At 37.8% G+C, this 72089-nt stretch overlaps 4 protein-coding genes across 11 annotated transcripts; 3 read left to right on the top strand and 1 right to left on the bottom strand.

Annotated features, from left to right (window-relative positions):
* Positions 1-15975: 15975 nt before the first annotated feature.
* LOC147474669 (phosphatidylinositol 4-kinase gamma 4-like) lies at positions 15976-16206 on the top strand. The gene has a single exon (XM_086585153.1). It carries the CDS (start codon positions 15976-15978, stop codon positions 16204-16206), a length of 231 nt encoding a protein of 76 aa, XP_086441279.1.
* A 2404-nt stretch (positions 16207-18610) lies between these two features.
* Positions 18611-19399, bottom strand: LOC147474670 (protein FAR1-RELATED SEQUENCE 9-like). The gene has a single exon (XM_086585154.1). The coding sequence runs from the start codon at positions 19397-19399 to the stop codon at positions 18611-18613; it is 789 nt and encodes a 262-aa protein (XP_086441280.1).
* Positions 19400-21025: 1626 nt separating this feature from the next.
* On the top strand, positions 21026-33755 carry VPS11 (vacuolar protein sorting 11). 6 transcript variants are annotated; one of them, XR_015207451.1, is made up of 6 exons: positions 21026-21439; positions 21524-21697; positions 21770-22096; positions 22192-23964; positions 32528-33190; positions 33632-33755. XR_015207451.1 is itself a non-coding variant. In XM_086582072.1 (5 exons), exons 1-5 carry the CDS (start codon positions 21221-21223, stop codon positions 32912-32914), a joined length of 2880 nt encoding a protein of 959 aa, XP_086438198.1. In that variant the 5' UTR covers positions 21031-21220; the 3' UTR covers positions 32915-33322. The 6 variants fall into 6 exon arrangements, 4 of the variants coding, with proteins under 4 accessions (XP_086438198.1, XP_086438197.1, XP_086438199.1 ...); XR_015207450.1 differs by having other exon boundaries at positions 21057-21439; positions 21767-22096; XM_086582072.1 differs by lacking the exon at positions 33632-33755 and having other exon boundaries at positions 21031-21439; positions 32528-33322.
* A 296-nt stretch (positions 33756-34051) lies between these two features.
* LOC147474672 (Nucleoporin, Nup133/Nup155-like protein) lies at positions 34052-51070 on the top strand. 3 transcript variants are annotated; one of them, XR_015207460.1, is made up of 8 exons: positions 34052-34347; positions 34426-36365; positions 36841-37556; positions 41885-42037; positions 44549-44870; positions 45844-46120; positions 46218-46285; positions 50295-51070. XR_015207460.1 is itself a non-coding variant. In XM_086582081.1 (8 exons), exons 1-8 carry the CDS (start codon positions 34142-34144, stop codon positions 50841-50843), a joined length of 3870 nt encoding a protein of 1289 aa, XP_086438207.1. In that variant the 5' UTR covers positions 34053-34141; the 3' UTR covers positions 50844-51070. The 3 variants fall into 3 exon arrangements, 2 of the variants coding, with proteins under 2 accessions (XP_086438207.1, XP_086438206.1); XM_086582081.1 differs by lacking the exon at positions 45844-46120 and having other exon boundaries at positions 34053-34347; positions 34426-34583; positions 34668-36365; XM_086582080.1 differs by lacking the exon at positions 45844-46120 and having other exon boundaries at positions 34053-34347.
* Positions 51071-72089: the final 21019 nt, after the last annotated feature.

Here is a 72089-nt window from a genome sequence, read left to right on the forward strand (position 1 = left end):
CAATTTTGAAAACTGAAGGCTTGAGCGAATTAAGCCCTATGTTCTTGGAACTCACGGCGAAGTCGCTATCTATCTTCTATTTCGACTTAATCGCGATGCGAATTAAGCCCATTTTCGTCGGCTCGGTTTCTCTCCTCATGTGAGGGATAACTCCAACACATATGACACTTGAAAAGAGCATAAACCCGAAGTCTTGCCCAAATGTATTTTATTCACTTCTAGGATTCTAGTACACCCAAATTTTAGTTTTAATTACCCACCCCCAATATGCTTAGAACCGAGTTAGGCCCAAGTCAGATTTAAATAGGAAGTTCGGAACCCATATCAATTAATTTGATAAGTTAATGGTCTTCGAGAAGAAGGTAGATCATTGATTGGATCAACAGGGAATAGATATGATGTTGTATGATTCTATCACCTTTTTCCCATAAAAGGGGTTCCTTCACTGTATAATTACTTGTTAGACTACTTTGTTTTTTCCCAATACTGTAATTTTTTGGTGCTAGATGTACTTCGGGACATGTTATTTTTCCTTCCCCTGCGCGTAGTCAATCGTGCTACATTGCTACATTATTTCCAGCTCAATTCTAAAGTCTTTTAATTGGGGACCTTAGGAGGGCCAAGTTTTCCGGTCCTTTTTCTTAAGTAAAATGATTTATCTACGTTGGTTTATGGCAAAGAAAGAGGAAGTCTATGCACTCACCTGTGGATGCCTTCACATTTTGTGAGCTTAAACAATGGTCCTCAAGGGCAAATTGAAACTGCAGTATGATCCTATATTGGAACTCCGAAAAGTATTGCTTGGGTGAGATTAAGCCCGGGTAGGGGCCCATCCAATACTACTTAGCTTTGCACTAAGCAATTTACTGTATGTACAGTTTTCAACCATACTCTAGCAAGAGACTCGTAGTGCCACATGTTTGCAGAAAGGGCAGCCCCTCTAGGTCACACGATTAGTAAACTAACATTTTGTCTCAAGGCAAAAAGATGTGTGCTAATGCTATGGATTCACATGCATGCATATGGGATATTGTCGATCTAACTAATAAACTACTATAATTTTTTACTTCTTTAGGTGCTGAAGCTTCTATTTGAGAAAGTTCTTTCCAGAACCGATGTTGGTGATGGTGTGTCCAAAAAGTCTAGGGTTTGCCTATGTTTGCCAGCGGAATATGCAAAAACAGATTTCCCGACTTTTCCCCAGGGTGCAAACTCAATGACCATCAAATATTTTTAGACGAAAACCGAAAGTTGTGGACGTTTGGCTATACAACCTCCCGAAGTTCCTATTATTGTTTTTATATATAGTTGAAAAGTTTGATAGGTGCCACACACTCCCCCTTTAATTTCTTACACCTGTAGGATTTGGAATGGATTGTTACTAAATTTCAGAAACTTATCGTCAATTTATCCTTTTTTTCTCCTTGTTGGCCATCCCTTTGACTTTTGTTATAGTTGTTAAACATGAATTCAGGTATTCATTTTCTTAAAAATTCTTCTACTTAATTGTTCTCAAATGGGTTAAAGACGAGTAACGTGCTAGTATTGACTTGTGACCATAAAGTTTGCATATGATTTTTGCTTCTTTACATTAATTTTATGCATTTATGTGTTTCCTCAAGTATAATGAGATTGTGTGATACAATGGATCCATAAGCTCAAAATGGAGGAACGCTCAAATAATTGAGGGGATGATGGTTCGAATCCATCTGGATCGATCCAATTCCTTTTACATTCACTAATTTAATCATTTTAATATACTTTTGAATTTTTTTTATTTTTATATTAACAAAAACAATAGCACTTTCCTAATGTTATAGAAGTTTAATAGTGTGAAAGAAACGCTATTGTCTGAGACAGAAACGCTATGGAATCTATTGCATTCTTAACAAACGCTATAAAAAAACGTTATCATTTTGATAGCGTTTTTTGACACAAACGCTATAATTTTGATAGCATTTTGGACACAAACACTATTTTAAAAAGCATAGCATGGCCATTTTGTGCAGATATCAGAATCGGGAACCAGATTTGTTCCAACTAGCACTTTCATCATAAACACTCCCTCAGCAGTTCTATGTAACTTGCATAAAGAACTTCTCAGAATTCTGTAAGAGAACAAATCAGGTTTCAAACCCTTTTCGATCATCTCATCCTTTAATGAGAGTGCCTCAATCAAACCATCAGACTTGCAGAAACATTGTATCAACTAATTATACATTTCTAAAGAAAGCTCACACCCATCTATAACCATTTTTCTCAAAAGGCTCTTTGCTGCATGTGACCTGTTTTCTTGACACAAAGCCACTTCAAGATAATTGTATAACTCCAGAGGTGTTAGAACTCCTAATCTTTGAAATTCCACAACCAAATTCAAAGAAGAAAGCAACTTACCCACTTTACCATATCCTTTGATAAGCAAATGACAAGTGGTACTGTCCGGTGACAACCCTCGCTGAATCATTTCACGGTACAACGACTTGGCTTCTTGCATTTTCCTTTCCTTGCCATATCTACAAATAAGAGAGTTATATGCCAAAGTATCAGGACTGAATCCTCTATCAATCATCCTATGGAATAGCTGATGAGCCTCTTTGACCTTCCCTTGATCGCAAAGTCCTTTCATTAAAACAATATAAGTAACCAAATCTAGTGGCACAAACCTCCTATACATAATCTTATACAGACAAAACGCGTTCAGTGTGTACCATAAAAAATCCAAGAAATGATGGACAGAGGAAAATAACTTCAATAGATAACTTATGAAAATTGAAAAATACCATGCAATTTCCTTACCCATAACTGGCTAAAACTCCATAAAAAATGTTTTGCATGCCTGAAGAAGAAAGAGAGACGCATTTGCCACCTGTTGCAGAAGCGAATAAATACTGCTCTAAAGGAATCTCTTGCAGATATAGGAAGACTGGTATATGAATCCTCTGCAGTAGTCATAACTTCTTTGTCGTCAGCAAGACTCTGAGGGATTTGACTTGAAATAACGCGTAAAAGAATCCTACATAAAAACAATATAAGGATGGAGTAAAAGATGAGTTTCTCGCCAGGAATAGAAACAAGCAGAAATCGTAGAAGTAAGAAAAAAAATTACTTACATCTATAATAGCACACCAACAGCTTCAGTTAACGTAGGTGAAATGTCGAGCAAATCCAAACCTCTCTCAACATGCATTCTCCTTGTCACCATCACAAACAAAAAAGAAAATATATCAATAAGCAAAAGAAAAATCAAATACTTAGGATTACCCACCATCCTTCTCCCTCCTCCTTTATCGGGGCTTGGGACCAGCAATGCAAATTTATCATTAGTTTGCACGGGCGGAGTTACAAAGGGGGTTAGTACAACAAAACTCAATTATTGCTTTCCTAAGAACCATATTACATAGTGATTAGTGATAAAAAAAAAATATACATCGATCACAACCACGAAACCCAAAAGGAAATAGTAAAAAGCCGGTAGTTTACTTAGTATATGGCACTGGTAAAAGCCAATAAAAACATTTAAATACATTAGCAGTGCTTCAAGAAGGTGACCCAATGATTGCAACATTAACAGTTCTTTGGGCCAGATAACACTCCCTTGAGCGACCTCACCAAGCTTTGATCTCCAATCATCATAAGGTAATGGTAGTACAACACCGCCGTCATAAACCATGTTCACATGAACTTCGAAGTTCCCCTCTTCCAATCTCCTATTACCAAACTCGGTATTAGAATCAATATCTTGCACGATACATCTCGCCACGACTCTAAGTGGCAAACCACCATGTAGATCACATTCTTTACCAATATATTCATTGACAACCTACACTAACTAGGTCATATATGAGTTTTTAGTTCAAAAGGTAGAGCACTTGAGATGGAGAATAAATCTCTAATATATCTCAAGAGATGGTGGTTCAAATCCACCAAAACACTTCAATAATTTGTACTCTACTCTTACCTTTATTATTCTAGATTATTCTATTTCCAACTTCTCAAAATAATAATAATAATAATAATAAATAAAAAAAAAAAAAACAATGTTTGCTTATTCTAAATTGTGTTCATCTGTTTTTTTTTATTTTTTTTATAACATGATTTACTTTGAGGATGTGTGTGTTTTTGTGTTTGTCAAACTTTTTGAAGGAACTTTTACACTTAATTCTCGATAGTCATTACGTATTTGTTACATTGATTCTAATGGTCTATTTACTTCTTCTAAATTATTGGTCAGAGATGTCTACAGCAAGTGTGGTTGTTCGGGTTCTTGATAAATCTGTTACTCCCCCCGAGTTCGGGTTGTATGCAAGCTGCATTGGGATCGAACAAATCGATATTGATTTATCTTACGGTGGGTGGCTCTACGATTCCAATGCATGTATTGGAGTCTGATATGATTCGATTGCTTCTGTGAAGCTTAGGATCCAAACAAGTAAAGGGTTTGTTGTTAGGAAGCAGAAGTTGGTTTATGGAGGTCGAGAGCTTGCACGAAATGATTCTTGTGTTAGCGACTACGGTGTCGGAGATGAGAATGTCCTAATAGGAATGTTGGGTATGTTAAGGAACAGATTGCAAAAAAAGGGGAAAGGTTTTGTTAATGCTAAGGATCAAGAGCTAATTTGTAATGGTGAAAAGCTGGATGATCAGTGGTTCATTGATGACATCTGTGGAATTAACGATGCTGTGATTCACTTACTGGTTCAGAAGTCTGCGAAAGTTAGAGCTAAGCCTATTGACAAAAATTTCGAGTTCTCTTTTGATGCACAATATTCTAGTGGGAGTAGTGACAATGAAGACGAATCAAACGACGAATAAGTCGGTTTACAGAGCAACATGAAAATTCCTCGACAAAAATTTACTTTAAGAGTTCAACTTTCATAATTTAGACATCAAAATGTGTTCGCAAAACTAGATGTCTCATTCAAAATTGATCACCAATGACTCAAATACAGTTGTGTTGTATTCACAAAAAAACACAAAAAATTCTTAACTGCCCTTTGCAAGGCCTGAATGTTGTGCCTGTAATACCGAGGAACGCCTAAGAATGAGCCTCCATCAGGAATATCAGCATACTGAACATCCAAAATAACCCCAAAAGAGAACAGTGGTTGCTTCTGTTGCACTTTTACTAGTCCATTTGCAGAGGCCATTCCGTATAGCTAGTGAGAAAATCCTATAATAAGAAAATTAAATGGTCAAGAAACTAGCCATTCCGTATAGCTAGTCCAAAGTCCAAAAGCATTGGAATAGTCCAAATATTTATAGATACATTTAGCAAAAAACAAAACTAAGTTGTACATAGAACGACATATTTGGGAAGAAACCAAACCTCAGACCAAACAATCTCAATTCTTGAATCCTTACAAGATTACATAAATCCCACATCTTCTTCGCCTCCAAGACAAACTATAGTTGCAAGACACGACATGGTGAAAGCAATTCCTAGTCCCTGTGCTTTACTCATTACCATCGGTTTATCTCATCTTCTATTATAAAACCAATCACTAGTTTGACTCAATTTCATCAAGCCTATCATCTCAATTGACGGGAAAAACACAACCTAAGATTATAAAGTTCCCAAAACTACTATCAGCAGCCTTGTAAACCTTGCTAAGAAACCTCATAAACTCTTCCACACAATGCATATTGCCGCTGCAATGTATGTTGTAAGGCTAAAATAACAAACTTTCTACTTTCCAACTACTTCCGCTAAATCGCTCATAAAAGGGTTTCATTATGAATAGCTAAACAAGTCCATGTTTTTTTCACGTAATCAAATCATTGCAACATCAAAATTCAAGCTGTTACTTACGCATAAAAAATAAAAATAAATAAACGACCAAACAGAATTTGCTTGAATTCTGTTTTCAGCAATTCTACTTCTCAAAAGCTTCTCAAGTTTCAGTTGTTTTTAAATACTGGTATTTGGACCTTGATACTTAGTTCCTCAAAGTTTGGGTTTGTCCTCATTCTCCTCTCCATATCTAACAGAAGTATTGAATTACTTTAGTTAACCTGAAAATCTGAAAGGCTGACTACTCTCAGAAAATCTGTAATGTGAACCTATCTATAGTTAAGATTTTACTATATTAACACATCATTTGTGATGTGTACCAAACGATCAAATGAATTTTCTTCGAGCCTGATTAGTACATAGACATGAGGCTAATAACATTTATTTTAAGTGTAAGCAATCACCTGAAAGAAGTTATTAAGGTCAGTACTCAGTAGTCGAACTTCCATGAAGTTGACGAGGCTCTAATTGGTGCATCCCATTGGAAAAATAATAAGGTATATGATTACGCATACCATGGAGAGACTGTTGATCGATCTGTAGGCATAAAATAACCCTACTAGAAAAAAAAAATTAAATCAACAAATAAGCCATATTTCAAGTATAATTATCATCGATATCTCTTCAAATATCACGATATAATTATTAAATAGCGATATTTACATAACATTTTATTTTGAGTAACAACTGAGTCTCTCGTGAGAACAACCACACTTTCTAATTTTCTTTTGATACCATGTGCTATAATTTTCTTTTGATACCATGTGCTATAACTTTCTAACTATAGATCCCACGTCATACACACTCGTAACGTCTTCCAATTAATAGACGGACTACATTATCCTTGGTACCTACATAAACACAAGGCCAAATATTTTGATGTTGGGCAATATATCGGTGGATATATATCTTTTTGCTAACCGGTCAAAAATTTGTTTTGTATCTCAATATATCAGAAAATATCACCAATTATATCAAAAATATTATTGATATATTCATAAAAATTGGTCAAAGTCAACTATATATATTTGAGATATCGGAAAATTCGATATATATCAGATACAAAATGTGTCAATATATCTATCCGATATATCACAATATATCCATATCGGTACCGAGATATATCTACGATAGTTTGGTCCTTGCATAAACATTACATCTCATATAGTCATGTCTCGGACCATCCACAACAATTGATTCTCAATATTAACGAGAAAACCATTATAAGATCCAGTATCTTCATTTAGATTCCATGCAACAATTACATATGGATTCAACCATCTATGGGCCCGAATCATCGATGTATCCATCTATGGGCCCTGGTGAATATTCGGACTTTGAGCCCAATGTACACGTTATTAAGATCGAACAAACTCAAAATCAGGCCTAACTACTAAAACAAAACACAGAAAAAAAAAAACAAAAACAAAAACAAATATATATATATATATATATATATATATATATATATATATATATATAATAAGATGGTTTGGAATAAGATGGGAAGATACATCTCTACACTATATGATAGCCGGATCTTTAGGAGGAAAATTTCTCAACCTAACTGTATTTGTAATCTCTCTATTTTATGATTTTAGAACCACCTCCCTTAATTATTCTAATCGGCTCCCTCTTTTTTAAACAATTTACCAAAACTCTCTCACTTTATTGAAATTAGAATTAGCTTCATATTATTTAAAATAATTTAAAACCTCATTCATTCCACTCAAATTATATTCAACCCTCCTAATGTTTTTATATTATTTTTTAGACTATAACTAGAATTCAAAAAATCATACTATCAGAGAGATGTTAGAGCGACAGGTTTAAAGATTTGAAAAAACACCGATGCGTAGCATGGTTCGCATACTCGTAGATACATCAAATGAAAGTAGTCACCCCGGCTATCCCATGGATATCCTCATAAGGACGCCTGGTGGACACCGCAGGATGCTAACACATCTCGAGAAAAAAGACTAAGCCCAAAAAATAAAGAGATATTAACCGATAGAAAAGTCAACAGTAAAAAAAAAAAAAAAAAAAAAAACTAAAACTCTGTCTCAACTTTGGAACAGTAAAACCCTTCGCCACTTCTCTGATCATCCTCTTCTCACCCACTTCTTCTAGAAATCGGAAGGGTCATTAATTCTTATAATATTTTTGCAATTTATTTTCCTCCTCTTATATATATATATATATATAAGATGGGTTTTTAGTTCAAAAGGTAGAGCACTTGAGATGGAGAATAAATCTCTAAAATCTCTAATATATCTCAAGAGATGGTGGTTCAAATCTACCAAAACCCTTCAATGATTTGTACTCTACTCGTACCTTTATTATCCTAGATTATTCTATTTCTAACTTCTCAAAAAAAAAAAAAAACAATGTTTGGTTCTTCTAAATTGTGTTCATTTTTTTTTTTTTTTTTGATAACTGTTTAGACCCCCACCTACGTGGCAAACGTCCATTGGTAGGAGTCTCCACTTTATTCGTTTAATCGACAGGGATAAAGCCCAATTCACAATATCATGGATCAATGTACAGGCCCATTAACTCATGTGGCTAAGGTCAGCCTTAGCCATATGGCTTGCCACTAATGTACGTTGATTTATGTCCAGATTCGTTTCTTATCAAAGAGATAATTATCAGTTGAAAGTTATAGTCTATCACAATTACTCAAGCTACAAAGTTACTTGAGATACAAGGACTCTCTACTCTACCTATATAAATACCAAACTATTTTTCATTCAGAACTACGTTCTTGAGACTTGATCCCATTGATAATTTGGGTATGTAGGCAACCGCAAGGTACAGTCTCATCATTCCCTCGATCACCATTATTTTTCCAATTACTTTTCTACGTTCTTCGTCTCTTTTATCAACACTTGATGTTTTGATCATATCTGGTCGAAACATAATTGGCGTCGTCTGCGGTTCTTATTCAAAACCGACGATCACGTTCTACAAAAATTATGACGAATACTCGACGAGCCTAAGTTCTCGATGCATTTACTGACGATCATCGCGAATGTGAGGTTCAAAGTCAACCTGGCGGTATAGGACTACTCCCTCCCATTCCTTTTTAACACCCGATTGCATGCGACCCGGCTACCGTTGCGGCACAAAGTTATTGCCTCTGACGATTCTTCATCATGTGTTGCGGATAATGTCTGTCATATGTCTCGAGAAACACTTCTTCAAAAGTGCACGAGTGTACGACAAACATAACAACTACTACAAACGTCATCTAAAACAAACAATTCCTCTCAAAGATGATGTTGTATCTGTCACACCACAACGTAACACACGCCAACAACATAGTTGCATGTGGGATCGTTTACGTGGTGGTGATTAGATTCTCGCTGTTCACAATAGTTACCCACGAGTTCAAGACGATACATACAGACTTCGCAATGGTTACTTTTCACGAATCTCAGCAAAACATATCCAATTCATATTTGTCCATTGCCGTTTCATAGTGCCGATAGTCGTCTCATATTCGTTGTTAGCAAGACTCTTATATCAGCTGAATTGAGGCATTCTTGCATTGAGAAAATTGCGTTGGCCTTGTTTCATGCTACCAGACGTCTTAAGCTTATTTCTAGGAAGGCATAGTCGAAGTTTATACTCAATATCCGTTGCACAAGTTTTTATGCAATATCTATGAATTGAGTCGTAGAATGGAAAAGTTACCTTAGCGCTTACAACATTATCTCTGACACTCGTACAATTAAACAGAGACAAACTTTGATTTTGCTAATGACTGATTTTCTTATTGACGATATTCCTACGTCGAACGCATTACTCGATGAGGAAAACGTCAATCCCTAATTGACATTACCTCTCGGGGGCGATGACTTGAAATATTTATCGGATATATCTGCTGATTGTTAGATTTACACCGATAGTTCGCATAATGAGTCCGCCTCCGGTCTTGTTTTTGTCATCTTGAAGCCGAATGAAGACATAATTGCGAGGTCTCTACGTTTAAGTTTTTAACGCTTCACATTATATGGCCGAAGTCTTAAACCTGTCATTTCGCGGTATCGACAACTCTTCGGTTAGTTAGGCTGACTAAGTTACGATTAATTATTCTAAATTAGTCGCTAGCCACTTTGAATGATAATATGCGGCTCGCAATGATAGAATGGGAGTTATTTGGACTTCGTTCAACGAATTGCATGAAATTTTACATCTATCAGTATTGTACAGTATCTGTGTTATGATGTAAGGCATTCTGATTCTATCGCATATTTATCCGTGAAAAATCAAGTCATCACTGTAACGACAACACTGGATTAACCACTTATGCTGTCAGATGATTCCAACGAGCTTGGCACTGATAATGTCTCGGTATCTACTGACGACGATCATGCCGCTGACGATGCTCAGGAATTCCCAGGGGTGAAGTCTCGCTCACATAGCAATGACCCAATGGTATTGGTGGTCCTACATGCCAAAGGATGTTAAGCGTTTGTCCAAGAAGTGTGTGCCTTGTCAAACATATGATATATGATATGGGTCAACTTCTCGCGATGAAGCGTCATCCAATCCATAAACCTTGGTCATTTGCGAAATGGGGCCTTGACATTTTTGGTTTATTTCCGACAGCCCCTCGACAGTATTCATTTCTTGCTCGTCGCAACAAATTATTTTACTAAGTGAGCGCACAAAATTAACAAGTTGAACGAAAAACTGGACAAAAATTTGTCAGTCTAAGTTTGAACGCTTTTACGCTCGCTTAGTTCGTTACTATCGTTACGACAAAATCTGACGAAGTTACCGCGTTTAGCTTCATCAGTCTAAGTTGAACGTTGTTACGCTCGCTTAGTCGTTACTATCGCTACAACAAAATCTGGCGAAATTACCACATTTAATTTCGTCAGTCTAAGTTGAACGCTTTTACGCTCACTTAGTTCGTTACTATCGCTACGACAAAATCTGACGAAATTACCACGTTTAATTTCGTCAGTCTAAGTTGAACGCTTTTACGCTCGCTTAGTCGTTATTATCGTTACGACAAAATCTGACGAAGTTACCGCGTTTAGCTTCGTCAGTCTAAGTTTGAACGCTTTTACGCTCGCTTAGTTCGTTACTATCGCTACAACAAAATCTGGTGAAATTACCACGTTTAATTTCGTTAGTCTAAGTTGAACGATTTTACGCTCACTTAGTTCGTTACTATCGCTACGACAAAATCTGACGAAATTACCACGTTTAATTTCGTCAGTCTAAGTTGAACGCTTTTACGCTCGCTTAGTCGTTATTATCGTTACGACAAAATCTGACGATTACCGTGTTTAGCTTCATCAGTCTAAGTTTGAACATTGTTACGCTCGCTTAGTTATTACTATCGCTCCAACAAAATCTGACGAAGTTACTGCGTTTAGCTTCGTCAGTCTAAGTTGAACACTGTTACGCTCGCTTAGTTCGTTACTATCACTACAACAAAATCTGGCGAAATTACCACGTTTAATTTCGTCAGTCTAAGTTGAACGATTTTACGCTTGCTTAGTCGGTTACTCGCGCTATGTCAACATCTGATGAAGTTACCCCGTTTCGTTTCGTCAGTTCTGCGTCGGAGCATTTTTTCGGTCAATCTAATTTTGCAAGCTTAAAGTTAGCATTGGGGGCGTCTCGTTCTATTTCATTTCAACTGCATAAATCAACAACATTGTCAGTTTTCCACAGGTATGTTATCTGTCACAACAACATTTAGATTGGTGACTAAAGTAGACACCATATGGGTTGATTGGATGTGGAAGCAACATATCAAGTCAAGTCACTTTTGGACTATGAAGATGCCACAAGATTGCTCGTGGACATGGCGTAGTATTCTAAAGACACGAGCAGTGGCCAAAAAATTCATAATATACATCGTCGCCAACGGGAATGACATCCTATTGTGGCATGATATATGGTGTGATCGATCACCATTGATTGAAGATGAAGAAGCAAAAGCCGAGTGGGATTTCCCTGATGACACAAAATTGAGTGCCATCATTGAAAATGGGAGGTGGAATGGAGAAGTTCATCGGTTACAATCTCTGCCGCTGAGAGAAACTATTAGAAAAGTGGAGATAAACCAGCATCTGTCAGCTGATAGAATAATATGGACGCCACATCAGAGTGGTCTTTTCACATCACATAGTGCCTACGATGCTCTAACTCCGAGGAGAGAAAAGAAAGGCTGGCATAAACTGGTGTGGGGACAATGGGTATTGCCAAGACATTCATTCACTACCTGGCAACTGTTCTCAAATAGCATTCCTACTCAAGACAGGTTGGTACAAAGAAAAATCATTTCTTCTTCAGTCTGTTGTCTCTGTAGTAATAGCAGAGAGTTCTCTGAACACCTGTTCTTTGAGTGCTCTTATTCGAGGGAGATTATTACCAGAGTCAAGCATTTGCTGGGTATAGTTACGGACAATAGAACAGCTAACAGAGAATGGTCTTCAATCCAAAGACTTTGTAAGAATGTGGAGGTGGGGGAAATCTACAAAGTATTCTTTTGTGCAGTTGTTGATAGAATATGGAAGGAAAGAAACTCTCGAAGATTCAGGCAAAGTTTTAAATCAGCTAGGATGCTTTTTGACAAGATGGTATGTGAGTTACGTAACTACTTGCAAGTTCTGAAACCGGATATTAAAGAGTCCATTATAGCTAGGAACCTTGTCCACCGGTTGAATATAGACATTCAATTGAAGGCTTCAAGGTACACGGACTGTTGCTGGACTCCCCCAAGTGGAAATCGTGTAAAGGCAAATGCTGATGGGGCGTTGAGTTCTAATGGGCCAGGGTATGGTGGTATGATAAGGAATCAAGATGGCAGCGTTCTAGCTTGTTTCAGTGGAGGTGGAGGAATGCACTCAGTGCTCTTTCAAGAACTAAAAGCTATCGATGTTTGTCTACAGAGATGCCTGTCAGAGGGATACAAGGAAGTAGAGTTGGAAACGGATTCTTTGAGGGCAGTGAAAGCTATCAATAAGCTGGAGAAGCCACCTTGGTATTGCTGGGATATCTTGGAAGCCATTGATCATAAAAAGGACAAGTTTCGATTTGTCTCTTGTTCTCATGTGTACAGAGAAGTAAACAGAGCGGCAGATTATCTAGCATCTCTAACACATGGTAGTTGTAATCTTTCCATTCAATTTGTCCCTCCATTAGATTATGTATTGCAGAGAATTGTAAATGAAGATGCGAGTGGACAAAGGTATGTAAGAAAAAGTTAATCAATACAGGTGGAGGTCTGCCTAACCTCAGCTTAATTTCTTAAAAAAAAAAAAAAAAAAAAACATTCAATAGCAAACGCATACTTTATTTTTATTTATTTTTCATCAAAAGAAGTTTTAGCTCTATGGTATTACATTCACACAATTACCTAATCAATTGTCTCTGTCAATTATCTTATGGTCGCCGATTAAATCTTCGTTTTTTCTTCTTGAAATCCGCGATTCCGCCCGCTTAGCACTTTCGGTTAACTATCTTCCGCGATTCATTTTTTTTTTTCTAAGGCATTGCGCTCTTTCTCAACAAAACTTTTTGTCGACTTCATTATTTTTTTCTAAGGCATTGGACCGATATTTCGAGAGACACTTTTCGCCGATTTTTCGAGCAAAAATTTTCTCCGACTTCTTTATTTATTCTACGGCATTGTGGTAGCGATCACCTTGAGCAAAACCTTTCTTCAGCTTCTTTATTTTTTCTAAGGCATTGAGATCTTTCCACTCGAAATTTTTCGTCAATATCTTATGCTCGTAATTCCTCCGTTTCAACCTGCAACAAACATTCAAATCTTTTCGTCAGTTTTTCAGACTTAACCAAAATTTTACGATAACTAATAAAAAAATACTAACATATCTGTTTCCGACACTGCTTTGTCATATTCTCCGCATTTTTCTCCGTTTTCTTCGTCTTCTTCGACATGCCAAATTTAAGTTTTATTGAAACTCAATAATTTAAGCTTAATATCCTAGCCGATCCAATTTGAAGCTGCTCGATCCTGAGCTAGATTATATCGTGGCCTCGTGTATTCGTTATATCTATCACCTTCTTTCCACCTCACCAAGTCTACGATCGTCAACGCATCTTCTTCTTCTCGATTATATTTCGCCCGTATAGTACGGTAGTTCTACCTGCAAAAAAAGAAAAGAAAAATCGGGTCAGATTGCTCGAAAATCGGGTTCACTGAGTCCACAAGGACGAACCAGGCCAAATCAATGGGACAGGTACGGTGCCCTTTCTTAAAAGGCGTTGCACCGTATCATGTTTGATTAATATTGGTTTGAATTCTAGCACCTCCACCTTTCACTGTTTCGCAACCACAAAGTCGTGGTTTTGCGGATAAAGAGTTTCCTCTTCCAAAAACTTACTGTTCCGATGAGATGACGGTGGAAGAGTAAGCTAGGCGCTGTTAAGCCCTTCTGCCATAGGAAGTAGGCACCAGTACCAGTTCCGGTAGTGGTTACGGTAAGACAGCTTTTGACAAGAAAAAAACGGCTCCTGGTTTTATTCTTTTTTGTATAAGGTGGCTTAGGGAGATAAAGAGACACATACCAAACCCATGGCTGATCAGTTTGGCAACATTAACAAAAGGAGACACAAGGTTAAGGGAAAGGTAAAACACCATAACAACGGTCATAACTCACCCAAAGTTTAATCGGTTTTCTTGGTTTTCGGCAACTGTTTTCCTTCTGTGAGTAATCAGCCTCTGTGGCCACCAATGGTACTTACTCTAACAAGACAATCCTGAGAGGCGTGCGACGAAGGGCTGCTGTAAAAGATCGATCACCGTTAAATCTTCTTTTCACCGCTGCCGCGAACTTGAAACATTCTCAAGACTTCGTCACCCGGACCTTGCTTCTTTGCTGGGTTGCTGATCTGAAACAGCAAGCTTCATTATTTTCTCAGGTCTAGTCTGGTCTACGAGTTATATAGTATTTCGTAGATAAAGTTTTACTGGGTGGGTTCTTATCTCAAACGGTTTCTTATCTTGTTTAGGGTGGCGTACAGTTTTAGTCGCCTCAAGTTTTTACTTTTGACTCCAATTTGTTTTTCATTTTTTTTTTTTTTTTCCTATTTCTTACGAGACTGCCCATACGTTTGATTTTAACGGTCTAAACCTGGTATTGCTATTCCAGTGGCACGTGTCGTCAAAATCAATTTTCGTATTGTTACGTAATGCGTTCGGTATAGTTTTCAGTAATCAATTTCGTTCGAAAATTTTTATTGTGCATTTTTCAGCCATTTTTTAACTACAATACGTCCCGTATACGTTAGTTTGACATTATTTCGTTTCCGATAATTCACGATATTTTTTTTCGACAGTCAATTTTTCAATTATTTCTTTTCGTACGACACTTCGTTATACATTCCGCTCATTTTTCTTTCTTCTTTGCCATATGAACTTCGTTCGCATGCCAAAGAAGGGGCGGTGTTTAGACCCCCACCTACGTGGCAAACGTCCATTGGTAGGAGTCTCCACTTTATTCGTTTAATCGACAAGGATAAAGCCCAATTCACAATATCATGGATCAATGTACAGGCCCATTAACTCATGTGGCTAAGGCTGAACCTTAGCCACATGGCTTGCCACTAATGTACGTTGATTTATGTCCAGATTCGTTTCTTATCAAAGAGATAATTATCAGTTGAAAGTTATAGTCTATCACAATTACTCAAACTACAAGATTACTTGAGATACAAGGACTCTTTACTCTACCTATATAAATACCAAACTATTTTTCATTTAGAACTACGTTCTTGAGACTTGATCCCATTGATAATTTGGAGTGCGTGAGGCAACCGCGAAGGTCTGATCTCATCATTCCCCCGATCACCATCATTTTTTCAATTACTTTTCTACGTTCTTCGTCTCTTTTATCAACACTTGATGTTTTGATCATATCTGGTCGACACAATAACATGATTTACTTTGAGGATGTTTGTGTTTTTGTGTCTGCCAAACTTTTTGAAGGAACTTTTACACTTAATTCTCGATAGTCATTACGTATTTGTTACATTGTTTCTAATGGTCTATTTGCTTCTTCTAAATTATTAGTCAGAGATGTCTACAACGAGTGTGGCTGTTCGGGTTCTTGATAAATCTGTTACTCCCCCCGAGTTTGGGTTGTATGCGAGCTGCATTGGGATCGAACAAATCGATATTGATTTATCTTACGATGGGTGGCTCTACGATTCCAATGTATGTATTGGAGTCTGATATGATTCGTAAAGGGTTTGTTGTTAGGAAGCAGAAGTTGGTTTATGGAGGTCGAGATCTTGTACGAAATGATTCTCGTGTTCGGGACTATGGTGTCGGAGATGAGAATGTCCCAATAGGATTGTTGGTTATGTTGAGGAACAGATTGCAAAAAAGGGGGAAAGGTTTTGTTAATGCTAAGGATCAATAGCTGATTTGTAATGGTGAAAAGATGGATGATCAGTGGTTCATTGATGACATATGTGGAATTAACGATGCTGTGATTCACTTACTGGTTCAGAAGTCTGCAAAAGTTAGAGCTAAGCCTGTTGACAAAAATTTCGAGTTCTCTTTTGATGCACAATATTCTAGTGGGAATGAAGACGAATCAAATGATGAATAAGTCGGTAGCTACATGAAAATTCCTCGACAAAAATTTACTTCAAGAATTCAACTTTCATAATTTAGACATCAAAATGTGTTCACAAAACTAGATGTCTCATTCAAAATTGATCACCAATGACTCAAAATGTGTTCACAAAACACAAAAAATTCTTGACTGCCCTTTGCAAGACCTGAATGTTGTGCCTGTAATACCGAGGAACGCCTAAAAATGAGTGTCCATCAGGAATATCAGCATACTGAACATCCGAGATAACCCCAAAAGAGAACAACATACATTTGCACTTTTACTAGTCCATTTGCAGAGGCCATTCCATATAGCTAGTGAGAAAATCCTATAATAAGAAAATTAAATGGTCAAGAAACTAGCCATTCCGTATAGCTAGTCCAAAGTCCAAAAGCATTGGAATAGTCCAAATATTTATAGATACGTTTAGCAGAAAACAAAACTAAGTTGTACATAGAACGACATATTTGGGAAGAAACCAAACCTCAGACCAAACAATCTCAATTCTTGAATCCTTACAAGATTACATAAATCCCACATCTTCTTCTGCCTCCGCACAAACTATAGTTGCAAGACACGACATGGTGAAAGCAATTCCTAGTCCCTGTGCTTTACTCATTACCATTGGTTTATCTCATCTTCTATTATAAAACCAATCACTAGTTTGACGCAATTTCATCAAGCCTATCATCTCAATTGACGGGAAAAACACAACCTAAGATTATAAAGTTCCCAAAACTACTATCAGCAGCCTTGTAAAACTTGCTAAGAAACCTCAAAAACTCTTCCACACAATGCATATTGCCGCTGCAATGCATGTTGTAAGGCTAAAATAACAAACTTTCTACTTTCCAACTACTTCCGCTAAATCGCTCATAAAAGGATCTCATTATGAATAGCTAAACAAGTCCATGTTTTTTTCACGTAATCAAATCATTGCAACATCAAAATTCAAGCTGTTACTTATGCATAAAAAATAAAAATAAATAAACGACCAAATAGAATTCGCTTGAATTCTGTTTTCTGCAGTTCTACTTCTCAAAAGCTTCTCAAGTTTCAGTTGTTTTTAGGTATTGGTATTTGGACCTTGATACTTAGTTCCTCAAAGTTTGGGTTTGTCCTCATTCTCCTCTCCATATCTAACAGAAGTATTGAATTACTTTAGTTAACCTGAAAATCTGAAATGCTAACTACTTTCAGAAAATTTGTAATGTGGACCTATCTATAGTTAAGATTTTATTATATTAACACATCGTTTGTGATGTGTACCAAACAATCAAATGAATTTTCTTCGAGCCTGATTAGTACGTAGACATGAGGCTAACAACATTTAGTTTAAGCGTAAGTAATCACCTGAAAGAGGTTATTAAGGTCAGTACTCAGTAGTCGAACTTCCATGAAGTTGACGAGGCTCTAATTGGTGCATCCCATTGGAAAAATAATAAGGTATATGATTAAGCATACCATGGAGAGACTGTTGATCTGTAGGCATAAAATAACCCTACAAGAAAAAAAAAATAAATCAACAAATAAGCCATGTCAAAGTACTCGGCCTTATAATAACAACATTATATAATAAGAATACAAACCTGTTCAAGAATAGAGGTTGAAACTCATAAGTTGGATTCACATTATATGGATGAAGAGAATGACCCGTAACACTTTTAGCTTGATACATTTGTGTCTCATAATCTATCTTATTGCTGGCATGTTTATCTGTAGCTTGCTTTCTACTAGACCAGAAAACAAAAACATTATGGGTAAGAAACATACAAGTATATAACAATTTAGACAATTTAGATATAAAGCAATGCAATAAATTATGAAAAAAAATACCTGGCCCTTTTATCGGGCTTCTGTTGTAGAGTAGTTGGCTTGTTCGGATTGTCATTATTCTTCCTCACTGGTCCCTTATCAGCCCCTGACTCTATTCTTTTACGGGATGGTCTCCCTCTACCCCTACGAACTGGAGGATCAAGCAATGACTTCTGAATACCGAAAGGAGTACATGTTGCACTTGTTTCACCCTTACGTTCACTTCCACTTCTTTCGCCATGCACCTGATCAGAATTTAATGCCATGTTTTTCAAAGCATCTTCCACTTCTCTTAAAGTTCTTTCCATACCTTTGATTGCCACATTGTATACTTCACCACAAGGAGAAGCCTTCGAAGCAATATTTACCCCTCTCGACATATTGTACAATATCAACTTGTAGAGTTATCTTCAAAGTCATGTTGAATGCTTTCATCTTTACTAGAAACCATAGAACCAAACTTTGCTTCTTTCGTCCATCTCTTTAGTACGTATTGTTCATGAAGGCTTTGAACATCTTCAACCACAAATATCTTCAAAATGTGCCTACGCAAAAAAACTGCAAAATCAAACAATCGACAGCTACACTTGACACTTTGGGTAGAAGGTTCAAATGTGACGGTGCGCGCTACATGCTCATGTCCTTCCATCCACACATTGTACACAGATGTAATTTCATTCTCCTCGACTTTTATATGGCGGTAGGACATGCCTTCAAATAACTGTTCTTGAATTTTTTTAAAAGCTGATCTTGTGTAAAGTACAGCTCCTTGTTTCTCAATTTTCATAAAAACTCTCAAAACAGGCTTTTGATAATTGGTTTCATAATCTTCTCTATTTTCAGCCTCTCGTCTATCGACCACAGCTCTTTGATATTGTTTTACAAACTCATAGAGGGACATACCTTTCTTAAAATACATATCAAAGTAAGAATTTATACTTTCACTTCGTTGGGTGGTTAACATTCCTCCACAAAAAGTGCCTCTAATATAAACCGACGCCCATTTTTCTCGTTTCTCATACAACTTGTTTAGCCACTTGTTCTCTTTCAAACTGTAACTTACAAGCATCTCATTCCATTTAGCTTCAAATTCTTCAACTGTCTCATATCCGTACATACATTTTTGAAAGTCACGAGCAAAATTTTCATGTGCATTTATTTCATGACCCAAGTGTGACATGACATTTTTCCATATATGCCACAAACAAAACCTATGTTGGCTTGTCGATAAAACTTGCTCGATAGCCCCTCCAATTGCTGGTTCTTGGTCGGTTAAAATTACCTTCGGTTGCTTGTCATTCATTACCATCATCCATGACTTCATTACATACCTAAACAAAAGACTCTTATGTTTCGGAAAAAAGTAGTGCACCACCGAATAATATTGTTTGAGCATAGTGGTTGATCCCTACTATCGGCACAAATGGCATATCATACTTATTTACCCCATATGTAGGATAAAAAAAAACAACATCACCGGAGAAATGGTAGTCCATCCTTGACCTAGCATCTGTCCATAAAAAGTTTGTCATACAACCTTCTAAATCAAGTTGTATTGAGTAGTAAAACGACGGATTCACTGACTGTTGATGTTGCAGAAGATCTAATAAAGTTTGTGCATCTCCATTCCTGAGCTCCTTTTGTCGTTTTGAAGACAAATAATTACTTGCATCCTTTCTTATAAAGCCAATGTTTCTAATTCCTCCAGCTTCACTAGCCATGGAGTCAACCATCAGATTTGTCCAGATTCCCGCTCCACGCATGTCATTGACAATTTTCTATTGGGTAGGATCCATCTTTCGTTGAGATTTCAGCATGTATCTCTTGCTTGGAGTTACTGTAGAGTGGTTATGCACTTCAACAAATTGAGAAACGATCCATGTATCTCCTTTTTTTCTCCGGATAGCGATCATTGCCTTACAACCCGTCCTTGAATCAGTCCTTGAATCAGCTTTATTTCTTGATCTTTCTTCAAAGGTTTTAATCTAGGATCTCTAACCCCTTCAAGTGAACAACAAAATATCCGACCAATCAACTTGTTTGATGATTTTGATTTACATGTAGAACTCTTTCGAACACTAAATCCAACTTGACCAGCGTAACGGTTGTAAAATTCATAAGCATCGTCATGAGAATCAAATTCTATCCCAACACATAGACAATGTAAATTTATATTCTCAAAATTGTTTGTATCATCGTTGTTCACCACAATATTTTCTTCAAAGTTATCATTGATGGCACTCTCAATATATATATTTCCTCAACTCCATCAGTTGTAACTTCACCCATAATGTCTTCTATGCCACTTGAAAAGCTACACATTCACAAAGTTATAATATTAAAACCCACCATTATCAAGTTTACTCAAATATACACAGACTCAACGACAATGCTATGAAAAAAATAATAATAATAAGCCCAAAATCGTATTATACAAAAAGGAAGCCAAACATTTTATACTCAAATGATAATAAGACCCTTACATTTGTTTTTTTTGGTATTCTGTCGAGATTTCGAGAAAAAATAGGTGAGAAGAAGATGATCGGAGAAGTGGTGAAGGTTACTCTACGAGAGTTTTAGTTCGTTGGTTTTTTACTGTTGACTTTTCTATCAGTTAATATCTTTTTATTTATCCCTATAGGGACGCCAGCCGAGACCGTTGGATCCGATATCTAACGGCCCGAAAATAAAAAACAAACCCATATTCTCTCTCTTCCTTTTTGTTTTTGATTTTCGGACCGTTGGATTTGTTGGACTCGAAACACTCATCCCTATAGGGATATCTTCGTGGTATCCCAGATCTTTATTTTTTGGGCTTGGTCTTTTTTTCTCGAGATGTGTTAGTATTCTACGGCGTCCACCAGGCGTCCTTATGAGGATATCCCTGGGATAGCCGGGCTCTTCTCACGTATCCCGCTGACGGAAATCACGGAATACAACAAAACAGACAAAACTTTCTCCCTCCCTCTCTCTCTCTCTCTCTTGGGAAAAAAAAAAAAAAATGTATCAGTGGAGGAAATTCGAATTCTTTGATGGAAAATGTACAACAATCCCAGAAGAAGTATTTGGGAGTGGGGAGATCACGTGCTGTTCGAGTGGGAGAGGGAAAGTAATCATTGGAAGTAATGACGGGACAGTGAGTTTACTCGATCGTGGTTTGAAATTCAATTACAAATTCCAAGCTCACTCTTCCAACGTTCTCTTCCTCCAACAACTCAAGGTATAATAATAATAATATAATCGTCATTTCACAATTCCAACTTTATATTATTATTTCCGCTGTAACATAAAACTTTTAATCTAGCAACGCAATTTCCTAGTCACTGTTGGAGAAGATGAGCAGTCATCACCACAGCTATCACCTCTTTTCTTGAAGGTGTTTGACTTAGATAAGATGCAGTCAGAGGGTTCAAGCACAACAGGCCCTGAATGTATCCAAATATTGCGGATATTCACCAACCAGTATCCTGAAGCCAAGGTAACAACATTTTATTTCATCACAAACCATGGATATAGATATAGTGCTCAACTTTTTTTTTTTATTCAGCAGATTACGTCATTTTTGGTCCTTGAGGAAGCTCCACCTATATTGCTTATCGCGATTGGGTTTGACAATGGTTTTGTTTACTGCATCAAAGGGGATATTGCACGCGAGCGTATCGAACGGTTTAAGCTTCAGGTGGAAGACGTGTCAGACAATGACCATAATAAATCTGTTACAGGTTTAGGTTTCCGAGTTGATGGTCAAGCACTTCAACTCTTTGCTGTGACTCCTGCTTCAGTGAGCTTATTCAGCTTGCAATATCAACCACATAAGAGGCAAACCCTGGATCAGATTGGTAGTGGAGTTAATAGTGTCACGATGAGTGATCGCTTGGTATGTTACTTATTGTCCGTTTTTGTTCCTTATTTCTGTGTAAAACTTTTTTCTTCTCTTTTTAATGGGAAGTTTCATCCTTTCTAACCAACCAGGAGCTAATAGTCGGGCGTCCGGAAGCTGTGTATTTCTATGAAGTTGATGGACGTGGTCCTTGTTGGGCATTTGAAGGAGAGAAAAAATTCCTTGGCTGGTTCCGTGGATACCTGTTATGTGTTATAGCAGATCAAAGAATTGGCAAGAATACTTTCAATGTATATGACCTGAAGAACCGACTGATTGCCCACAGTCTAGTAGTCAAAGAGGTATCATACATGCTCTGTGAATGGGGAACTGTAATCCTTATCATGAGTGACAAAACAGCTTTATGTATAGGAGAAAAAGACATGGAAAGCAAACTGGATATGCTTTTCAAGAAGAATCTTTATACTGTTGCCATAAATCTTGTTCAAAGTCAGCATGCCGATGCTGCAGCAACTGCTGAAGTATTAAGGAAGTATGGGGACCATTTGTATGGTAAACAAGACTATGACGAGGCTATGGCTCAATATATACGCACAATTGGCCACCTTGAACCATCATATGTCATTCAGAAGTTTCTAGATGCTCAGCGGATCTATAACCTTACAAATTATTTGGAAAAACTGCACGAGAAGGGTTTGGCTTCTAAAGATCATACCACTCTTCTGCTGAATTGCTATACAAAATTGAAAGATGTTGAGAAACTTGATTTGTTCATAAAAAGTGAAGATGGTGGTGGTGAGCACAAATTTGATGTGGAGACTGCAATAAGAGTTTGTCGTGCTGCAGGGTATCACGAGCATGCGATGTTTGTTGCTAGGAAAGCAGGGAAACATGAATGGTACTTAAAAATATTGCTTGAAGACCTTGATAGATATGAAGAAGCATTGCAATATATTTCAGGCCTTGAACCAAGTCAAGCTGGGGTTACAATGAAAGAGTATGGTAAGATCCTTGTGGACCACAGGCCGGTTGAGACAATCGAAATACTCTTGAGGCTTTGTACGGAGGAAGAAGCAACCACAGGAGTGACCTTCAATGTCACGTACTTATCCATGTTGCCTTCTCCTGTTGATTTTCTTAATATTTTCATTCATCATCCGCGTTCACTAATGGAATTTCTTGAGAAATACATAAGCAAGGTAAAGGATTCACCTGCTCAGTTGGAAATACACAATACTCTCTTGGAATTATATCTGTCTTATGACTTGTACTTTCCATCGTTCTCACAAGAAAACGGTGGTGATGTTCATAGAGCAATAAACCTAAACGGAGTGCCAGTTTTGTCCAGAGCTGGTTCCAAAGAGAGATTAATTGCGGAGGGTGAGAATGATGCATACAAGAACAAGGATTGTCTTGAGAGACGTGAAAGGGGACTGATATTGCTTAAGAATGCTTGGCCATCTGAGCTGGAAAATCCACTCTATGATGTTGATCTTGCTATCATACTTTGTGAGATGAATGCATTCAAGGAAGGGTTGCTATTTTTGTACGAGAAGATGAAGCTCTATAAAGAAGTTATTTCTTGCTACATGCTGGCTCATGACCACGAGGGGTTGATTGCATGTTGCAAGAGATTGGGAGATTCAAGTAAGGGAGGTGACCCATCCCTTTGGGGTGATCTGCTCAAATACTTTGGTGAGCTTGGAGAAGATTGCTCCAATGAAGTAAAGGAGGTTTTAACTTATATTGAAAGGGATGACATTTTACCTCCTATCATTGTTATTCAGACGCTCTCTAAGAATCCATGCCTTACTCTCTCAGTCGTCAAGGACTATATAGCTCGAAAACTTGACCAAGAATCAAAGTTAATTGAAGAAGACCGTCGATCTACTGACAAGTATCAGGTCAGCCTTCAAATTACTGCAGCATTCTTTTTTGTTTTAATTTGACTTTTATTTTTCTGATGTGTTGGTGTGTATAAGTATCCTTGATGGTCAATGGTAAAACAAATCAACATAATCTCTAGCATTGTACAACATCTTGCAATACATCGTGAAGTTCCAGTGTTTGTATTGGTTTTTACTTTTTAGCCAAATTAAGACGATGCTTCTGTAATTTCCCAACTGTAGGAACACAGTATCTTAATTTTTTGGTCATCTGTAATGTCAGAATTTCAGAAAATTCCGGTTTTCAAGGGTCTGGGATTTCGTTGAGAACAGCTCTTTGTAGTATTATTTAACCCCACCCTCTTAGCTTCTGTTTGTTGGTGGTCTATGGAAGAGGATTCAAACTGTTGATGACTGAATAAGAGAAACATGGACATTACATACATGTCTTTTATGAAACAACATTGAAGAGGTTGTGGATAATCTACTCGTCTCTTGCCTGGTCTCGGCCAACATTTAGGTAATCTTTCTTTCTTCCCTTCGTAAGAGTTGGGTTTTTCCTCATATCATTTGGAGGCATTGGCTCACTCGTCATTCATCTTCTCTCTGACTGTCAAGGCTAAGAGGTTGAGGGAGACTAAATTAGATTTTTTGACATCAAGGAAGTCCTTGATTGGGTTTTGGTGACTCCATCCTTAAACAGGCTAAAATTCCAGGACTTTGAAGTCAATTAAGATTTCTTTGTGATGTAACTTTGTGGTAGTGTACTGCTTTCCTTAGTGCTCTGGTGAGGAAGCAAGAGGTAGAATGATAAATGATGGGTGGATTAAGGGGTGCCAACCAACTTGGGATGTCTTTGCATCATGCAGATTCTCCTCTATTTGTGGTATAACAATCTTTGGGTTGTTGCAGAAGGCTTGAAAATACTTTTATGAACTTCGTATTGAAGTTAGTCACACGTGATTAATTTTTGGGTAATATGTGTGAAGTGGTCACCTTCATGATGGATTTGCTTTCCTTACTGAGGTTCATGTGCTTGTATTGAATGAGGGGTGATTGAAGGGAGAATGGGTTAGAGTCCTAGAGAGAGGAGCTCTGACTTTCTATTTCTAACGTAAAATAAGATCTATTGTTTTATTTCCTTTTCAATATTGACCAGCAATGTGGTCATCATCGCCCACTTCACAGTGGGAAATGGCTTCCTCTCAGGTTATTTACTCTTTGGGGGTTCCTTTGAGGCACTTGATCGACTACTAGTGCCAAGCGTAACCTTAAGCCTGCTCAAACAAACCCTGTTCCAGTCAACAACAATGTTGAAAACTGTATTGTTGCTTCTGGAGCTGTGTCTACCTCTGTTGGTACATAAGAAACCACTAAGGAGGAAGTGAAACTAGATTCATTCAGTGGAGCAGCGAAGGAAAAGCAAAAGATATCTTGTGACGTAACTAAGAGAAATGTACAACCCTTTGTGGAGTTTTCAGCCTTGCAACCCCAAAGGTGAGTACCTATCTATATGAATTCCCAAGAATGCACAAGAAAGGGGCTGGAGTATTGCAAATAATCTCTTGTTGCTATTTTTCCTTTGCAAAAGCTTTCTATTGATGAACTTTAAGCTGAAGCTGTGAAACAGTTCACAGTGGAATGGGTTACTAACCTAAATGGTAAAGGTGCATAAAATTTGCCAATGCCTCGAAGATTGAGAGTATGGGTTGGGGGTTCATGGAAACTGAGAATCAGACTACTTGACTAACAAAGTGGGAAAAGAACCCGGTTCCCAAGCGACCAGAAAGCAAACCCATGCTCTCATATGTAGTGATGGATCTTAGGCCATCCCCAAATTTTTGAGAGTAATTCCATTATATAGTAGTAATAGTTAAACTACTATATGGCATCTCAGAGGTGCAGTGGGTCTTTTGAAGAACAAGGTGCAATCATCCAGAAGCACCAGTCACAAGACCAAGGAGAAGGGGCAAGAAGAAACCACAAGGAGTAGCTAGGAAACTTAAATGGATTGAGATAAAATAAGATTAGGAGAATGAAACTGTAGATCTCCTACGATAACAGCTGCTGCTGAACATAATTTAGAGCCAACCTCGTACTACCCAGTGCTTCCTTTAATAGCTCAAATAGGTGAACCTATTGCTATTGCACGAAGCAGCAGGTTCCAAGAATCTGCAAGTTAGTTGATATTGGTCGAGTCACTTTGGTTCCTAGAATAGCCAAACCAGTTCAGAGCAAGGTTATAACCCCTGAATCCTCTTAAAAGAAACTGATTATATTTTCAAGCTCCAGCAAGAGTGAGGCTCCAACAGAGGACCGCAATATAGAAAGTCCTGAAACACTTCAACAAGAGATTCAACAAGTTGGCAAAGACAAAGACAATCCCGAGAAAGAACAAGTTCCCTCAACCCCTGGAGGTTCAAAGAATTGGGATGACATGGAGGGGGTGGAGGACGGAGAGCAGGTACAGTGGTATAAACATAGCAGAGTTGTTTTACCACAATTTCAACATCAGCAGTTTTTCCCTCCCAAGACTAGACTTGGGGCTGGGAAATTTAAATTCTAGTTGACTTCTGACCAGCCATCCCATTAGCGAGGTTGTTATGAAGATATTCTGATTAGGCTGATTCAAGACTTTGCCCCAGTTATTGTTAGGATACCAGAGCCAATGGTGGACTCATCTCCCATCTCGATTGGATTTCTTAATCTCTTGGTTTGTCAGTGTTTATAATATCTGACCCTTTCAATGAGAGAAAAGCTACCTTTTGGGTACTTTGGAAAAACAGCAGTACCGAACCTTCATTTCTCATTTTTCTCAGCAACAAGCTACAATAGAAGCTGAAGGAGCTTTTATTGTTTTCGTTCATAGTTTCATACCAGTAATCTGTGTGTGTACATAAGGATACTTTGGGATGAGATTGCTGCTCTAAAGCAAGATATTACCTTCCTTGGGCAATTATAGGTGAATTTAATCCCTTATTGAGTCCTACCTGAAAAGAAATGTGGCAGAAGGCCTTTTCTTAGAGCTATGCTGGATTTGAAAAGTACCTTAGGTGCAAATAGTTGATTGAACCAATGGATACATGGGTAACATGGCTAACATTTACCTGGTCTAAGACACAAAAATTAAGCAATGAATCAGATTGATTTACAAGGCAGACCCAGGGTTGCTAAAAAAATAGTACTTGGTGACACAATAAAATCAAATAGATGGTGGTTCCAGCTGAAATCTCTAGCCCTAATCATCTGATGTTTGTGCTGGCTTTTTTATTTTTATTTTTGCAATATGAGTTAAAGAAATCTGAGAAACCTCTTTGAAGTTTTAAGTTCTAGAGAGATATCAAAATCCCTCAGGCCAGAGACTCAGCGAAGGAAAATGCAAATTGCTGTGGAGGAGCATTGTTTACACCATACACCATAAAATTAGAGATACTAAACATATTGGGCATTAAAGGGCACCTTGCGAGAGAGTATTTGGGAGTCCCTTTAATTAAAGAGAGAGTCATCAAAGCTTTACTGGTTCCTTTGGTTGAAAATTTTATGAAAAGAGCGACAAGTTAGGCAGGCAATGCCTTCCCATTTCAGGGTAGAGTGTCACATGCAAAGCATGTTCTTAGCACTTTGTCAATACATAACTTGGCGATTTGTAAGTGGTTAGTAACAGTATTAAAGAATAAAAGTGAAGAGATGATAAGAAATATTGTGTTGCCAGGAAATCCAACTAAAAGAAAGTTGGTTATTGTTAGAGTTGTAAGAAGACATCTCCTGAGGGGATTTAAGGACTGGGCCCCAGGGGATCTAAGTTGGCCATTTTCAACCTTGATATAATTATCTAAGAGCAAGTTTCTACAGTAGCTATTCTAGACTTATCCTTGGGTCGAATTTCCTTTTCCATTTTCCCTTCGTATAGCTTCATTGACTTGTACATCACATTCCACAATTTTCGAAAAACTATACAGACTCGCTTTTTCAATATCAACTGGTTTATCGACTACCTAGTTCCAGGAATGAAGTGTTAGAGTTCTAAGATGACATCTCCTGAATTTCTTAAGAAGTTTCTATTATGTAGATACAAAGCCGAAACTAATTAAGGCCATAATCTCTCTTCCCTCTGCAAACTTTCTTATCCATTAACAATAATAAACTTTTACTGTTATAGTGTCTCTTGGGACGATACCTAAGCAACAGGGAGGTCTAGGCCTAAAGAAACTCAAAGACATTGACATGTCCATGCTAATGAAGTTATCATGGGGGTGCTTAATGATGATTCTCATTTGTCCAGATACATTTAGGGGGCAATTACTTAACAAAACAGGTGAGCTCAAAAGCAAAACTTCGACTGTTTGGTTCGGCGTGAAGGTGGAACTGCAAACCCTACCTGATCACCACGCATGGGTGATCACAGATGGGAAGAATATTCAGGTCTGTGAAGACAATAGGATCGGTGATATAAGGGTAATAGAGATATAGTGCAAGATAAGCAGAACTTGGAGAACTATCATGATGATTTTGATATATAAATCCATGCCTGAAGAATGGAATTTCTCTGGAAACGTGATTCAAGTTCTGACAAGCCTTGGCACTGATGTGAATGGGTTGCCACTTGCCAGCACCAATTGAGCAGAAGAAAGATACTCTGGAAGATTTCAACTAATGGTTGATTTTCAGTCCTATTCAATGCCATTAGAAGCAATGGAACTGAGCCACCGTAATACAAGTTTCTACGGACTGCCAAGTTGCATCCTAGAAACATTGCTCTGGGTTGAAACATCCTTAAACGTGGACTTCGTACTGACGACAAAAGACTAATTAGGAATTCTAGGAATTCCAAACTGCCCTAAGGATGCTGCCATTGCAACATTGGAACTTGTAGTATTTGTTTTTTCCATGTCCATTTGCACAAAACTTCCGGAGAAAAGCCACAGCTTAATGTTGTTAGCCAGATATCAAAGTGTCGTACTGAAAATATGCAAGGGTAAAATTTCACTTGTCAAAGATTTTTGGAAGGTCTGCACTGTTTCTGGGCTGGTTCAAATCTGTGAAGACAGGAAATATGTGCTTTATGATCATGAAAAATTGTACTCAGTGCCACTGTGTATGCAGCAAGAAAAGCAATTATAGCTGCTAATGAGACAATCTAGGGGCATATGGGTGATACGATCCAGAGACTTCGAAGACCTGAGAAATCGTAGGTCGGATACTAAGCTTAGGAAAGTACCAAAAGTGATGTATTGCTACTCGCTTGCATCACCTAAGGACATGCAGGTTGGGGACTGTATTCAGAAACAGCTTGGGTGTAGTGTTAGGAGAATTGGTGGCCTGGGAATAACAACTAATTATGAGGATGAATCTCAGCAATTGTAGAGTGCATTGGGAAGACAATTGAGCTTGGGAGAAGTCATCAATTGGTAGGGACTAATTAAGCAGCAGCAAGAATGGTCTTTCAATCGGACATTTTTGCGTTGGATGTTAAGAACAAAATGGTGTAGTATTAAGCGGGAGGCAATATGGCTACACTACCAGTTCATGGAGATAAGTGAATATCCGAGCTGACGCTTATGCCAATAGGGAAACCACTCTTGCAAGGATATGAAGCAGTAATGGGAGGGCAGACCACAATTTTCCCTGAGGCTGCAGAACCCCGACATGACCTATTATAGATTTGTGTAAGCTTTGTATAGGAAGTTCACGGAGTCCTCCTTGCTGTAGGAACCGTTATGGTTTCATGTCATCGACTACAAACCGTGAAAACCCATGCGCAGTGGAATAAAGATGTTCACGATTTTGTTTAGAATCATACCTTTGAACAGCTATGATTTCTGAGAATCCAAGCTCTATTAATTAGTAACCTCTTGATTTTCTGTTGTATTCCTATCCTTGGAATGGACATTGTGTGGGCAACGATCTACCAGCCTTTTTTTTCTCTCTTTGCCTCTCTTGAGCAATCACTTAGAATCCATTTCGGCCAAGAGAAAAATGTTTCTTTATATAGGCTACAACAAGGACCTGAGGAGAAATTAGGGTTAGGTCTCCTGACGGGCTTGGGCTTCCCATGTTCGCCTAGAACACACGGCCCAAGTCCATCAACAAATGACTTATTCCACTAAAGGCCATTGTTGCACTACCGCCCTAATCCCAAATTACGTGTATTACGGTTATGGGCTCCATATTATATGCTCGTTGATCTCCCGGTGTTAAGATATCAAATGCCCGTTGATTAAGTCAAGTTACTGACAACTACATTAATCAACTTTTTATATCCTTGAGTAGTACCACTCAACCTCATTGTCATGTCGGATTAAATCCACCTGCAGGGTTTACATGACAATCTTTATGAGCTTCTCAAGGGGACATCATCAACCCGACTTCCTGCGGGTCACGGATTCCTTCTATAATCAATAACACACTTTACATACAATGTCATTACCCAATCCATCGAGTTTGTTGATTTACAAATAAATCTCACTCATTGATGATTTAAAGCAATGTACAATGCACGTAAGTGTCCGTTATTATATCCGGATTAAGAGGACAAACATCCATAATAATAGAGGTGTTTGTTCTCTTATATAGTCAGTATAAAGAGAAACAACCTCACTTGGTCCTGTTCAATACACACAAAGTGTACTAATGTAATCTTGTAGTCAAGATAGACTAATACCAGATTATACTACAACTATACCAATGGTTTGTCCAAATCCATCTAGGTTATGAACGTTTACTTATACTTTTTAAGGTACTGATGATATGATCTTCTGTGTGTCACCACACACCATATCATCTACAACATAAAGTATTAGACGCATGCATATAACTAGTAACATATATAATATGCATAACATTTGCCTATATGATTCTCATTCAAAATATAAAGAATTAGAGTTAATACAAAAGTAATGCTTTTAGTATATAACCCTATCACTTGCTTGCAGTAACTTCTATTTTCGTTCTCTCTGGAATTTTTTAACTAATTAATTGAAAAACACCTTAGTTTAAACAAAAGGAAAGAAGAAAGTATAGGCTAAATTTTGGATCTTTCTTTTTATAAATTTCGGATAAATCCTTTGGCTTGAGCGGAAATGTACGAAAGAGAAAGCCCTTTCTTTAATCAATTTTTTCATAATTTGAAGTTACTATCTGGAATCGGGTATTTTGGTGGTCTTAGATTTTGATGGTCTGATGGTGAGATTGGATGGTGTTATCTAAACTTGAAATTACTGTTTGGACTTGGTGCTTTAGTGTGATCCCTTGTTTGGCTTTCATAAGCTAGTGTGCTCACTTGGGGCTTTCATAATTTGGCTTTAGTTAGATCCCTTGTTTCATTCGTTAGGATGAAGAAGAGTTTGAAAGAAAAGGAGGTGAGATGGGTTTTGACTAAAGCATGCCAGGGTTCACTATAGGTCGGTGTTACTTTTGGTTTGTGAGCTAATCCTTGGTCCCTACCTTTGCAAATTTTTTTTTTTTCTGAATGTCTACCTTTTTTTGGGTTTGAGCTGAACTTGGTTCAAATTTTACGAGACCCAGATTCCAGCTCATACATGAGATTAGGTGTTGTTGTAGTAATTGTCTATGAGAACTATGCAGTAGCGTAAGAAAAAAGTAGTCCTCAACATATGGCATACCAAAGAGTTTTCTTCACCTATGTATTGGGGACAACTTTGTCAAAAGGTTTCAGTAAAGAGTGATGTTGGGGAATAGGTATAAATGAAAATGTTGAAGTTTTGAAAAAAGTAATATTGATATAAAGATATCAGATTTGCACGTCAGAAGTCAACAGCCCATGACGGCATCTTACATACAACAGTATTATGACTGGTTCCAAAAAGAACTGGGCAGTACTTAATTGACGAGTGAATAAAATGTAAGGAGACAAATAAACACTTAAGCATGCGAAACAGTGTTTATGCGATCACTTTAAAGATGCCTTTCTGAAAGTCTTTCTTGACCTTCTTAATTTGTTTGTGCCTAGTGCTTACATGTTGGTGAATTTTCTGGGCCAATTGTCCTCAAAAGGAGGCAATATTACAAAAACCTGCCCCAGAAGATTGAAAGACAATAGTCTATCTGGATTTCTTACCCAAACATTGAAAAGATAAATTGTAACCAAATCCGGACATTCAAAGTTTTCATGTGGTGGCTATTCACTTTATTCATTTTGAAGTATTTCTGGTTTATGAAACATAGAGTAAATGCGATTCTGTTATCATGTCCATCCGTCAATCTACCTCTTGCAGTTAATTTTATAATTGACAAATCATCAGAAAATCTCATTTTTTAGTTTCTGCTATAACCACTTCAGAGGGGTTATGCATTAAGACTTCACGTGTAATTTGGATTGTAATTGGGGAAGGGTATCGGTAGGTCATCTTGTAGCTGCTCTCTTTGAAAATCACATTGTAACCTGCTGTAATTACTTGACATATTAATGAACTCGAATTTTATCGACCAGAAAACAAAAAAAAAAACAAAAAACAAAAAAGGAAGTAAGAACTGGCCGACAGATTTGATACGGTACATAGTTTTAGTAAACAGATTAGATACAGTACTATAAGACTGATGTTTTGCAAATCCACTTCTGCAGGAAGAAACACTTGCCATGAAAAAAGAAATCCAGGATCTTAGAACGAACGCGAGAATATTTCAGCTCAGCAAGTGTACTGCATGCACTTTCACCCTCGATCTCCCTGCTGTTCACTTTATGTGCATGCACTCATTCCACTTGCGCTGCCTAGGAGACAATGAAAAAGAGTGTCCAGAGTGTGCCCCTGAGTATAGATCTGTTTTGGAGATGAAGAGAAGTTTGGAGCAGAATGCCAATGATCAAGATCGATTCTTTCAGCTGGTGAAAAGTTCAAAAGATGGGTTTTCTGTTATTGCAGAGTATTTTGGCAAGGGTATTGTCAGCAAAACTAGTGATGGTCAAGCAGACACTCTCGTACCAGGCACTTCTTCAACCAATGGCTTTTGAAGCTCCTTTTCACTTATGAATCAAATGACAAGTTATGGTTCAGTATTTTGAGTTTTGTCCGGTAGTTCTGGACTGCTTGACGTAATTGGGAGAAGGTTATCCTATCAAAGATCCTAGTCTTGAATCCTGGTCTTGAATTGAATGTGCTAGACAGGAGGAAGAAAATACAAAGTCAACCCAGCCTGATCATATTTCCCATGTTTGGTAGTGGCGTGTTTTTGGCCTGGAATGTGAAGGTCAAATGATCTGTTGATTATCTGTGTTTTTAAGCTATAAGTTATAACTGACTAGATTATACCCCGTGTCTTAAAGACACTCACCGGCATGCCTTCGGCACGTTTCACTGGCATGCATTCAATATCTCCATGAGTAAATTCTAAGACAACGAATAGGATGATTTTACTCCAAGATGTTTACATCAGTGAGTATTCAACACACTGGTTTGACTGCTAGCCTTTGGGAACTGGTTCCCGAGTTCGATTCAACCCAATAGCAATATTTGTTTTAATCAATTTTATGTTGTTGCAATAAACAAAACAAAACACAAAATGATGCTAGAGGGAATCGAACTGTTGACCTGTTGGCGTTACAGCCGGCTCATGGATCAACTTTGGAAAATAAGAGCACAGTAGCCGTTTGATGGTTCTAGATTCGATCTAGACCATCCTTTGTGTGTTGTTTTGTCTTTTAGTGAGAAAAAAAACCCTATCTTATAAGTTATAACTGATGTAACCAGAACATGTGATGGCTACTGAGTACTGACGGGATATCGTATTTGTTTGAACAGAAAATATCATGGTGTGAGATTTGTAATTCTCAAGCCACTTATTATTTTTGGTAATTCTCAATATTCCTTCCTAATTTATGCTTGATGAAATGACAAATGAGATATGTAACATGCAAGTTTCAGTGTTTTACGCCACTAGGGAAATCAAAAGATCGAGATGATCACAACAGTAAAATATACAACAACTGGACAACACCAGCGGCATCATTTCATGTTTTGGTCGGGCTTTCCAACCCAAAACAAAATAGTCCAATTCAAGTTTTCGTTGGGCCAACCCAATCCAAAATACAAAAAGTGAAGCCCAAACCAATTGCACGGCCTTAATAATGAAAGCCGGTCTAATAAGCAGCGAGCAATTTTTCAAATGAATTCTCCCACTCTTTAACAACAACTCATTTGCATCAAAAGTCAAAACCCTAAACCACAAAAATTCTTCAATTATGTTCTCTCCTGGAACTAGGAGAAGACCCCACCACAATTTAACTCAAAAAACCAACGACCGGTTAAACCAGTCACCCTCTACTCCTCCTCCTATTAATAATAATAACCAAAACGACCCGCTACTGCAGTCGTCATCATTAGTTCCAAACCGCCCTTCCACTGGTACTCCTGCTCCTTGGCTTTCTCGCTTATCCGTTCTCGCCAGGTACTGCCCTTTTCAGTAACTTCACTCTCTTAATTCTTTTATTCTTTTTTTATAATAATTATTATTATTATTGTGCAGAATTCCAGCTGGAAAGAAAACTGAAAACGAGGACCAACAAGTCCAGCCAGTTTACGTTGGAGAGTTTCCGGAAGAAGTTCGTAATGCGCAAGCTAGTTTTCTACACAAGAGTGTTGTTGTTACTAGTGAGATAGGTATATCGGGTGGTATAGATAAATGTACGTCGCTATCTTGGATTATATGTGATAATCGTTTATTCGTTTGGAGTTTCTTATCACCTGTAGCTTTTAAAAAATGTGCAGTTCTTGATATTCCGTTTAGTAAGGGTGGTTCGTGGATAGTTTGTGTCGTTAGTTGGAACGGTGGGTTTGGGGAGAGAAGTAAATATGAATGGCAGAGTAACCCGGTGGTGGGGATTGTTATGTGTAATAAGAATTCGCAGGATGTTATATACTGGCCGGATATTTACGCGGAACGTGGGAGTGGTCCGGTTGTTAGTGGAGCTGAGAGTGGTTTTTCGCCTAGTGAGAATAGGACGACCCCCACGAATAGTCAGAAGAAACTTAGCAGGCTTGGGAGTAGTTATATGGTAGAAAAAGGGTGTTTTAATTCACTCATTGCTACAGAAATTCCTGATAGGGAGTATAGTTGTGTTGCCTTAGCAGCTGGTTCTGATGGTGAGTTGTGGCAGTTTGAATGTAGTCCCAGTGGTGTTATCCGGAAAAAGATTTCATTAGACTATGATGTTTTGTCAGTCAATAGTAGTGATGGTCGTGAAGGTCTAGTCGGAAAGGGGTATCCGAGGTCACTTATCTGGCGGTTTCAACTTGCTGTGTCTGAGGAATCTAACCGCGAGTTCTTCTTGTTGACAGATCATAAGATCCTGTGTTTTAGAATAAGTTTTGACTCAAAGTTGTTGAATGTTTCAAAGCTATGGTCTCATGAGATTGTTGGCACTGATAATGATATGGGTATTAAGAAGGATCTTGCTGGTGAAAAGCGCATTTGGCCTTTGGATATGCAGATAGATGATCACGGGAAAGAAATAACCATTCTTGTGGCTACCTTTTGTAAGGATCGAGTGAGCAGTTCTAGTTACACGCAGTACTCACTTCTAACGATGCAATATAGACCTGGGATAAATACTCCATCTGACAATGGTGAGCCAATACTTGAACGGGTTCTGGAGAAAAAAGCTCCTGTTCAAGTGATAATGCCCAAAGCAAGAGTAGAGGATGAAAACTTCTTGTTTTCCATGAAACTCCGTGTAGGGGGCAAGCCTTCTGGATCAGCAATCATTCTCTCTGGTGATGGAACTGCAACAGTTTCTTACTATAGGGGAAATGCCACACGACTTTATCAGTTTGATTTACCTTGGGATGCAGGGAAAGTTCTAGATGCTTCGGTTTTCCCTTCTAAAGAAGATGTCGAGGAAGGTGCATGGGTTGTAGTAACTGAGAAAGCAGGAGTCTGGGCAATACCCGAGAAGGCAGTTCTACTTGGTGGAGTTGATCCTCCTGAACGAAGCTTGTCACGTAAAGGAAGCTCAAATGAAGGAGCTGCTGAAGAAGAAAAATGGAACCTTGCATTAGGTGGCAGCCTTGCTCCAAGAAGGGCTAGTTCTGAAGCATGGGATGCTGGGGATAGACGAAGAGCATTGTTAACTGGGATCATACGTCCAACTGCTCAAGACGAAGAATCGGAAGCTTTACTTGGTCGCCTGTTTCATGACTTTCTTTTGTCTGGACAGGTTGGTGATTCACTTGAAAAGCTTAGACGTTCTGGAGCCTTTGAGAAGGATGAAGAAAGAAATGTTTTTACTCGGATGAGCAAATCTATTGTTGATACATTAGCCAAACACTGGACTACAACCAGAGGAACTGAAATTGTGGCTATGTCTGTTGTGTCATCCCAACTTGCTGATAAGCAACAGAAGCATCATAAGTTTCTCCAGTTTCTTGCTCTATCCAGATGCCATGAGGAACTTTCTTCTAGACAGAGTATGATTCTCTTGCTTTTGTTAAATTCTGCTAAATTTTATTAGGTCATGCATGGTTACGATTCTTATTTCCCCTTTTACTTTTTCCCTTGGTTAGAAGGTTAGAACTAACAGGTCATTTTTTCGATAGAAGCAAAGTGGTAGTCATTTTGTTATTCCACAGAGACTTCAATTTAGTATTTATATCCCTCAGCAACCAGTCTCATTCATAAGGTTCTTTGCATCATTTAGGTTGCAAATATTTGTAGAATTTATTATCTCTGTACTTTTTTTTTCTGGAGGAGAATTTCATTTACACAGTAAGTTGGGAAAATTCTGTAACAAATAATTTCCTAATATAGTAATATGCTATTCTGTTATTGTTGATTTTTCACCAGTGAAGCTGTTGAAGGTGTTTAATTAAATTTTTGTTTTTCAAACTTTCCAAAGTAGATTTCTAATAGATCAAATGTGTTGTCATTTGACCTTGTTAGCAGAACATTCCTTACAAATTATCATGGAACACGGTGAAAAGCTTTCTGGAATCATCCAATTGAGGGAACTACAAAGTATTCTCAGCCAGAACCGATCAAATGGGACTACTGTTCTGTATTCTGACTCACCGGATGAAATGGCAGGCTCGCTTTGGGACCTGATTCAGTTAGTTGGTGAACAAGCTCGTCACCATACTGTACTTTTGATGGATAGAGATAATGCCGAAGTATTTTACAGTAAAGTTTCTGATCTCCAAGAAGTATTTAACTGCATATCCCATCATCTACAATATTTTGTCGGTGGAGAACAACCGACATTTGTCCAAATTCAACGAGTGTGTGAACTCTCAGATGCATGCACAGTTCTGATTCGTGCTTCCATACAATATCGAAACGAATATAACAATTGGTATCCACTTCCTGAAGGTTTAATGTCTTGGTATTGTAAACCTGTGGTCCGTGATGGGTTGTGGTGTATTGCTTCTTTCATGCTTCAACTTTTAAAGGACTCAGCTGATTGGAAAGAAAAGTCACCTCTATATTCTCATCTGGAGAGCCTGACTGATGTTTTACTCGAGTCATACAGTGGTGCTATAACCGCAAAAGTTGAACGTGAGGAAGAACACAAGGGTCTTTTAGGTGAGTACTGGAAAAGGAGAGACACACTTCTGGCCTCACTGTATCAACATATTAAGAGTTTTGTCGACGACAAATACCTGGTAATTTGTGCAAGTTTCAACTCTCGTTTTCGATTATTTATTTATATTTAAGCATCAGATACTATAGTTACTTATGATCTTTGTCTATTGGTCTTTACCAACATGCATAATGTCTCTCAAATGACTTTCACTTAACATCTTCACTAATTAAATTGTAGTGAATTTGTTAGAAATCTTATGTTTATAGTTGAAATCCAAGCTTGGGGCTTCTTAGGAGAGAAGAAGAATACATCTGGGAAAGAGTTACTCAACCTTATTTATTAGGGTTGTGGACATTACATTTGGATATTAATGAGCAGTACAATAAGGGCACCCATTCAAGGGGCATATTACAATATAACATAAGGACCGTACACTATGACATAATGAACACATTATAGAAGACACATACTCAAACAGTCATACCATATGTGCATGATTTGCGAGACGGTTCATATGATTGGTATAAAATCTCGGCTTAGTTTCAAACACTGAACACCTTTGGATTGTCATTTTAATTGTCTCCAATTTCTTCTTCTTAGAAAGTATTGGAATTTAGTAACCGGATTGTCCATTCTGTGTCTTGATTAGTGAAAAAAAGAGTCAATTATGTGTCCAGACTTTTTTTTTGATCGGTAAGAGGTATGTTTCATTCTTAAACAAGTTACACAGTACCTAAACCTTAAACCTTAGGGCATCTCCATTGGGGGGCCGGGGCGGGTTATACAGCAAGAGATGTAAAGTTTGCACCTCCAATCTCAATAATCCCCTTCCAATGGGGGATGTAAACTGTAGGTAATGGCTATTAACTTCTAAACAGAGTGCGGAATTCTCATCCCGGATACTGGATACAAGTTAGTAAAAGGCTCAGGCATCACTTGAAGTGATGCGTGAGTTTAAAATAAGTGTGGACGTCACTTGGAGTGACACCCCTTTTAATTCTAAAAGTGGCGATTTGTGATTTTTAAACTCAGGCGTCACTCCAAGTGACACCCCTCTTTAATGCTAAGACGAACGTCACTTTAAGTGGTGCCGAGTTTTAAAATCCAAATTTTTTACATTTCTCCATTGGAAACGATCAATTGGGGATATTTTTTTTTTGAAGAGGTAAACGATCAATATATATATAAACTATATAAAAGCAATATTTACAATATAGGATGAGATATCCTACTAAGAACCGAAAAACAAAAGACAACAAGAAGGAAAAGCAAAAATACAACAGTGGTTAAACATATCCTCCCAAGAAAATGCAAAGGACCCGAATGGTATCTCCTTGAACTCCTTCCACCGCTTACACCAAAGGAAAGGCAATCCTTTGATGTGAAGAATCAAATGTGCAACGTCAAATTAGGGATATTTTCATTCTATACATTAGTATGTAACACCTATGTAGAGGTGTAATTTTACACCCCCCATTGGAGATGCTCTTAGCAAGTTGCTAATGGTAGCTAATTACAATCCCCACTTGACAACTCAATTACTAGAATTGACTTACAAAACTAGAGTATTCCAATTACACATGAAATCTTAATATCGGAGTTCCCTAAAGATATTGACGCCCCTTGACCAAGTAATTTTAAGTAATCAAGTATAATATTTTTTCTCTTAAATGCTAGGTTCGCATTTTAATATGCATATGCACAATGCATTTTAGTATGCAGTGTGTTCAATCAACTACTTTGAAATGCAGTTCGTTCAAACAAATTAATTTGCATGGACTTTCATATTATCGAACTAATTCATTTTATTTTCTCTCTCAAAATCAGTGCTTAACCACATTGAATACATACTTTTTCTAACAAGAGTGGGATTTTGGGGTTTTAGTGTACATGGGTTTATGTATTTTTCAAAACGATTTTATGTATAGGCTATAGTGTCTAGTGGTTTAGAGCTTAGGGTCAGGGCTTAGGCTTAGGTTTTATTGTCTTGGAGTTTAGAGTTTAGGGTTTAGTGTCTCAGGGTTCAGAGTTTAGGGTCAAGTGTCTAGAGGTTTAGGCTTTACAGTTTAATGTCTAGGGATTTAAAGTATACGGTTTAGGTTAAGTGTCTAGGGGTTTAGGCTTAGGGTGTAGTGTTCAAAGTTTTTGGCTTAGGGTGTAGAGAGCACTTGCGAAATTTCTTTCTCTCTCTCCCCCGTACTTTGTAAAACTGAAACCTAAACCCCTAGACACTACACCCTAAGCCTAACCCCTAGACACTACACCCTAAGCCTAACCCTAGATACTAAACCCCAAACCGCTTAGTGAGTAGTCAATTGCAAAACCACGTGATCTATGTAGTCCTTTGGAAAATGTTTTTTTATATATATTTTTTTCCTGACAACTTTTTTTACATTTTAAGTTTAATATGTATAAGCACAGTGCTTTTTAATAAGCAATTTGTTCGGCGACCGTCTATATAGGGTGTACTTGCTGGTTCTTAGGAAATTGAACTTGGTGGTTTTGGTATATAGGTGTTTTCTATGTATTTGAAATTGGGAAACATGTGTCACTTTATAGTTATGTGGAGGAAAAACTAGAATATATTTACCCATTTCCTATGACTGAAAAGAATTAGTAAAGAAGTATCTACTGTCTGCGTTAAGATATTATGAAGGAAAATTACAATACCGTTCTGTTTATGTCATACCAAGTTTGTAACTCAAATAGGTGTTAGGTATTAGAGTCTTCAAAAACTAAAAAGGGGAAACTGTAAAAACCACAACTTTCAATACTATTTGCACTTAAGTATAGCAAAAAATTGAATTGGAAAATAAGCCTAAACTTTATGAAAACATTTGTGTTGAAGTACACTTTGTACCTTCTGTTTTATTTATGACAAAAAATAATTCTTCTCTTACATTTTTACCCCTAAACTTTTCAAATTATTGGCCTCTTAAGTACACAATGTATCATTGATTAATGGAAATCAAAATGACTTGACATCTTAATATTCAATTTGCATCCATGTACACATGCAGTACAAAATAAATTTTCTTTTATTTTGTAGTTCAATTACACTCAAAAAAGAAAATCAAAATAGAATTAAGCCACGCAAAAAATGTAGATTTCTCTCTTAGTAATCAAGGCGATTATGATGCTTACTCCAAGTGCTTCAAATATGTTTGAAAAATTGATGATTACGAACCTTTAATTTTTGTACTTCTTAGATGAAAATTTGTCTAGGAATAAATTTGTCAAAATATCTGGTTAATTTCTACCCTTACAATAACAATAAATTATTGAGTCCGTAGATGCAAATATTGTTATAAAATTTTGGGGTAAAAATGTAAAAGATGATTAACTTCTGTTATCAATAAGACAAACAGTAGAAAGTGTACTTAGATGCAAATTTCTTTATAGATTTTAGAAGTAGTTGCGAATTTAATATTTTGCTGTCCTTGAATGCAATTAGTTTTGAAAAGTTGTATTTTCTTACAATTTTCCCAAAAAAGAGAGAAACAAATGAATGATGAAAGAATAGATTACATACATCCAATGGAGCTCTAGAAGCATTTGGATGGAATCTAAGACATCATAACAAGATGTACCTTAGCCCACTCATCGTTGCCATTTAAAATCTTGTTTCTTTAGCTAGGCACTAGTGGTAAGCTAAACAACCTATCTTCTTTTCAGTCGACACTCTTATTTCAATCATTTCCTCAGTATGAGATGCAATAGAACCTAAATAAATTTTTTTCAGATGGATACCACTTGGGTCCTCTCACATCTTTGAGTAAAGGAATATATGGTCTTTAATTCAGAAAATTGATTAACCATTCCCTACTTCTCATAGTCTCATCCTGAAGTGATGTCCACAAATCCCCAAAGTAAGGAAAATAGTGCTAAACTCCATAGGTGGTACCACGTACAATCTTGAATGCCAAAATTAGCTAAAAGATTCTTGATCGTGTTCAACATAAGTACGTATCCCAGGGAGAGAGAGGGCCCCACCAGGAAAACTGACGGTGTATACTAACTTGTAGATACCCATCGTAATTGGGTAGATGGCGTCATCAGATATCGAGCTCCCTTAATAAGAACACATTTATATTATCTATTTGAGTTAAATCCTGTTGTTGTTAGATTCTCATTTATCAAGCAGTTAATAGGACATGCCCGTGCTTCCTAGTTGAATTTGACTACTTGGCTAGCAAGTAAATTGAATTTTATGAACTGAAAATCCTAGTTGTACTCAGAGTTGACTGTTACAACCACACATTTGCAGTTCCCTCATCATATAAAAAGCCTGTTTTGTATGGAAGTGTGTAAAGGCTAATTTATACCTATTAATAGTTTGAGAAACAATTATTTCAATTTTTCCACTTCTTCGTGTATCAATTCTTTTTAACTTTCTGGTGTTTGCAGCATCCAACTAACAGCATGGAAGAGTCAAAAGAAGACATTCTTAGAAAATATTCTTTACCTTTGTTGTCTATTTCTAAACGGCATGAAGGGTACGAAACTTTGTGGAGTATTTGTTGCGATCTCAATGATTCAGCGCTTCTACGGAATTTGATGGTATGCCCAATTTTCATTATCTGCTTGGCATGAATTTCTGATTGTCTGTTGTATCTTACGAGTTACATGTAGTGGTCCTTTTGTTGTATCAGAATTTGCTTTACAGGTGGACACTGTTATTGTTGTATTCACATAATTTGATGTCAGATTCTCCAAAGGCTCGAGCTGGTAAGTGGTGCCTAGGGATGTCCATCTTGCCCGGAACCTGAACGAAACCCGAACAAAAAACCCGCACCGAACCCGAAAAAACCCGAACCCAAACCCAAACCCAGACCGAAATACATAGGGTAGGGTTTGGTCACACTCTAAACCCGGACCGACCTGATAATTTAGCCCTAAACCCGTTAAAAGGGCTAAAAAGCCCGAAACTGAACCCGGACCGAAACCGAACCCAAATCCAGTTTCAATTGCCTACTACTAATCCCGTAGAAAAGAATGAGTTAGAGAAATATTGGGATCATGATCTCATTCATGTTTACAATGATGAGTTATTTAGTATATTGGATTATGGAAAAACTTACATCGGGATTTCTAATTTTTTCTGCAATTGCACGTGATCTAATGTGTATTCATGTGTCTATAGTTCCTTCCGAGTTCATCTATTTTTAAAACATGCGAAAGAATTATGTCTAAATATAGGTGATAATTACTTCCAAGTTCATTAGAAGTTTTATTTTGTTTGAAGGATTGGTGGATAACCGAAGAAGGAATAAATTGTAGATATATATTTTAAATATGGTTTTTTATTGTCCTATTTCTTTATTTATACTGGGTTTTATCCTACTTGAAACCCGAACCCGAGCCTGCTGGGTACCCAAAATATAGGGTTAGGGTAGGGTTTGGTCACACTTCTCAAAAAAATATCGGACTCCCGACCCGATGAGAACCGGTCTGGGTAACCCGATATCCATTCAAAACCTGAAAAGTCGGGTTCGGGCTGGGTACCCGTTTGGACATCCCTAGGTGCCCCAGCCGTTTATATTGAAGTGCATACGTGTCAGACATGGCAGGTATCACATACATGGAGGGTGGTCGCGGGTCATACACATGTCAAACCAGGTACTGGGCCTTAGCCCTTAAGCACTCACGTAACAGAACAAGATTGATGAGCGTTTTTGTAGTACTACTCAATAGACTTGAATCGACGGACCTCCTTGGAACCAAACACTCTAAAACTCTTAAAGCCCAAGTTTCTATGCATGAAAAATAGGAACCTGTTGTAGTGGCCTTTGCTAGGGATATATTGTGGTTCAATGAGTTTTAACATTATAACATCGAATGTGTGGCACAAGGAGCGATGATAGAATTTGAAGCCTTGGAAAATGGATCAAAATATTCAAACTAGTGCTGGTGGGGTTGCAAGAGAGAGTTTGTATTCAAGCTTTTATCAGGAGCATTGGGGCTGGTAAAAACAAATGAAAACATGGGTTGGAGTATTTGCCCTCTGAGGGCAGGCCAGGGGTTATTTTTTTGATCTAGCATTTTGTTATAGTCGAGGTCTAGGGCTTTTGAAAAGGGATGTCTTCTCTGTCTTCTGATTTGGTCAATCGACATACTGGGTTCAGTGTATGTATATGGGCCTGAGGATTCAGATTAACAGCCAGTTCTTCCCCCAATCTATGGTGCTCGTAAAAATGAATGTCACGTCCTTAATTTTTACATGGTTAAACAGAAAATACTCATCAAGACTCCCCAACCTGAAAATTGAATGATTTTAAAAAAATACACATGGGCGAAAATGGATCAAGTCAACATGTACTGAAATTTTTTATTTGCTTCCATAGGGTGACTTTGACCAAATCCCATTACCATGGGCAATTTTTGGCATGTAAAATAGAAAATAGCTTTGAAATACATTAGAGGAACAATTTTTTGTTGAGACTTGAGGTTATTTATGGATAATCTATGACATGATTTGTTGCAGAATAAAGCCTTTACGTCAATGTGATGTTGAAATTCACTCTCATAGTGAATCAGAAGTTGCTAGAAACAAAGAATGTGAAAGGATCATAGTTTAGCGTCATGGACAATAGACTGGTTTACATTTTGGCATTTATATAAAACATGTGAAGGGCAAAGAGAACTGAAGCAGAGAAAACGATATGCTCACATGGAGGAGACTGTAAAATGCTCATGTGATGGAGATGCTAAGAGACTGTTTTCCTTGGCTCTCAGAATTTTAAGCTTCCATGACTTTCAGTCCACCTGCATATTGTTACATACTGGATGATATAATGTATAGCATGCAGGAGGAACGGAGAACATGTTGAGTGGCATGCAAAAGGCATGTGCATAGTTGTGCAGTGCTGTAGCCTGTAGTTCACTCACTCATTAATTTTACGTGATATCTGGTTTCTTCTTCGTACATTCTATCTTTGTCTTCTTATTTATGTAAGTATCGGCTGTGGCATTTGGGTATACCATGTGTTGAACATGTCATTGATATTATTTTTTTCATGTTATATTCCGTTTTGTTGATAATATTGTCTGAATAGGTATTTGTTTCTGCAGCATGAAAGTGTTGGTCCTAAAGGAGGATTTAGTTACTTTGTCTTTACAAAATTGCATGAGAGGCGCCAATTTGCTAAACTTTTAAGGCTTGGTGAAGAGTTCCCGGAAGAGCTAACAATTTTCCTGCGGCAGCACAAAGATATCCTGTGGCTTCATGACATGTTTCTAAACCATTTCTCATCTGCTTCGGAAACTCTTCATGCATTAGCTCTTTCTGAGGCAGCAAGTGAAGAAGGGTCGGATCCTGGTCTCCTGAGATTGGGATCATCTCTGGGTGATCGGAAGCGTCTACTAAACGTGTCTAAGATAGCTGCTATGGCAGGTTTGTTGTTTTACATTTTGGTAGCCATTTTATCAGCTTTACCTGTGTGAACGGATTAAGCAAAAACAAATAAAATAAACAAAATCACAATGTACAGTGATTATGTGATTATGTCTTTATGTCACAAAGATGACAGTATGTCTCAGTAGAGTTTGTATTAGGTTTATTTGGAAATACCAGTGTGACTCACACTCTTCAGTGCCTTGGAGAAACTTATCTGTCAAATTGTTATGTAGATTTGACCCCTTCAAAGTTGATTTGTTCTTCCTTTAGTTAAAACTCTAATCCAGAATGTAGGGGTGTGCACGGGTTGGATTTGGGTCTAAACCGACAACCGAACTGAACCGGCTGTGTTATACTAACCGAACCGAAGTGAACTAATTTCCAGCCGAACCGATACCTGAACTGAATCGACTGGGTTACGGTTTAACCGATGTTAACCAACCCGAACTGACTGGTTTTCACATATTTTTAATTTAAATCAATTAAATATATATATTCTAATATATATTATAGCGGGTCGGTTTGGGTTGGGTTTGGGACTAAACAGATGACCGAACCGACCCTATTGGTTTCCAAATATATTTAACCAAACCGAACCAACTCATAAACATAACTGACCCGAAACCGACTGGTTCGGTTTGGTTTGGTCGGTTTTGTTGGTTCGACCGGTTTTATGCACACCCCTACCAGAATGTGCTTCTTCAGAGTTCAAGCGCGGGTAGTCAATGAAACGTGTGCGCTGCTGATGCTTATGCCACAATTTCCTATATGTCATTGTCATGTGTACATAGTTTCAGGTTACACAAGCTAAGTTCTTCGTGCTACATCAAAGCTGATTTTCTATGGAGATGTTTCATCATCCTTGCGATGATGTTGATTGCATGAAACTGATATTGTTATGTCACATCTTGTGTGCTTCCTATTCAAAATTTTCTTCATATTTTTTCTTGAAAGAAATTTTATTTAACAGGGAGGAAGATATATGAGATATAAACTACAAGGCTGAGTTACAAGAAGAACTAGGGGAAGTACTTGGTGCACTTTGTCTCCATGCGCCCAACTAGGTTGGCATTTTGGCACTCCAGAGCCAAAATTATCATTGGCACAATAAAATCCATCATGAGTCTAGAAATCTATTACAATTGGAAAGTTTTCACCAATGCCCAGTTCCTTGGTTGCACAAATGTTATCCGTTTTCTGTTAGATGGAAGCATTTATAGTATCTTGTTCTCCCTGATTTTGATTTTGTATGTTTTAACCTCTATTCCTATCAGTTTTGTCTTTTTTGTTATTTCATTTCTGGTTATTATTTATTTATTTTGTTTCCAAATTCAACATCCACAGGTAAGGATGACGAGTTTGTAATGAAGACTAAACGAATTGAGGCTGATTTGAGGATTCTGAATTTGCAGGTTCATACCCCTTATAAAATTTCCTCTTTGCAATCTCTACCTATTCAAGTTCAGTATATATTGGGATGTATATTTGGGGACATTTGAAGCATTTGAATCCTTGCATATACATATATAAGTTCTTGGGGCTGCTCCACTCATTGCCAATTGGTTTTGGGTTGGATGCCCCAAAGTTTAAAATGGTATCAAAACAATCTATAATAATTGACTCAAAGGGCCTGTTTACTCCACATCACCCAATAATGACAGTCCATGTGTTAAGTTCAAGTGACGCACGTCAAGTGACTTGTTCAGGTGTTTAGTATTGTCCAATTGAGGCATAGAAAGCCTTGCTAGTCGTATGTAAGTTCCTGGGGCCGCTCCAGCTTTGAGTTGGATACTTGGATGCTGTAAAGAGGGTTCCAAACTCGAAAATTTTGGGGCTTTTAAGATGAGCTGAGCTTTTGTAGAGATGATCTCCATGGTTGGTAAATCATATTTTTGTTAGTAAAGAGGCTTCATGGACCTAGGCAGCTAGCCATTTGAGCCATCCGTGTCTGTTCGTCAATGTTTTGTCTGTTTACAATGTGGGTTTAGGGTTTAGAACACTGCCTCGATCTCTTTTCTGGGGTTTTAGACAGTGTTCTAAAAAAAACTCGCATAGGCTAAAATCAGTTCAAAAACGTTGTGCCGAGTAGTCGGGCTAGTCCAAAAGGAAGGTCCAGGAAGACTTACGATTTGATTATGGTTTTAAAGGAGTGTTGTTTTTAAGGGACTGAAGATTGTTTGAAGCGCTGATTTCTGAAAACCAACAGGCCCGTGGCTTAGGAATTCATAATGTTGAGGTTTATCCAGATTTGGGCTATGAGCCTATGATCCTCTTTTGCTTGTGGACGAGCTCTTCTTGGTTGGGGAGAGATGCATTGCCGGATAGTCCAATGCTCTGAAAAATGGCGTAGGCGGCCTTCTAGGCAATGTCCAATCCTCTCGCCTAGCCCTAAAATCGGTTCACAAAACGGTGGGCCGATTAGGTAGGTCTAGACGGACGATTAGTTGGGCTAGGCGGACTCTAGGTGGTCTGGTCGGTAGGGCAGGGAATTGGGTCGGGTTTGACCCGAATCCGACGCGACCCAAATCTGAATAGTTCGGGTTTGGGTCAATTTTCATATCTGTTTATTTATTTGGGTTGGGTTCGGGTTCGGGTTCGGATATATTTTTTGGGCTTTTTTTGAATTTGTAGTATTATCGATCGGGTCGGTCGGGTTCGGATAGAATATTTGGGTTTGATTCGGATCGGGTTTGGGTTCGGATATTGTCAAACTATTCAGGTTCGGATTCGGATATAGTCATATCCGACCTAAACCAGACCGGTTCCTTGCCCTACTGGTCGGGTTTTTTTTCCCATCGAAACATGGGTACTGTGAACTGTCCACAAGAAAAGGACCAAGAAGGCCTAAAATTTGAATATGGGTTTAAAGACTAAAGCCCAATCAAACTTAAAAGGAAAATTAAAAAAAAGACGTTTACAAGTTGTTAAAAGTTCAAAAGAGAGTATGTTTCACTTCATCCCTCTCAAAATAGATTATAGTCTACAGTCCTCTCTTCTCTTTGTTCAACTCGAGTAGTTTACTTGCCATCTTCTTCAACTCTTACTCCTTTTTTTTAATATTTTTTTAGTTTTGTTTAATATTTGAATTATTGTAAATATGTAAAGTTTGATAAGTAGTGGGTGTTTGTGAATCAGTATATATATTATGAAAGAAAATCATCTAGTGCCTAGCGGGCTTACAAGGCCTAGGTGCTAGGCGCTCTTCCACCGTTTGATTGCTGCGTAGCGTAGTATTGACCCGCCAGCCCCGACCCGGCCCATGGGCCGAAAAATCCCTCACATATTTGGGGCGGCCTGGCAGTGGATTCAGCATTTACCAACCCAAGAGAAAAGGAAGAAGAGAAATGGCAGGCCAACGCAGTTAAGCTATAAAGAGGCTGTTCTAGGTCTAGAAGCAAAGGTTGGTGTGAAAGGCTGGCTTTAGTGCCTCTTTCTTAGGTACTCAATTTCATAATAGTTTAAAGAAGGGTCTTTCTAACCAACAATCTAGTTTTCCCGAAACAAGTGCGAGCATACGACCCTCAAGCCTTTGAGGGGAGGGTAAGGGCCAAGACTTTGAAGCTTAGGCCCGATCCTCGGCCCAACCCTCATTAAGCCCCCAACATTTATCACATATATCTATTGATTTCTATTGAAATATATCTCATTTTAGCTGTGTTGCATGGGTATGCCTATTATTCCGGCATGTCCCGTGTCGACCCGACACAGATTCGCTATTCGAATCTATTCTCAGTTTCAAAGAAAAAAAAAGGAAGATTAAGAAAGAAAGAAAGAAAGAAAGAAAGCTAGAAATGGAGTATATTGACTCAAGAATTTGTCGGGTGGTGGTGGATTGTTGTTGTCAGCTGTGCGCCATCTTTTTCCATGGTGGCTGCAACCCAGATCTAGGGTTTCTTTCTAAGACAATTAAAAAGTGGGTTTTTAATAAGTGATGTGGGCTTGGGCTTTTTTGTTTCTTTCTTCCATAGACAGATTAAATGGGGCTTTTAATAAGCAATGTGGACTTGGGCCTTTTTGGATTGGGTTATATTCAAGATCTAAACTTAGCAAAAACTGTTTTAAATGGCTAATGGGCCTTATCAAAATCTATATTTGTTTTGTTTTGTTTTGTTTTGTTTTTCTTCTATTTAAAACAATTTATGTTTTAAAAAAATAATAATATTAAATTAGAATATTAGCCGTGTCCCTGTCTTGATTTTCAGACCTTGCCGTGTCCGAATCGCCGTACTCGTGTCCAAACCAGACACTCGTACCCGTACCCATGCAACACAACATTTTAGTATTAATACACTATACATCATTTAAAAGAATGCTTATCTTTTAAGTTTGTCAACCTTATTATTTCATGAAATGAATTTAGTTAATCTTAATTAACAAATGTAAGTTTAACAAGTTTTTTAGTAGCTTGAAGTTTTAATTGTGAAGTGAGTACAATTTTATGACTTAACATTTTATATTAAATTTATTTTGTTAATTAAATATTCAAACGTATGAGATAGTACTCGGTTGTAGGAGCCGACGAGCAAAGTCGATGAAACCTTTGGGTGATGATACCAGAGGTCTGGGGCTCGAACCCCGCCAGCCCCAAAGAGTTACTGATCTCATTGAAACAAGTTTGCCAATCAACAAAAAGAAGAAGAAGATAGTACTCGGCCCTCAAGCTTGGCCCCCAAGCCCGGCCCTCTCGATAGGGTTGAGGGGCGGATAAGAGCTTCGAGATTTAAGCATTGGCCCGGCCCGACCCTCAAAGCATGAGGGCCGGGCCGGGACCATTTGACACCCCATTGCCTAATGGGATCCTGCTAGAATAATTTTGTTATATGTTAATTTCTACCTTTAGAAGTAATCGTTGTGAATTCCTTTGTCTGCATCGAAATCCATACAAATATTTAGTGTAATCTCAAGAATTATAAGAATCATGGGGTTTTTGTTGTTGAATTGGAGTTCATTTTTTTTTTACTTCAAAAATTATTTAAATCGGGAACGAAATGCAAATATTGCTATTATAATTTGGACTAAAAGCTAAATCATCTGCTCAGTTTTTATATTTTTCAATTGCTCATATATTATTAGTTGAGCATCTTTCACAAGCAGATACACGTTAGCGAGGAATCTATATTTGAATTACTGTACAAGGTGTCCATCTTAAAAACTGCTATAACTGGTTTAATTCTCCCAACTTTAGGGTTCATTGCAACAGAGATCCTACATGCATGGCTGTAGTTTGTGTGATTCAAACCCCATGGATGTGGTATCCATGATTCAAACACCTTGGGTTTTTTGTGAATTTGTTGGACCTGCACAACCACATCATATAGTAATGTGGTCCTCCAAAGTGCTAATGTTGCTGTCTATAAAACATTTGCATGTAGGTGATGATATCCTTCTATTTCTTACACAAATTGGTTTTCTGTCTTGCAGCAAGAAATCATTGAAATTCTCTCTGATAATAACGAGAAACCAGAAATTGGACAGGGACTAGTCCCTCCTGGAGAACTCATCAAACTCTGTCTCGGTGGAAACACACCAAAACTATGCTTGTGTGCTTTTGAGGTTTTTGCATGGACCAGTTCATCCTTCCGTCTGTCCAACAGAGGACTCTTGGAGGAGTGTTGGCGTAATGCTGCTGATCTGGATGACTGGGGAAGTCTCCATCAAGCTTCTACAGAAGAGAGATGGAGTGACGAAGAGACTCTACAAATTCTGAGTGAAACAGTGCTCTCCAAAGCTTCGAATAGGTGTTATGGGCCTATGGCCGAGTCGTACGAAGGTGGATTTGATGAGGTGCTCCCTCTAAGGCAAGAAGATGTGGACTTGGCAATTGTTAAGGATCCAAATATGAGTGTGGAAGCGATGATGATGCACCACAAGAATTTCCCTGATGCAGGTAAGCTGATGCTGACTGCAATTATGTTGGGCCAGGTGGGAACCGAGAGCGTAGCTGAAGAACAGGGTTCACCTATGGAGTAATGGAATTTTCATTATCCAGCTTAGTCAAGCTTTGTATAATCTTCATTACTCGTCAATCCTCTGCAGTGATTGCATCTTTTTTCTTGCAGTCAAGGTGAGCTCATCAGTGTAACACTATCATGATAATATGATGGCTTTGAAATCTGCCTCATCACTGGAGAAAGTTACCAAAATTTGTAACCGTAAACACAATTTTATAGAGGAATTAGACTTGAGATTTCTGGAAATATGTTATGCCTTCCTGAAATGATCTGCTGATTCTGTGTTTTCACTTTCCGGTCAACTTTTGCCTAGAATCCTAGATAGATTGTGTTTAAGCTACATAATGAGCTTCATTATAAGGTCAGCAGCTTTGGGGACCTCACGTCACTTTTTGAGAGCTTTTCACAAGAATGTCACATTCTCTTGACCATAGCTGTTTTCTGGTGAATGTGTGAAAATTAGTTCCTACGTCTTGTTAATTAGCCTTGATGCGCGTATATGTTTCAGGCTTTGCATGTTCATTCTGGGATGGTTGGTGCCAGGTGAAATATTTCCTCGTGAGATCCGGCCTGCTGGACAATCACTAGCTTAATGTTATGGCCAACTTGTCCTTTACCTTTGTCATCAGTCATTTCTTCCTCAAGATGTTCTGCATATTCAAGTTTGGTATATTTTAAGTGTTTGCCACATTTTTCTTGGTTTCAAAATAACCCTAGAGGATATGGTAAACCCAATTCCCACATTTAAATACCACACGAACCCAACTTTTAAATTTTAATAATCCTTAAAGACAAAATAAGTTGGCCCGGCCCTTTTTATATTTTTTTAAATCCCACTTTTACTCTTTCTTGTTAATAAACAAAATTACGGATAAGAAAGCCTAAAGCCCTTTTCTTCTCCAACCGACCAGATTCTTTGATTTATGAGGCACCTCATCAAACTACAAATCGAATATTTTCAATAGGTACCCATTTCGATTACTAATTCGTGTGTTAACAACCAATCATCTTGAAGCTATTGATCACTTTAGGTTACTTGTTAACAATCAATCATCTTTTTTTTTTTTTTTTCTTTCAAAGATTTTGATTATAGGGTCTAGAAGGCATGTAGACCGTGTAAATCCTGAAGTCCGACGTGTAAATCTAACAATCAATACATCTACAAGGTGGATCTTTAGCTCAAATGGCCAAGCACTTTAAAGATATCCAAAGGAGATGGTGGTTCGAATCCATCAAGATCCTCTAAATTTTAATGTTAATCTAACAGGCAATCAAGTGTGTAATGTGATTAGTTTTCAACTTGGATGACACTTCAAAAAGAAGTTCCTGAAATTCAATTCCAAAAATTCATAGTTAAAAAAAAGGTTCATAGTTGTTGAGGTATGAACAATAATTGTTCATAGTTCAATAGGGGTATGAACAATTATTGTTCCGTATGAACAATTATTGTTCATATTCCAATAGATTTTCACTGATCATTCCTTATGTTATTGAGGTATGAACATTCATTGTTCATAATCCACTAGGAGTATGAACAACGATTGTTCATAGTCCAATAAGAACTGAATAATCGATTGTTCAGTATGAACAATGAATGTTCTTATTGATCATACATTATATTGAGGTATGCACATTGATTGTTCATACCCCAAATAAGTATGAACAATAATTATTCTTCATATATAAACAATTATTGTTCATACTCCAAATAGGTATGAACAATGATTGTTCATACTCCAATAAGTGTTATTATTGATCATACATTATGTTTAGGTATGAACACTGATTGTTCATACCCCAAATAGATATATGAATAATATTTGTTCATATGAATATTGATTGTTCATACTCCAAATAGGTATGAATAATGATTGTTCATAGCTCATGTTGATATATGAACATTGATTGTTTATACCCCAAATAGGTATGAACAATGATTGTTCATAGCTCATGTTGATGTGTGAACAATGATTGTTCATATCCCAAATAGGTATGAACAATCAACAATGATTGTTCATACTCCAATAAGTGTTCTTATTGATCATATGAATTTTGATTGTTCATACCCCAAATAGGTATGAACAATGATTGTTCATAGCTCATGTTGATGTATGAACATTGATTGTTCATACCCCAAATAGGTATGAACAATAATTGTCCATACTCCAATAAGTGTTCTTATTGATCATACATTATGTTGAGGTATGAACATTGATTGTTCATACCCCAAATAGATATGAACAATGATTGTTAATAACTCATGTTGAGGTATAAACAATGATTATTCATACTCCAATAAGTGTTTTTATTGATCATACATTATGTTGAGGTATGAACAGTGATTGTTCATACCCCAAATAGGTATGAACAATCAACAATAATTGTTTATATGAACAATGAGTGTTCATAGCTCATGTTAATATATGAACATTGATTGTTCAAACCCCAAATAGGTATGAACAATCATTGTTCATACTATATACAGCAGGTTGTTTTGGTTGGGTCGGGCTGTTTATTATTTCGTACCAGGAGTATACTTGACATTTCATCTACCCGAGCCATTTTTAATTTCGCATCAGGGGTATACTTGACCTTTCATCTACCCGGTCTTTGTGAGTGATTAAAAAAAATGTGTTCTCTCGAGTTACTTTTTCCCCGATTTGTCCTCTAGAGTTACTCTCTGTTTTTCTGGGACTTTGACACTTTTTGTCATTTATTTCTTGCCTGAGACGCATGATATTGCGATTGAAGAGACCTTCAAGAGTTCAAGGTGTGGAAGCAATGCATTGGATTTGGAAGAGATTTGTTCCGGATCACGTTGATAACAGAACAAATGAATTGGATTGAATATTCGAACAATGTGAGAGTTTGTTGTGGGTCTGTATATATTTATACTTGCACTATGTAGACTTGCAGATTGAGGTTTTATTCTATTTTATATTATTTTTTTCATGCATGTAGGGAGTAGGGACTGAAAGAATGTTATGTAGTCTAGTTGCAGCAGTTTGTATTACAACGAAGTAAAAGCATACGATAGTAAATCCTAAAAGGACTTTTTGCGGCTTTGAAAATTCAGAAAACGGGCCGTAGGACAAATTTGCATTTTAAATTCGCTTCCAGTTTGGTTCTGCAAATAATTAAGCCTCCAGGACAAACCGGGTTGACCACTGCTGAAAGATGATATTACCTTTATTTATGTTTTTATCAATTAAATCAAAATCAAAATGTTGTGGCTATTGGAGAATGCAAAATCTAGCATACACCTGTTGTACCTGTGCTCCAGCATCTGGGCCCTCTAATAACCAAGCGGGTGAGGGTGTATTACACCACAAAGTCTAATACATCCTGCGTACTCTAGAACTGCTAATTGGATAAAACTCCCATGTGACTTTTCAAACACACTCGCATTTTATGTTAGGACTAACATGAAAATTTTAATTTATTTCATGTTGTACACATGCATAGTGGTGTTTGCATGTTTGTTGAACACATGCATATTGGTGTGTGCATGTGTGGTAGTAGTGTTTGCATGTTTGTTATACACATGCATAAATGGTGTGTGCATGTGTGGTATATACATTCATAGTAGTGTTTGCATGTTTGTTATGCACATGTATACATATATATAGTGTTTGCATATGTGTTATACACATGCATAATGATATTTGCATATGTGCTATACACATGCATAGTGGTGTTTGCATGCGTGTTGTACACATGCATAGTGATATTTGCATGTGTATCGGACTACTACTCCAAACTTAAAAATATCATCAACGATAATAATATTGAAAATCGAGATAAATCACGCAATTGATTAACACAAGATTCGAGGATTTGAAAAAATAAATTCAATTGTTGTTCAATTGTTTGTCGAACCGGTGTTGAAATCGACCAAATTATTTTTCAATTATCAATAATCTATAATTGAAAAATGAGAAGAGTGTTTGTCATAAGAGAATAAAATGTTTTTTTATAGCTTAAATCACTAATATCAACACATAAATCAACTAACTCAAATATGGAAACAACTAGATCTCAAAAAAATTTACAAGTTTCTAGTTGGAGTTTTTTTTGTTAGATGGAGAAGAAAATAAATGTTTTCTCATATCTTAAATCACTAATCACAAGTTCACAACAGACAAATCAACTAACTCAAAGATGGAAACAATTAGATCTCAAAAGTATTTTACAAGTTTCTAGTTTGAGTTTTTTTTGCTAGATGGAGAAGAAGGTCATTATAACACCCCATCTATTTCTTTTATTTTTCCTAGTATAATAATAATAATAATAATAATAATAGGTAAAACAAAATAGGATAAACATTTGTTAAGGATAGGAAACCCCGTAGGTTAAGAGATAAACTTTCCTTGTTTTTCGTGGGGTTTTAAAACAAAAAGGAGTTTGCACAGAGAGTTTGGAAAACACAGAGAGTTTTACACAGAAAAAAAAGGAGAGTTTTACTGAGAGAGGAAAAGGAAGTTTTTCTGGAAATCTACTGATAGCTAGCTGATAGTCAGAGCGTACTACGGGTGAGTAGATATTTTATGTTTTTTTTTTTATAAAATTCTCATTTCCTGTAGATTGCATGAGGCTAGAAAAATATGATTTTTACTGTTCACATCCTGTTTAAGATTCGATTTTATACTGTATACTAGTTAGTTTTAACTGCGTATACATCTTGATTATCGTTTGAAGAACCGTTTGTCTCTGGAAAACTTGTCCATATCTAGTGATAAAACGCGAGTAATCAATCGATTATGGTTGCTGTAAACAAATTTGTCGATCGATGTATTGGCTATGCGCTTTCGCATTTTGGTTGGATATAGAGTTGTTGGTTTATGAGGCTGTCGATGCCTTGAAACAGGTTGTTAATGGCGTCGCCACAAGAACCAAACCGTCCTGATTTGTTTTGTTTGAATTTTGTTGTGATGTTATATTGTTGGGTTGATGTTGATTGTTGATGATTGATTGGGTGCTGGAGAGGGGGCGATTGAAGCTTGAAGAAGCATTAATGGCGGGTCGAGCGCGAGTTGTGAAGTGTGAGGGTATTGAGATTTGAGGGTATCAGCAGATTAGGTTTTTTGTAAGGAGTGAAACCGTGGGGTTTATAGTGGAGTTAGGTTGGTAGATTGTGGTGGTTGATTGGTGGTGGAGGCGCTGGTAAGGTGGGGAAGAAGATGACCAGCGAATTCTTTTGCTGTTGGGCTTGGGTTGAGATTAGTTATGTGGGCTTGGAGTTTTTTTTTTTTTTCTATTTCATTTGTGGGCTTAAGTTATTTTAGATTGGGACTGGGAAAGACTAAACCTTTTGGGCCTTAGTCTTTTGGTTTTGGTTGGATAAGTTTAGGACTGGTTGACTGTTGTTGACCTGGCTGGTTGACTAATGTTGACCCTTGACAGGTTGACTTTGACTGTTGACCAGGGTTGACTTTGACCAGTTAACCCAGTTTGATCTTTGACTTGGCTAAGATTAGGTCTATTATGATAGGTCTAGGGTTATTAACGTGCTTGGCTTTAGGCTAGGACCTTTATATATATACGTGTGTACGTGTATTAACTACTATGTGATATTTCAATCTTTTATGGTATACGACGCTATGACACTTAGACATCAATCTAATCAATAACGCGTAAACTATAATACATGAAACAAGATACTCCTCCGTTCTTTGAAATAATATATGCAATAAAGTTCAATAATGCATAAACAAATTTACCGCACCCTTTAAGAACTCTCCACGCCTCAAGTGTTGGAAATGAGATTTTATGACTGATGATGTCATATGCTAGATGGGCATTTATTGAATGTGCCATAAATGGCCCGTTAGCGTTATAAAGGGGTATTCATTGACTGTGTCATGAATGACCCGGGTATTCATTGAATGTTCCATGAATGACCAGATTGTTTGGACTACCCTAGAGAGGAACTAAGGTATTCGCCTTGCGGGTTAGTTGTATTCCTTGAGTGTACGGGAATGTAGGGTTGGGTATTCCTTGAATGTGGCGGGAATGACCCAGGGCATTTATTGAATGTGCCATGAATGACCCGTTAGTGATATGATAGGTATTCCTTGAATGTGGCCGGAATGACCTATGGTATTCATTGAATGTTGATAAGAGCCCAAAACTGTAGTTTTAACCCTCTAACAGTCATACTTCTAGACCAATTATGTGAGTAATAATTAAGAGTTAACACTGATTACGTGTTTTTATGCATTTCAGGTTTTAAAGTCCATTATGTGCAGAAATGTGCCACTTTAGTGAGATAAAGGAGCAAAGGTCGGTTACTAAGTAGTTCCGTGATTAAAGGCTAAGATTCAAGAAGACAAAACCTTCCTAAAGCCCGGTCAAAAGCTGAAAAGTCGACATGGGCATAAACAAAGACACAAGTCGTGAGAACTTAGAAGGCCGTATCTTTGGACTCAGACCTCGGAATGGGGCCTACCTTATGTCAAAACGACCGGATCGGAAAGAGATTTTCACTGGTCCAAGCCTTGACCCAATCAGAGGAGCAGAAGTGGACGAAAAGTCTGTTGAAGCCAACTACAGCTGAAGAGGCCTTTTTGGACCGAAAGAATTGGGTTTTGGGCACGATTCTCTCGGCCCAAAACATGGCTCCAAGCCCATGCACGATTTTTGGATCTGAAAAAGTATAAAAACCAAAGCTTAGCTCTTTGTTAATGGTAGCTAGTTAGACCTAAACAATATAGATAATTCTAGATCTAGTTTCCAGTATTTTAATTAAGTTTTAGTTCCATTTTCAATTCTTGTTTTAGATTAAGTCTTTGAATCATTGTTCTTGATTGATTAGATAAATAAAATAGTTAGTTTGTTAATTTCGATTCTTGTCATTTGCATTTGTGTTAGATCTGATTTCATTTATTACTTGTTATTCAATTCTTAGTTATTAATTAGATTTTAATTATTGTTTAATTTAGATTAGTAAATTTCAATTCTTTATATCATGTTTAGTTTAAATTTAATCGGAAATGATTGCGTAATGATTCTCGGCTAAAACTCCATTAGAGGGGGTTGAGAAGCCTTGATGAAAGCTTGATTCCGATTATCGTAGAGTCGTTGTAATTTCCTTTCCACTCTAGAAACGATTAGTTCACCATGAGAATGGGTTTAATCGTTCACATGCTAGTTATGAATTGGTAGGAATGCCATGTGTAATTAGGGATTAGGAAGAACCAATTGTTCGAAGCGATTCAATTCGATTACGACGATTAAATCGTTAATAGGATTAAGTTGAGTTAAGGTGGAATCAATCCCCTCTAACTCCTTATAATCGAATCAACGTAGCATTCCCATAGTTATTTTGATAACCGACTAGTTGCATCTTGTGGGTAGTTGCATCAGTAGTCTAGTTGCCACTTAAGTAAATCTCATTAGACTTAGAGTAGAGTAATTAGACTAGAAAACACAACATCTTGGAAGGACTAGGAGTGGAACGAACTTCCTACTCCACTATATCTCATAGGATTGAGAGTAGAATCTTTGATAAACATATAGGCACAGAAATAAGTTTTAGTTTACTTACGTTTTGAGTTCATCGTTCATTTCGTAGGTAGACTATTCATTTTTATGTTTTATCAAATGCGCTACGCCATCTTAGTTTCACTTTCGCATTGTTTTAAGTAGTGTAAGTACTTTTCTTAAAGTCCCATTTTCACCCACCCACCTTTGGTTTGATTCAAATGCGTGGTTTTCGATTCATCGTTGAAAAGTTAGGACAAAAATACATCGAAGGCGACCGGCGCTATAAGGAGGCGCACTGCTCTATAGCTGGAACACGAGCGACCGCCCTAAAAACACTGTAATTTGAAATTAATTACACGGAGCGACGCGCCTCTATGAGCGCAGCGCCTTGCGCTTTGCTAATTTTTTCGAATTCTACGGTTTTGATTGAACTTTGATTTTTCAAGTTTTTAGTGTTATAACTTGTTATTTACACGAACACGCGTAAACAAGACGCTATTCATAAGCGAAGCAAGGACGCTATCGGTATTCCTTTCTTCCATACCTCGCATCTCCGGTTAGAGGTTCATACTAATATATCAAGATTGTTTGGATTGTTGTCGTGTTTTAGACTTAGACTTGCATGAGATTAAGGTGCGGTGGGAGAAAAACACCGAACGTAATTAACCGTCAACGTCAACAAACAAATCTATCAAGTATACCAATCACTACACCTCTAGCTACTATTCCACCAACCACACCGGACATAATGGTCGAGAAAAAGAGACTCCTCTCTCGACTTTTACAAAGCCTTGGCGATAGCCCTAAATCTTGCATCGTTCTAGCGGACCCGGTGGGGATTTTCGAATTCCCCAAACATATTTAATTTGTTACCCGTTTTCCATGGTTTAGACCATGAAAAACCTTATCAACACATCGCGTAGGATTGAACAAGTCCTTACAACATTCCATCATCCTATGGTTGGTGCGGAACAAATTAAACCGAGGGTATTCCCTTTCACCTTAGCCGATAAGGCGTCTTGGTTAAGCGCCCAAAGCGCCTAACTGTGGACTTCGTGGGCTAAACTTGTTTATTTGTTTATGGAACATTTTACCCACCCCTAAAGATGGATGAGATGCTTTCCAAGATTCATTTTTTCCGACAAAATCCTCATGAATCGTTTTATGAGGCTTGGAATCGTTTCACCGATCTGCTTATTGAGTGTCCACACCATAACCTAGCAAAAGACACGTTAGTTCGTGCCTTTTTCAAAGGACTTCAACATCACCATAAAGAAGTCCTTGACATAATGAATGGGGATAGTTTCCTAAGTAAAGGAGCCTCGGAGGCTTACAAATTTTTAAAAGATCAAACTAAACGTAATAACAATTGGGGGTAGTGCGATATCCACAAGCTAGATTAGTTCTTCTTCAACAGTTAAGGCCGCCGGTATGTTTGAGATGAAACCCGATCCCGAACTAAAAAGTTTAATCGAATCTCTAACTAAAAAGGTTGAGGCTATTTCTGTGCAACAAAAGCCTACCCCCGTCATGAATGTTAACTCCAACCCATGTAATGTCTGTTTGAGTCCTGAGCACCCTGACCCCTATTGTCCTCTCGCCTATGAACAACAACAATTAGAGCAAGATAATGTTTACTCCATTAATAACTATCCTATTCCTAATGCCCCATGGAGACAACATCCCAACTTTAGTTGGCGAAACAATCAACAAGTTTCACCTCCAGGGTCTAATAACCAAAATGTTAGGCAAGCAAACAACTATAATCAAGCTCCACCTAGGCAAGGCCAGGGACTAAGTCAAGGAAATTATAATAATTATAACAACCAAGCGCAACCACGACAAGGTTTAGCACAAGGTCAGGGTAATTATAATAGTTATAATACCAATAGAGGTATCGTTCCGGTTAACAATAGTAACTATCACAACCCACCCATAAATAATCAACGTGAGATAATTCCAGTCGCACCACCTGTGACTACTACACAATCACATCCGGATCGTATAGACGCTTTTATACAAGTTACCCAACAACTTTTCCAATCAATGACTCAATCAAACCAACAGATCTTACAATCCATAAATAAGGGCATACAACAGTTAGCCCAAGAGAAAGCCCAACCAAAAGGCGTGTTTCCAGGACAAGCGATACCCAACCCTAAAACAACAAACACAGCCTTTGAGGTAAACGGTAATACTAGTACGGAAACGACAATAGTAGGCGACCTGAATGCCATCACCACTCTCCGTTCTGGAAGAGTGTATGATAACAAAGTAACTATGCCTATAGTTACCCCATCAGTACTCCCTACACCGGATATCGAACTAGATACCGAAGTAGAAACTGAAAACCCTACCACTGTAGAGGTACCAGTTAAACAACAAACTAAGAAACAGAAAGCCAAGGTAACACATCAAGTCGAGCCATACGCTAAATATAGAGCGAAACCACCATTCCCTAAAAAATTAGCCATGCTAACCAGGGATACAAACTTTGAGGAGATTAGGAATGTTTTAAAAAATCTAACGATAAACCTTCCTTTTTTAGAAGCTATTAAAAAGCTACCTAATCACGCTAAGTTTCTTAAAGAGTTGTGCACTACTAGGCGTAAGACCAACATACCTAAAGGCGCTTTTTAACCGAACAATTCCCAACTTTATCCTAAAAAATAATGGAATTGTTAAGTACAAGGACCCCGGTCATCCCCCATTGTAAAATGCACCTTAGGAGATTCTCACACGATGACCGCTTTATTAGACCTGGGGGCGAGTGTTAACTTACTCCCGTATTACTTGTATAAACAAATAGGTCTACAGGAAATGCAACCTATAAAAATAACGTTGCAATTAGCGGACATGTCAATTAAGTATCTTAAGGGTGTAGTGGAAAACGTGCTTGTTAAGGTTCAGGATTTTTACTATCCTGCTGATTTTGTTATCCTCGATACAGAAGTCACCAACGACTCTGTACTGATCATCTTAGGGCGCCCCTTCTTGGCAACTGCCAACGCACTTATTAATTGCCGCGATGGTAAGATTTCCTTATCTTTTGGCCATCTTACAGTTGAGGTAAATATTTTTAAAATGATGAAACAATTACAGATTAAATTCTATAGATGGGGAGGTTAGCATGATCGAGAGCTTAGCTCAAGATTATTTTAACAACACGTTTCACGAAAACAATATGTACAAATTCCTTTCTTTTGGAACTTCAGATTTTGTAAATGACTCCTACTTAGAGGAAGTCAACACCATCCTTGAGTCCACACCAATTGTAGACCCCCGGTTGCTCCCATATTGAGTATGAAGACTTGCTACCTAAGCAAGTATTCATTATGCAAAATGAGGACCAAATTTAAACATCTATTGATTTTCCTTCCACCCTAGTGCTTAAACCTCTACCCCCAGAATTAAAATATATTCAACTTGATCCGGATGGTAGTCATCCGGTAATTATATCTTCCCTGTTATCTAAGAATGAAGAGACACGTTTAATCCGGGTGATTATGGAACATCGGTTTGCGATTGGTTGGTCCCTAGCCGACATTAAGGGAATTGACCCTAATATTTGCACTCATCGTATCCATTTGGAGGATAACGCGAAGACTTCTCGCGAACCTCAGCGTCGCTTGAACCCAGCCATGAAAGAGGTGGTTAGGGAAGAAGTCTTATGATTACTCGATGCGGGTATCATATACCCAATCTCTGATAGCGAATGGGTAAGCCCCATTCATGTAGTTCCTAAGAAATCGGGAGTTACCATGGTACGAAATGGGAAGGGTGACTATGTTGTCACACAAGGTCCTATGAAATGGAGGATCTGTATTGATTACAGACGTTTAAATGCTATGACACGAAAGGATCACTTTCCCTTACCTTTTATAGATCAAATGCTCAAACGCCTAGCTGGTCATGCTTTTTATTGTTTTCTGGATGGCTACTCAGGCTATTTTCAGATTATTATTGATATTGATGACCAAGAAAAGACTACCTTCACATGTCCCTTTGGAACGTATGCCTATAAACGAATGCCTTTTGGCCTTTGTAATGCTCCTAGAACCTTCCAGCGGTGTATGCTTCATATATTTAGTGACATGGTAGAGCGCTTTATGGAAGTTTTCATGGATGACTTTTCTATCTATGGAGACTCCTTCACAGACTATTTGTCTAACCTGTCTAAGGTTTTGACACGGTGTGAAGAAAAGAGCCTCGTTTTAAACTGGGAAAAGTGTCATTTCATGGTGAAAAAGGGCATAGTACTAGGTCACATTGTATCTAGTGATGGCATCGAAGTAGATAAGGCCAAACTAGATAAGATAGCGACTCTACCTAAACCACGGACTGTCCGTGATATTAGAGCCTTTCTAGGCCATGCAGGTTTTTATAGGCGGTTTATTAAGGACTTCTCGAAAATAGCTAGGCCGTTAACTAATCTGCTTTTGAAAGATGCAATATTTGATTTTAATTTTAACTGTAAGCAGGCTTTTGAAACTTTAAAAGCCGCCCTAACCTCTGCACCAATTATACAGACCTCTCGATTGGTCTAAACCTTTCGAACTCATGTGTGATGCTAGTGACTATGCGGTTGGTGCGATCTTGGGACAAAAACTAGATAATAAGTCCATGTTATTTATTATGCTAGTAAAACCTTAAACGATGCTCAACGGAATTATTCAACTACAGAAAAAGAATTCTTAGTGTCATTTATGCTTTAGATAAGTTTTCGTCCTTATTTGGTTGGTTCTAAAACTTTAGTTTACACGGACCATGCACCCTTAAGTACCTTCTTGCAAAGAAGGATGCTAAGCGAGATTAATCCGATGGATCCTTTCTCCGCAAGAGTTCACATTAGAAATAAAGGACAAAAGAGGGTCAAAAAACGAGTTGCCGACCACTTATCTAGACTCACAAGCGGCGATCGAGTGATTCCGAGTCCATACCGGACTCTTTTCCGATGAGCATCAGATGCGATTTTTTCAAAGACCATGGTATCTTCGACATTGTAAATTATTTAGCGGCTGATGTTATGCCTTATAATTGGTCAAGAAATAAATGTAAGAAGTTCTTGGCCAGAGTTAAGTTATACTACTGGGATGAGCCATACCTTTTTAAGTATTGTGCGGATCAGATTATTCGTTGTTGTATTCCCCAGTGGGAATATAATGAAGTTCTATCATTCTGCCATGACAAAGAGTGTGGTGGCCATTTTAGTGGGATGAAAATAGCCGCTAAAGTGCTTCAATGTGTATTTTATTGGCCTACCCTTTTTAAGGATGCCCAAGTGCATTGCAAGACGTGTACACGTTGCCAACAACTTGGGCGAATCACGAAACGTAATATGATGCCGTTAAATCCAATCTTAATAGTAGAAATTTTTGACGTTTGGGGCATTGATTTCATGGGTCCTTTCCCTGTTTCCCACGGTTTCATTTATATTCTAGTTGTCGTGGACTACGTGTCTAAATGGATAGAGGCCCGGCTTGCCGTTAGCAATGACCATAAAACAGCTGTATTTTTTATTAAAGAATATATTTTCTGTCGGTTTGGCATTCCTAAGGCCATCATTAGTGATGGTGGAACGCATTTTTGCAACAGAGTTGTTGCATCCCTAGTGAAAAAGTATGGAGTTACACACAAAGTAGGAACTCCGTATCATCCACAAACTAGCGGACAAGTAGAAGTTTCTAATAGGAAAATCAAAAAGATTTTAGAAACAACTGTAAACCCTAATAGGAAAGATCGGTCAAGCGCTGCCTATCGGATGCCTTATGGGCGTATAGAACTGCTTTCAAAACTCCTATAGGTATGTCTCCCTTTAGGCTTGTATTTGGGAAACCATGTCATTTGCCCGTTGAATTAGAGCACCGTGCTCTGTGGCTATAAAAAGCCTTAACTTCAATACTGATGAGGCAGGTGTCAAACGCAAGTTGCAATTAAATGAGCTTGAAGAAATCCGTAGCGATTCTTACGATCTCGCGAAGGATTATAATGCTAACATGAAACGTGTTCATGATAAGCAAATCTTGCGCAAAGAGTTTGTGGTCGGTCAAAAGGTCTTGCTTTACAACTCCCGTCTACATATTTTCCGAGGAAAACTAAAAACCCGTTGGTCTGGCCCTTTTCTGGTTACTGAAGTCACCCTTTACGGGGCAATCACCTTGGTAAATCCAAATGACAACAATACCTTTCAAGTTAATGGTCAACGGTTAAAACATTTTCACAAACTTCTGTCCCCTGATGTAGAGGAAGTCCTTTTACAGGACCCTGTCTATGAGGATTGACCTTTGTCATTGGTGTACTTCCTTTCACTTCCATATAGTAGTAAGTGCACCATTCAGGTAACTGGGCCCTCCCTATGGAGTGTGTGGCTGTAAGTACCGGATCCTAAGTCCACGGTTAACATAATTCACGTTTTCCACTTTTGCATGTTTTCTCGATTTTTGAGTCATGTTCCTCTATGGGGTGAATTATGTATTTATTGTTTTTTGTTTTTCTTATAATAAACTAATAAAAATAAAATAAACATAATAAATAAAATAAATAATAATAGAAAATTCTTAATCATAGAAATAGCAATCCAACAAGTCTTGGGAATCTGACTTTAAACGACCCGCGTTAGAACAAATTTTGTGTTTAAAAATTTGTTTGGGGTGGGCAATCGGTCTCTCCATCTAGATTGCTCGAACTTTCCATTGGTGTTGCTTAGGCCCATTACTTGTTAGTTCAATTGGGTTGACGTAATCTAAACTTAGAATTCCTTCGTTTGCATAACTTACGTCACACACGCACTTCGAGGCATTTTTCCACCCTTTTATACGTCACCCATGGTTGGAATTGAGTGTTTTATGGATCATTGGATTGGAAATTCTCTACTGATCATTTTCATAACTCATTCGCCAAAATCGGGCCAGTAACGAAGCGGCAAATTGAGTTTGAAATTGCGCAAAAAATCGGAAAATTTCGGAATTCAAACTGGGCTTGGGCCCAAACCGCACGCACGTCTGTGCGTCTCCTTCCTCCAAAAAAAAAAAAAAAAACGCACGGTTTCTTTCTTTCCCTTTCAATCCCGCCGGTTACAAAGTTAAATCAAACCTTGAACACCAAAAAAAAAAAATAGAGAGAGAGAAGAAAACCTAACTACACCCACACCAAGATAATCAAATCCAACTATAATCTTCTTTAAACCATTACCACCACCAACCTAACTCCGAACAACCTCAACCAATTCAAGTAACCACCGCCACCACCGTTGTTTTAGTTGTTTTTCTTCAAACTCGCCTCCCCCACAGTCTACAAAACCATTAGTTGTCTCAGAAACTTCAATGGCACTACGATGAAGAATTTTTGTCGAGCACGCTTTTTTTCCGACAGACTTTCGCGCCATTTTACGACACGGAGATGATTAGGAGGCATTGGAACGGTTGTGGTATTTTGATCGAGGAGTTCTATCACCATGATTTGGTAGAATAGTTTTATAAGAAGCGAGAATTAGAGGGGGATAGGATTTTCATAAAGGTAGCGAGGAACGAGGAGGAATTAACGAGACAATTGTTATTGAATGTTAGGAATTATGCTTGAAAGCAACACGGTAGCGACAATTCAGGAATCGATTATCTTTGGAGTTCCCGCTTTGATGAAGGATACCGTCGTGGAGGGTGAATACAATCCGACATCTCATTCGTCCGCCGATCGACCGAGAACCAATCAAACGGGTCAGCTCGGTGGATTGGTAGGAACGCCCCTGAAAGACAAAGTCAGTGATATCGGCCTGCAATGTCTGCACGTTCGGATTTTGCAAACAAATAAGTATAATTTCTGCATCCTTGATTTAATGTTTAATGTGATTCGAGGAGTGGGGAAGAGCTTGGCGCCTCTTCTCGTATTGATCACTAAGATCATGCTCTCCTTTAGAGCTGTCGCAAGATCTGCTCCTATTAAGATCAAATTGCATTCTAATGCAAGTATCTATACGGGATTGCATCCAAGAGACTTGGCCGTTGTCTGAAGAAAAAATGGATGAGTCGGAGGATGAAAGGGAGGATATGACATGTCTGGATGGCGATGCATTAGATAAATGTAGTTCTAATTTAGAACACATGCAAGTATTGCAAACTGCCTTGCGTTACGTTTATGGTATTTGTGAAGATATCCGAGATAGACAGATTGTAATTCGAAAGAAGCAAACGAACCTTTAGACGAGACTTGAAATTCTCGAAGGAGTTCAGGACGATATCCTGTCTAACATGGAGACTATCCACCAGCATCAACAAGCCCAGTATGCAGTACTCTGGACTGAGATGGAAGCACAGTGCTTGTTCCGAATAGAGATGCTACGACGCATGCCATCCGTGGAGGACTCTGTTTCAGCCGAGTCCGACAGGCATGAGGGTCATCGCCGAAGGACAGATGGTTCAAACCATTCTCCATCCCAGGGCCAATCTCCATCTCAGGGTCCATCTTCATCACACAACTAGGTGTTCACCTCAGTTGTGTTCGATGTTATTTCATGGTTTTGATTGTTTTATTAGTTGAATTTTAATTAAGTAGTTAAATTTAAATATTAATGTGTTTGTTTTATGTTGTTTGGATTTAAATTTTATATTTAATATAATTGGTTAATTTCGAAATCTTGCTTGTTTTATCATTAATCCCACCTTCCCGACTTGTTTGGGGGTGGTAATATTTATATCGAGCATAATTCGTTATATGATCATCCGCGGTAAAGTAGTCTTGAAGGAAAGGTTGATAATTTGGCCGATATCGGCATATCTATGATTTGTGTGGTGGTAGCATGAAATGTAGGAGAGTTTAGAAGTTACTATTCTAAATCCATTATGAAAGATACCAGGATTTTTAGAAAATCACGAAAATGGTTTGTTTCCGTTTTCGGGTTTGGAATTTTTCTATTTCTGGAAATTGCCTTAACACAATTTGGGAACTTGCCAATTCGTTTTGGAAGCTCAAAACCTATTTAAACTCCCTTCATTCTACACTAACAAACCACACTACACCCCACCATCATCCCGACCTTTCACTCCAAGCTTTTCCTTCTTTTCTTCCAAATTTCTGTTTCAAAGACGCCGAGAGGCTGGCGCTCGCTATTACACTTTCCCAAATTTTAGTCAGGAGGGACCAGCGCCCAAAACATCAGAATTCTACAACCCACGCGCCACGACGCCCTATGTAAAAGCGCACCCGCGCGCCGCTACGTTAACGCGGAAAATTCCAATTTTCGAGGAGGGTCACCGAGGATTTTTGAACTGTTCAAAGAGTAGTTAAGATGACATCTCCTATAGTCATACCTGAACACATGGTTCCGACATTGGTTCCGAGACCTATGGACATTGGTTCCGGCTACGGGATCCCGCAGAAGTTAGGATGGCGTCATCTACTGGTAAGTCATGACGAATCATATTCACCACGCCTTTATCGCTTATTTCTACGACCATGTTAAATTCTATTGTAATCGGGGATGGAGAACAAGAATTCTCCGTCGTCAGAGTCGAAGACACGACACATCAATTCGATAAAAATGTGGTCGCTTTAGTTTCGTGGATTACCAATACCGATCCCCGTTCACACATGGGCATATATGACCGATAATGCATATCTTTATGATTATACATATTTCCATGAGTATTATGGGGGAGGGGTATTTCGAGTAATGGACCAGGGGCGATATAGCATTGCCCTTGGTAGCCTTTCCATAAACGTAGGCACCATCATGTTATTCATCCTGATGAATATTTTGGGGGAATGGCAGTTCATTTATGCAAACAGTACTACTGGTGACATTTTCCTCGCTTTAGCTGAGGGACGTCGCCGATATGACATTCCCCGAGTTTTAGTCGCTAGTCTTAAGAGACCCCAAACCATGAGGCGTAAGTATCTTCTTATGCCTGTGTTGGTAAGCCGCATCATCGCGTAGTTGTTTTACGTGATTCGTGCACAATTCACGATTGGAAAAGGGTTGAAGTCATGAGACCCACCAATTGGGTGGTTCGCTCATTCGCGAATAATGACTTGGCGGGATGGCGGGTGCGCCTCAATTGGTCGCCTGTACATCCCATCGGACATAATAACACTTAACGGGTTAGCATTAGTAGATGATAAATGGCGGCAAGCTTGGCAAGTTATAATGGGTGGCAAGATGAAGGAACCCGATCTCTTTAATGAGGAGGAGGGACGTTTTAAGCGGGAGATAAGGTAAGTTTTTAGTTTTGTTATTGTCTGCTTATGTCCCAAGCATATTTAATTCTGTTAATCCCATAATGGGTGGAACTCTTATAGAGTTGCGTCAGTTTTTATTTCCTATATTAGTACGTTCTAACTTTGTTTTGCGGATGTTCCGAATTTCACACGCGTTTCAATGGTATTTTTCCTACCCTCTTTATTTACAATACTTTGAGGACAAAGCATGCCTCTTGTTTGGGGGGCATAGAAACACGTGTAATTAAGGCATCTGTTAGGATATAGATATGTATAATATGCATTTGTTTTCTAGTTAAAGTTTCAAAAATTTTCAAAAATATAAATAAATAAGTTTATGCTATACACTTAGGAATATTGGTATTGTTTTCTTTCTCTATGCTCTTAACAATCTAGAAGTCTCACGTAGCTTTTGCATCAGAATAATTGTTAGAAACTTAGGTTAATATGTAGGTAATAATCTTTGCATCTATCTATAAATATATTACATGAGTATCTATGATTGTTAGCAGTAAGTTTATGAAATCTAGGCTAGAGTACTTATTCTACAAATCCTGTGAGAATATAGCCTAAAGCCTTACATGAGTGAAACATTTGAGAAATGACACAAGGGAGAAGTAAAATCCGGATAGAGAAATCACACGTCCACTTGCTTGATCACTATGCCATATCCTAAGCGAGAATTTAGGCCCTCTTTGGATCGATATAGCCAGAAATTCAAACCTATGAATTATTTTCCGCTAGTCGCCCCTCTGAGCCTTTCATAACCCACAAATCCTTTACCCTGTTAAAAAACAAAACAAAAAAAAAAAAAAAAAAAAAAAAATCAACCTACCCAATCTAGAATAAGTCTGAGAATAGAATGAGGAAGAAAGAAGAAGAGAAAAACCGGTGTAAACAAAAGTTAGTTAATTGCTTCAGAAAATAAAGAAAAGGAGTTTCCATCCAAAGAAAAGAAAAATAAAAATAAAAATAAAATAAAAACTCCGGAAAAAAAAAAAAAAAAGAATAAAAGGAGTTAAAAGCCAAAGAAAAAGAAAAAAATATGGCTAAGGATGGAAACAAAGTGTAGAAGCAAAAGTAAATAACAAGGTTTTCTCTAAGTTACATAATATGAAGACTCTACTATCTCAGACTTGTCCTTTTGAATATCCATTTCCTTCCTTCTAAAACCATCTCCTAATCCCCGCAATACCTAATAAAGACCTCTAGCTCAATTAGGAATAGGTTAGTGTGATAGTAAGTGGCAGATGTGTTTGATCGACTCCGGCTTCCTTGTTGTCATTGAGATTGTAAGGTAAAGTGTGCCCTTTCGCATTAATCGGAGTAGCTTAAACTTGAGCGGAAAAATCAGAGTGGTTTTCGTCTTGACATTTATGTGAGGACCTACTTAAGGACGCTATTCCGAATTTTCAGAAACGAACCTGTTATGCATTTAATGGTATTAGTCATAGTACTTATATTCGTATCATAGATGATTGATTATTATGCATATATTAGCTTAGATTTTTGACTTGGTTATTCTTATTCATTTGCTAGTGAGATGTATAGATAGTTGGGACATGAATGAGGAAAACAATAGTTTTATTTCTTAGTCGTTGTAGTATAGTTGAAGTTTGTGAGTACCTTCATCTGGAAAACTCTCACGAGGTTATAACTTCGTCCACTAGGGAATTCCTAGTGGTTTAAGGTCTTGTTGCGATATGGTCAATGCAATCGCACTCAGCGAAACGAGAGTAGATAAAACTCCATTTTTGGTCACTTATTCTAATTTCTCATCTTTCTTTGAGGACAAGCAAAATGCTGTTTGGGGGTGGTTTGATAAGAGCCCAAAACTGTAGTTTTAACCCTCAGAATAACGATAATACTTTTAGACCAATTATGTGAGTAATAATTAAGAGTTAACACTGATTACGTGTTTTTATGCATTTCAGGTTTCAAAGTCCATTATGTGCAGAAATGTGCCACTTTAGTGAGATAAAGGAGCAAAGGTCGGTTACTAAGTAGTTCCGTGATTAAAGGCCAAGATTCAAGAAGACAAAGCCTTCCTAAAGCCCGGTCAAAAGCTGAAAAGTCGACACGGGCATAAAACAAGTCAGCAGAACTTCCGAAGGCCGTATCTTTGGACTCAGACCTCGGAATGGGGCCTACCTTATGTCAAAACGACCGGCTCGGAAAGAGCTTTCCAATGGTGCAAGCCTTGACCCAATCAGAGGAGCAAAAGTGGACGAAAAGTCTGTTGAAGACAACTGCAGCTGAAGAGGCCTTTTTGGACTGAAAGAATTGGGTTTTGGGCCTGATTCTCTGGCCCAAAACATGGCTCCAAGCCCATGCACGATTTTTGGATCTGAAAGTATAAAAACCAAAGCTTAGCTCTTTGTTAATGGTAGTTAGTTAGACCTAAACAATATATCTAGTTTCCAGTATTTTAATTAAGTTTTAGTTCCATTTTCAATTCTTGTTTTAGATTAAGTCTTTGAATCATTGTTCTTGATTGATTAGATAAATAAAATAGTTATTTTGTTAATTTTGATTTTTGTCATCTCAATTTATAGATCTAGTTTTAATTCTTGTTGATTATCATTTCGTAGTTTAAGTAGATTGAAACATTGTTAGTTAATTTAGTTAAGTTAGAATTTTAATATGATGAGTAGTTATAATTCAATGGGAAATGATGGTTTGATGACTCAAGGCTAAAACCTCCATTAGAGGGGTTGATGAAGCTTTGATGAAAACTTAGTGGTATAGTGTAGAAACATTGTAGAATCTATTCCACTCTAGAAGGTCGTGATTGGCCATGAGAATGGGTGGACGACCTCACATGCTAGTTAGTATTTGGTAGAAATGCCATGAACACTAGGGATTAGAACTCGAAATTCTTGCCGTAAGAACGTAAGAATCGAGATACAAGAATCTATGCTAGGTTATTAAGTTGGATTCGAGGTGGATTCAATTCCCCTTAAACCTTTATCTAGATTGAAAAACAATCATATTTCCATAGCAATTCGTAGTTAAATTCAACATAATCAATTTCATATTGTATCGTAGTATAACACCCTTCGTAAAGCTCTCATTAGACTTAAGACCGACTAATTAGATTAGAAAACATTCTATGCTAGAGCACTAGGAGTGGAACGAATTTGTGACTCCACTCTATTTCGATAGAATTGAGACTAGAAACTTTGATAAAAATAGACACGTAGATAGTTTTAGTTTACTTACGTTTTGAGTTCATCGTTCATTTTGTAGGTAGACTATTCAATTTTATCTTTTATCAAATGTGCCATGAATGACCTGAGTTTTATGCCCTAAGAGGCTATGAAATATGTGTATGAAAGCCTAGAGATGGCTATGATATTGTGGTATTCGGTGGGAGAGAGACATACATGAATGTGTGATTTGGCAAATGTGTGGAGTGCAAATCGTGGAGTAGGTACTAAAGGGTGGGTGTATAAGAAAAGTAATCGATTAATTAATAAGAGAAATTGATTTGATTGTATGGGTGTGTTTGGACTTACATTTGAATAGTGATAGGATATCTACATATGTTTATTTAGAATTTCTAACTTCC

The sequence above is a fragment of the Coptis chinensis genome, chromosome 9, assembly GCF_015680905.1.
Source record: "Coptis chinensis isolate HL-2020 chromosome 9, ASM1568090v1, whole genome shotgun sequence".
NCBI lineage: Eukaryota > Viridiplantae > Streptophyta > Magnoliopsida > Ranunculales > Ranunculaceae > Coptis > Coptis chinensis.

Coding starts and splice junctions, on each gene's coding strand:
- LOC147474672 (XM_086582080.1), top strand. CDS start 34,142: ATGTTCTCTCCTGGAACTAGGAGAAGACCCCACCACAATTTAACTCAA. Junction 36,366..36,840: donor GGAACTTTCTTCTAGACAGA/GTATGATTCTCT, acceptor CCTTGTTAGCAG/AACATTCCTTACAAATTATC. Junction 42,038..44,548: donor CGCTTCTACGGAATTTGATG/GTATGCCCAATT, acceptor TTGTTTCTGCAG/CATGAAAGTGTTGGTCCTAA.
- LOC147474669 (XM_086585153.1), top strand. CDS start 15,976: ATGGGTGGCTCTACGATTCCAATGTATGTATTGGAGTCTGATATGATT.
- LOC147474670 (XM_086585154.1), bottom strand. CDS start 19,399: ATGTCACACTTGGGTCATGAAATAAATGCACATGAAAATTTTGCTCGT.
- VPS11 (XM_086582071.1), top strand. CDS start 21,221: ATGTATCAGTGGAGGAAATTCGAATTCTTTGATGGAAAATGTACAACA. Junction 21,440..21,523: donor TCTTCCTCCAACAACTCAAG/GTATAATAATAA, acceptor CTTTTAATCTAG/CAACGCAATTTCCTAGTCAC. Junction 21,698..21,766: donor ACCAGTATCCTGAAGCCAAG/GTAACAACATTT, acceptor TTTTTTATTCAG/CAGATTACGTCATTTTTGGT.